This window comes from Momordica charantia, assembly GCF_013281855.1.
Source record: "Momordica charantia cultivar OHB3-1 chromosome 2 unlocalized genomic scaffold, Mcharantia_2.0 BLBB01000002.1, whole genome shotgun sequence".
Taxonomy (NCBI): Eukaryota; Viridiplantae; Streptophyta; class Magnoliopsida; order Cucurbitales; family Cucurbitaceae; genus Momordica; species Momordica charantia.
Window position 1 is genome coordinate 8,895,576 of NW_028275160.1, and position 72,089 is coordinate 8,967,664.

At 33.1% G+C, this 72,089-nt stretch overlaps 5 protein-coding genes and 1 pseudogene across 10 annotated transcripts; 1 reads left to right on the forward strand and 5 right to left on the reverse strand.

Annotated features, from left to right (window-relative positions):
- Positions 1 to 14,943: 14,943 nt before the first annotated feature.
- On the reverse strand, positions 14,944 to 18,945 carry LOC111017940 (putative receptor-like protein kinase At2g23200). Its single transcript, XM_022293837.2, has 3 exons — positions 18,235 to 18,945; positions 16,703 to 17,695; positions 14,944 to 16,107 (listed from the first exon to the last, which is right to left on the reverse strand). The coding sequence occupies exons 1-3, from the start codon at positions 18,876 to 18,878 to the stop codon at positions 15,264 to 15,266; spliced, it is 2,481 nt and encodes an 826-aa protein (XP_022149529.1). The 5' UTR covers positions 18,879 to 18,945; the 3' UTR covers positions 14,944 to 15,263.
- A 2,814-nt stretch (positions 18,946 to 21,759) lies between these two features.
- On the reverse strand, positions 21,760 to 30,090 carry LOC111017894 (putative receptor-like protein kinase At2g23200). Of its 3 annotated transcripts, XM_088120374.1 has the most exons (5): positions 29,607 to 29,747; positions 29,232 to 29,491; positions 23,703 to 24,677; positions 22,620 to 23,348; positions 21,760 to 22,334 (listed from the first exon to the last, which is right to left on the reverse strand). In XM_088120374.1, exons 1-4 carry the CDS (start codon positions 29,607 to 29,609, stop codon positions 22,622 to 22,624), a joined length of 1,965 nt encoding a protein of 654 aa, XP_087976500.1. In that variant the 5' UTR covers positions 29,610 to 29,747; the 3' UTR covers positions 21,760 to 22,334; positions 22,620 to 22,621. The 3 variants fall into 3 exon arrangements, with proteins under 3 accessions (XP_087976500.1, XP_087976498.1, XP_087976499.1); XM_088120372.1 differs by having other exon boundaries at positions 21,761 to 22,334; positions 29,232 to 30,088; XM_088120373.1 differs by lacking the exon at positions 21,760 to 22,334 and having other exon boundaries at positions 22,499 to 23,348; positions 29,232 to 30,090.
- Positions 30,091 to 33,593: 3,503 nt separating this feature from the next.
- Positions 33,594 to 34,810, forward strand: LOC111017922 (uncharacterized). Of its 4 annotated transcripts, none has more exons than XM_022293815.2 (3): positions 33,594 to 33,993; positions 34,083 to 34,184; positions 34,273 to 34,810. In XM_022293815.2, the coding sequence occupies exons 1-3, from the start codon at positions 33,754 to 33,756 to the stop codon at positions 34,447 to 34,449; spliced, it is 519 nt and encodes a 172-aa protein (XP_022149507.1). In that variant the 5' UTR covers positions 33,594 to 33,753; the 3' UTR covers positions 34,450 to 34,810. The 4 variants fall into 4 exon arrangements, with proteins under 4 accessions (XP_022149507.1, XP_087977150.1, XP_022149506.1 ...); XM_088121024.1 differs by having other exon boundaries at positions 34,283 to 34,462; XM_022293814.2 differs by having other exon boundaries at positions 33,597 to 33,993; positions 34,077 to 34,184.
- A 2,484-nt stretch (positions 34,811 to 37,294) lies between these two features.
- On the reverse strand, positions 37,295 to 39,920 carry LOC111017882 (cytochrome P450 81Q32). Its single transcript, XM_022293765.2, has 2 exons — positions 38,944 to 39,920; positions 37,295 to 38,004 (listed from the first exon to the last, which is right to left on the reverse strand). The coding sequence occupies exons 1-2, from the start codon at positions 39,856 to 39,858 to the stop codon at positions 37,381 to 37,383; spliced, it is 1,539 nt and encodes a 512-aa protein (XP_022149457.1). The 5' UTR covers positions 39,859 to 39,920; the 3' UTR covers positions 37,295 to 37,380.
- A 5,088-nt stretch (positions 39,921 to 45,008) lies between these two features.
- LOC111017895 (cytochrome P450 81Q32 pseudogene) lies at positions 45,009 to 46,010 on the reverse strand (annotated as a pseudogene).
- Positions 46,011 to 59,408: 13,398 nt separating this feature from the next.
- LOC111017935 (cytochrome P450 81Q32) lies at positions 59,409 to 62,838 on the reverse strand. Its single transcript, XM_022293831.2, has 2 exons — positions 61,887 to 62,838; positions 59,409 to 60,174 (listed from the first exon to the last, which is right to left on the reverse strand). The coding sequence occupies exons 1-2, from the start codon at positions 62,784 to 62,786 to the stop codon at positions 59,542 to 59,544; spliced, it is 1,533 nt and encodes a 510-aa protein (XP_022149523.1). The 5' UTR covers positions 62,787 to 62,838; the 3' UTR covers positions 59,409 to 59,541.
- Between the last annotated feature and the right edge of the window lie 9,251 nt (positions 62,839 to 72,089).

Below are 72,089 nucleotides of genomic sequence, written 5' to 3' on the forward strand. Positions count from 1 at the left end.
AGAGTCATCTGCAGAACCAAACTCAACACTAATATTATGGTCAACCTAACACCTTTCGATGTCTAAGTTAGTACTTAGATCCAATTATAGGAGCATGATGCTCGAAGATGTATCCCTAAATATCTGATTCATACTACCGGCAAGAGAGAGCCGTCTACGATCCTCAAAGATTGTTCGACGACCAAAATCACTCCCCCGCTGCCGACCGACAATCGGTCTGGAACTTCTTGCTCGCTGTTTAGACACGGGATACTGTGCCTGTATGCCTACTTTGCAGGCTTACTATGATTGGACGAGCCGAGGGCCCACGAGTCTCTTGGGCCATGTGATATATATAGAGATTAGTACATTGATAGGCTATTTAGAAACTATAATTACATAAAAGGATTGAATGTATAAAATTTACACTTCTATCATGAAACAACCCCATTTAATATGGTACCCATCACCAAATTTACTAATATATCATTTTGTATGTACACCTCAATATTGATTAATTTTTAAAATCCAAAATTGGTTATTTTGGAGGTTGCCTTTTAAATCCCTTAAATTTTGCCTAATTATACTTTCCAAATGTAAAAAATACCAAATCCCCAAAATCCTCCAAAAAATTCAAAAACCTCATTCCTCAAACTTTTCTTCTTCCTCAGTCGTTCTGGTTCCATCCATTCCTTCGTCTCCAACCGTCGTCTCCATTCTTCTTTGTCGCCGGAACAATCCGTCTAGCTTCTCCTTCGTCTCCGGCCACCCGTCCATTGTTTCTGTCCGTTTATCCCGAGGTTTCTTTTTTGTCGCCGGCCGCCCGTCGACCATTCGAGCCCTCCGTTTATCCTGACCATTGTCTAGTCACCGGTCGAAAGGTTTGTAGGTTATTTGCTTTGTTTGCTAATTGTAGAGGAATATAGTCGTATATACTTTATAACAAGATATACGTTATATCTCCATATAAGCGTATGTTATAATGACTATAGTCTATATCACCATTGTTAAATGTATGTTGCTTAAGTTTATAGCCGGATATAGTTTATATTTCCATATTAATAAAATATATAATATATATATATATATATATATATATATATATTATATATATATATATATATATATATATATATATATATATATATATATATATATATATAAAAAAGTGTATGTATGGGAGATATACATATTTATAATAACTATAGTATTGAATTTTGACCAAAAATTATAATGAAATGAAAAAATATTTTGTAATAAATTTCACTATTTAGTAGAATATATTAAGGAGTAAATTAGGACATTATGAAAATGATTGATTTAGGTCCCACGATAATTTAATGTTTACAAAATCAAATTTGGAATATTAATCTTTTGCATTTAAATAAAAGACTAATTATAATAAATATAAATGCCATAAATAAGGACAAATTTGGTATTTGAAAAAAATTTTAAATCCAGAAATCTGTAAAATTTACAAACATTGGACATTTGTGAAAATAAGTTTCAAAAATAGCTCATCTAAGATATTATCTCATATAAATATATGTATTGTTATTAGTCCACGCACTTTTAAAATGTTCATTTTTTTGTCTCTGTACTTTCAACTTTAGTGCTTTTTTTTAGTACAACATGTGCGGGTGGGAGATGAAACTTACAATCTCTTAGTTTTGGAGATATAATGCTAATTAGATATAAGAAATTTTGGATTTTTGTCCGTTTTCTTAATTCAAATTGGACTTTTAACCCCCTTTCTAAAATCTCTTATTCATGACCATCTCTTCTAATTTTTGACCTATTTTCATTTTCGGACTTTGTAAAATTCCCAAAATATCCTCATTATTAAAAAGCAAAATTCTACACCATCTTTATTTCCTCCGTCAATCTCTCACCATAAACATCACAATAATCAATTACAAACTTAAAAAAATCTAACTTTTAAACTTGAAAAATTAATTACGAATGGAAAACAATCTAACTCAAATAGTTAATTACGTATTTATTATGGAAAAAATCAAGATACCCTAAAATTCCACTAAGTTGACCTAAAAAACCCCATAAAACATCACTGGCCAAAAAAAAAACAAATGGGAAAGCAAGAATCCCGGACAAAAATAAAGCCCGAAGAATCAAGAAAAAAAGGCAAATCCACGATAAAAGGGCCAAAAAAAAAAATGCACGTATCCCGACCCGGATAGCATAATCGCGGATCGGGATTGCATAATATCGTGGACCAGGATAGAATACAAATGTTATCTCGGTCCGGGATTGTTCTACCCAGGTCGATTATGTAATTTCGTTCCAGGATTGTTCTATCCTAGGTCGGGATATTCATGTAATTTTTTTTATAATTATCTTTTTTTAAATTAAATTCTGGATTTATTCAATCTTGCCCTATTTATGGAATTTTGACCAAACTTTTAATTAAATATTCACATTTATGCAATTTTGGGTTGGGATGATGGAATTCGATTTTCATTAAATATTTAATCATTCAATTTTGTAATTTCAACATTTTATTATAGATTTTTTCCGTATTAAATTAGTAATTATTTTTTCAAATTTTAAAAGTTGAGTTTTTTTGGCAAATTTTAGTTCATTTTCTCTCTACTTTCATCATTTTAATTTTTTTGTCCACGTACTTTTTTCGTTCTCTTTTCTCTCTCTTTTTCTTCTTCCCCATTTTCTCTTTTTCTCTTTCTTCTGGTAATTCTATTCTCCTTTTTCTTTTTCTTTCTCCCCTTTCTCTTTTCTTTTCCATTTTTTTTCTTTTTCTTTCTTTCTCTCTCTTCTTCCATTTCTATTCTCTGTTTTTTTTTTCTCTCTTCCCTTACTCTTTTCTTCTCATTATCTCATTTTCTTCTTTCTTTCTCTTCTTCCGTTTTTGTTCTTCTTTTCTTCCTTCTCCCCTTCCTCTTCACCACTCGACTAAAACTGATCGATCGTAGTATAGTTGGTCGATTAGAGTGGTGGAGCTTTCTAATACCGACAAGCTCCAACTTATAGAAATTGAATTTGTCTATAGTCAGGTTTGAATCTAAAACCAACTCTGACCGATCACTAATGATCACCCCTAGGGGTAAATATCAAAAGTTATTTTCACCCCCGAACATATGAATCTTAGTCTGATGCTTTCAGTTTCGTATTTCTATTTCTTAAAATTAGACTTTCTAGTCATAGATATGTTATTATTTTTTGTTTAGAGAAATTTCAACATAAATTTAAGACAAAATACACTATGGTCCCGAAGTTTATATAAAATGGTTCTAAATAGTCTTTAAAATGCTTTTACCGTTAGTTGACTAACTCCTAAAAATGATTTAACTCTTAAAATTTTGACGGTAATAATGTTGATTTTGCAAAATATATTAAAGGAAGGAGAAGAAAGAAGAAGAAAGAAGAAGATGAAGTCTAATCACCATTAAAAATATTATTAAATTAATAAATTTTAACCAATAAGTAATTTTACAGACTTGAAAGACCAAAAGTGTATCTTTTGAAATTACTTTTAGAGATCAAATAGATGCATACGATCTCATATCTCGATATAAAATTTTGTAGAAAGTCATATTTGATGAAAGTCGCATGTATGGCTTGGAGGGAGATCTTGAAAGATCCACCCGAGTCAGAAAGTCAAAATAAAGTCAAAATAAATGAACCCCGTCACACTCATGTCATATGGTAATTTTTTTTTTATAGAAGTTTGGAATTTTATGTTACATTTAAAACAGATATTTATTTTATGCTACCGATGTAAATGTTTTTTTTTAACAAGTAGCAAGTAAGTAAATTTGGTCCAAACATTCTAATAGTTTCTTTCTAAAAGTACATAGGCGTAGGGATCGAGATTCGAACTCACGAACTTATACCCAAACTTCTAACCAAGTATAAGTGCATTAACCCATTGAATTATGCTCAAATTCGCAATCCCTCTAAATTGTTTGCGTGATATCATACCTTTTAATTTAGTGTGTAATTTAATCTCGTGCCTATTTACTATTGTATATTTATTAATTGAGTTAAATTATGGTGAATAAGGTTGGCAAACATAAATGAAAATTTAATCTCTTACGGCTTGTTTAGTTCGGGTTTGTTTGTTCTCCTTATGATCAGTTTTTGAGAATTATTTTATTGTTTCTTAAATAATAAAAAAAAAGAGAGAAAAAGAAATAATGATTAACCATAGTTTTATTTTTCTTTATTAACAGTAAGATTATCAACAGTCTTTCTTTTTTTATTTTTTTTAACAAGACTCTTAATTTGTTTTAGAATGGTACAACATAGTAATCGTAAGATAAAGAATATCAAACCTTTAGGACGTTTGGTTTCCGTTTGGTTTCCCCTTTTCAAAACGGGGAGTACGGTTTGTTAAGATAAATCCACGTTTGCTTCACAGTTTTATAAACCTAGGTTTGTTAGAGTAAATACTATTCCACTCGATCTTTGCTACAGTAAATACTATTTTTTAAATTAAATAAATGAGGAAATTAATTAATTATAATTATAATTATAAATAAGTAAATCAATTTAATTAAAATTAAATGTAATAAATAATTAATTCATATATCCACAAATTTTCTCTTTTTTTTTTCCAAATGATTCAAGAAAAATCTATTTTTTCTTTTTTGTTTTTTTTATCTATTTATAGCTGTTTTTTTCATTTCATATAATAGTTTATTTTGTTTCCTTTTTGTTATCACTATCACATTTGTAAAAGACATTAGCCAATTACGGCTAAATTATTGACAACATTTTCTCTACGGTAAAATTTATGTCGAATAAATTTATATACTCTTGTTTAGACTTTGATAAATACTTGAAAAGTATTTTCGTAGATAATTGAATATTTATTTTAAAAATTAATCATTGGAAAAAATTGGATGGTGTATTAAAAATATTTAATATATCCTTATAATAGTATTACCTCCTTTTATAAGAAAATTGAATTTCGTAAAATAATTTAAATTATTTTAATTAAATAATTAGTTTATAAATTATATTTTTTAAAAAGAATATTAATACTAAAACAACCGAACACAAGTTTGATAAAGCCAATTTAACAAAATACAAAACATACACCTAACAAAGCAAGATTTAACATCAACCAAATATAAACTTAACAAACGACTTAATAAACATATTTGTTGCACTGACCAAACACATACTTAATCCAGACTTAATAAATCATGGCAAAACAGTGAACCAAACACCCCTCAATGTTCATATGAAAATGTGGTTCTAATAATGCTTAGACTATTTGGTAACACGTTGTCCTAATTGGTTAAATTGTGAACACACCTATCTCAAATAAGTTGACATTATTGTTCGTTAGATTATTTATTGTTAAGTTGTTTAATTAAAACTATGTACATGCTACAGCCTAGAAGATTGTTATGATCATCACTTGATTTTTGCTTGCAGAAGAAAATAAAAGAATGAAAAATATAAAAACTCTAGAGTTAAAACAACAATACAATGGTACACTGATTTAATTAATAGTTTCGATAATTAAGTTATTATTTTTTTTTTGGATTTCAACATATGGAATAGGGATCGAACTCACAACCTCATGATTGGAGGTATGTCCAATTGCCGCTAAGCTATGCTTGATTTAACTATAATTAAGTTATTAAAGGCACTAGAAAATTGAAGGTTGAGAGCTAAAAGACTCTCGTCCTTTTTTCAATGTTATTTTTGTGCTCTTTTAAGAGAAAAATATTTTCTTTTTCACATTTTTCTTTCTTATTTGTCAAAAGATTAACGAAGAGATGGATGATTGATATACCAAATATATTATTCTTAGATATGATTGGGGTTGAGCCATTTGACGAGTCCATAGGCATTTTGGCTAGTTGAGCGTCTCTAATTTTTAAATAATGATAATAAAATTAATTTATTATTAATTAAAGAATGATCAATTAAATAATAAAAATTAGCTTTTTTTGTTCATTACATCATCAACGTACTAAACATGCAGGTGCTAGTTGTTACTTTATTAGAAGACTTAAGCGTTAAACTCCAAAGATCAAGTTAGAATAAAATTTGTACAGAAATTTAAGAACATTCAATGTGTTCAAAACTTTAGACAAATCTATTAAAGATAGAGAATTGAAAAGAAAGGTAATATTTCTCAAAAGTAATATTGAAGGTTAATAAATATAAAATATGTTATAGATTAGATTGGACGAGGAGAAGACAGGAATTGGACTGGAGGAGGAGCGGGCTCACCAGGTAAGGAAGTCGAAACCTGGAGACTCGGTCGGTCATAGTCGACTCGAGGCTCAGTGCCAACCAGGCCTCAGCGTCGAGACCTTCTCGGCACTAACGAGTTATCGGCTTCCGGTGAATTCGAGCATATTTAAGGGATAAGACACTTTAATTCCATTTTTTATTACCATTCTAAAGGTCAATGATTCGATTCTACCTTGCAATTACCAAACTCATAAAAGTATGTTGGGTATTTTGTCATAAAACTCGTAGTTTGTAAACAGTGAACATTAATGTGAGGTTATTCAGACAAGTGTTGTTAAATGAAAGTGAATTTGTTTTTTTAATAACTCTAAATCCAATAAATTACGAACGCTTGGCTATTATAATGAGTATTTGGACTTTATGTGGAGACATAAATTGGATCAAGATATCAAGATCAAAGAAATAGCCTAAACAGTCTATAGTACATGGATCAAGTGATCCTGATTCGTTCATGTAGAAACATGTGAGCGGGGGTGTTCTACACAATGAGATTGTGTAAGACTGACCTTGAAATAATCACTGTTACATATTAACACCGTTTATGGATAACATTGATTAATTTCGTTTATCGATGACCTAGATAATTTGATCTAAATCCTAAGCCGTCTATGAACTCCTATTTATTCAGGATTCTCCATTGATTTGCATAGGTGAGAGTAAGCTCATCAGCGTTGTTCAATATGCCTTCCATTTCAGGAATAAGACTGGGTAGATAGTTGGGAACATAGAATTAACAAGACAGAATTCACTCCTACCCAATTTAGGGATAGTAGAGAGGTTGTTCCCTTAAGGGCTGATCCCGGGACTTGAACAAGGGGCCCGATCCTCTCACTGGCCTTAGAGGAATTAGATTTAGTGATTTGATTCTAAATCAATTGTTCATTAGAGGGATAGTGGTACTTAAGGAGAAAAGATGTAACTCAGGGGTTAAAACGGTTTTTGACCTAGCTGAGGTTACGAACGGCCTGTGAAGGATCAACTTACCGACGACGATTATATCGAATGAACACAAATATATCTACAGTAAAGGGAGTGCATCTATAGGCTATAGTTGACAGTCCTGTTAGTTAACAAATGTTGATTAACTAAGTTAAAGAGTTTGACCGGTTAGTCTCGAATCGTTGGAGCCCATGATCTGTAGGTCCATCGGGTCTCCATGCTAGCTCATAAAGGATAAAATTGATGAACCAGGTGAAGCAAGAATGTGAAGTGTTCAAATTTGGTTTTTTAGGGAATATTGTATTTTATATGAGATATAATATATAATTTAATAATTAATTGAGAAATAATTATTATAGAGAGTATGACTTATTTTGTAATTTGATTAATGTGATTAATCAAGCTTAGGTGTCAAAAGACCAATTAATATGAGATATTAATTTGGCTTGGTTTTTGCTTTAATAGAAAATTGATATTTATTTTTGTTTTTATAAAAATTAGTTTTATAAAAGTTTTATTTAAAAAATCAAGTTAGTGATTTTCAAGTGTGGTTTTTGAAGTGTTTCTTCAAGGCAATGACATCTATCTTTTACATGCTAGTGGGGTTTGAAGTGGAAGACATGCAAGACTTGTCATTGCATGCATTTGGTCTTTATATAGGTGATGAAGATCACCTGGAGAAGGCTAATGCTTCCTTGTATAAGTGTAGAATTTTTCCACTCAAATTTTTATTGTTTTCTCTTAGTCATTAGTGCTTTCCCTTCGCTTTCACTCATAATTCAGTCCCACAACCGTGTTCATCAACCCGAGGATAGCATGGATTTGCCGTTGGTGGTCTCATTGAGTTAGGAGAAGAAGTTACAGTGAGGTCTTCAAAAGGTAGAAAGTTAATCACTTCCTGTTTCATTTTTCATCATATTTTTCAGAATGCTTATTTTAGTTAAATTGCTTTCTTAAATGTATTATATGATCCTTAGCTTCCATGGTGCATGTCTAAAGATCGATTAAAGTAAAAATAATAAGTCAATATCATCCCACGGTCACTACTCAACCACCACATTTTTTTCTTGTTAAAATCTTTAAGTCAATGGGTCATTCTCTCGACTCGTATCCATCAGAATCTGATCCCACCTAAAATTAGCAAAATGTAAAGGCTAACCTCAAGATCAATTACGTAAGGAAAAAAAGGGATCAATTAAAGCCAAGCTTTTATAATCTATAAAAAGTAGTTTTTAAAAATTTTATTATATAGTCGCTCGTCGTTAGTTTCGGCACTGGAGTCGACGCCAAAACCGACCAACCTTTTTCTTTCTTTTCAACCGACCGAACTGTCAGTTAGTTTTAGTTTAAACCAATCATTCTTTCTCTCTGTTTTTTTTTTTTGTTTACCTCTTCTGAAGCACAACAGCAAGATTTAGAAAAGAAAAAAAAATCCAATGAAAGTGTTAGATGATGGATAATGGGACCAATAAGACAAAGGGATTTCAGATATGAAAGACAAGAAAATAAACCATAAGTAATGCCATGAAGAAGAAAACATAACTCGAACAAAAAATCTCAAATCCGAGAAATGGAAGAAGGTGCATGAAGAAATTCGTGAGAAAAGGACATAGGAAAGAGTTGAAACAAATATTGGGAGTGTAAGTGTTAAGGTAGGGAGGCAGCGATGGAAAGAGGTTGTTGGCAATTTGGAGAGATGAGGGCTACTGCGTCGGAGGGAGAAAGATGGTCGAGAGGGGGAAAGATGGCCAAGAGGGGGGAATGTCGGTTGCACGCGAGGCAAATAAGAAGAAAACCCTAAAGTTTAGTAATCTATTATATATATACAAGCTTTTCTGTGGTTAATTAGCAATCAGTTGGTCGGTTTGTGGTAAATTCGTTGTGACCTACCGATCGAAAACCGACTCCCGACTAATTAGAGACAAAAATCAACCGACCGTCGTTGGTTCAATCCGTTTTGGTCAATCGGGTCTACTGGAGGGAAAAATACAACATGACACGTGTACAAATGAACTCAGCTCGGTATCATTGGATCCGCTCAACCAAGCCAATGGAGGAGACCGACATACACTCAGAATCAAGCTGAAGACTAGAACTCCATCGGAGAATTGCTTAAGTTCTCTTCATACGGACCCGAGGACTCTGACCTTAGACTTGGCAATCGAACTGGGGGCCCAACAATAATAATCGTGGGTCAAGGCAATTCCAACAGTTTTATCCCCATCCCCCCTCCCACTTAGAAAAGGGATACTTCGCCTCTTCGTTCAGGTACGCAATTTTACTTCGAGAATGACTTATTGTAGCTCACACAACTTGAACATCAGAGTTTGTGTTATTTTTGCAGGTGTCTATTGCTTAAGAGTCGACAGAATTAACCTATGGTATGCCTATGGTGGTTAGACCTAAGTCTACCAACCTGAGACTACCAACCTGAATCAACCTATGTCGACCAACACAGAGCCACAACTGAGGACGAGCACCTTAGTCAACTCGGTTGGGTTGACAAGCACGAGCACCCAGTCAACCAACACGGACTTGGCTACCTCGAAATGACCATCTCGGGTTGATCACCCTCGGACTGGTTCACCACCATGGTCTGACCATCCCAAGCCTAACCACACTAGATCAACAATCCCTAGCCGATCATTCTTGGCCTGACAAGCTTCGGCCAACCAACTCGAGCCGACTGATCCAAAATCCCTTTGAAATAACCAAACATTAAATATTGCAAAATCACTTTTAATCATATGAAAATCGATCTTAATTAGGGAGGTGAAACAAAACAATAAAATAATAAATCACTAATTCTACCCTCATCTAAACACACTTTTAACACTCTAGGTGATTTTAGATAATTAGAAGTGGTTTTTTAATTAAAAAAAATCTACCGTGTTTGTTAATAAATAAGAAAAAAGAGAGAACATGTTTAAAAGATTAGATTGCTTGTAAATACATTTTTTGATGAAACACTGGAGAGATGACTTTAAAAAGAAAATTATTTAAAATCATTAATGCTATCGTAATTTAAGAATCTAAGGGATGATTATTCGTAAAAACAAAAAGTGAGAAATAAAATTTTTTAAAACTAAAACATATACCAACTTAGCCTTCATTAAAAAAAAAACCTTAGTCTTATATCATATAAGTTTATCATCAATCAGTTTTAACGTTCACCAATAATCATACATCCCCAAATTGTTGTACTAAACAAATTCACAACAATGAGAGATTGAATTGAAAATTGTTAAAATATAATAGACTAAATTAAAAAATTTTAGAACAATAAGAACTAAATTGAAAAAACTCTCAAAATATAGATAATACAACATATATTTAACTTTAAAAAAATTACGGAAATAAAAAACAAAACTCATATTTCAATGTCAAAATGAACATAGCTTAGCGGTAATTGACATATATAAAATATTTGAATGTCGAAGTAACAACTTTATGTTTCTTGTATAAACAAAAATAATGGTGGTTCTATTTTCAAGTCAATCTAATTGACAATTCATGACATCTTTTAAAAAAGAAAAAAAAAAGATATTACTTTCTTTGTATCCATATCAAGTGAATCTTAACCATTGATCTTGCCAATACTAGATGCTTTACCGGTAAAACTATATATAATCAAATTAGTAATAAAAAGATGCGTTTTTTTTTTTTTTTTTGGTAACATGGGATTTTTTTTGCATGGATGAAAGAAAAATAAAATAAAATAAAATGCATGAATTTATTTTGAAGCTTTAGTTTTAAATCACAAACATGGGAATAAAAATTATTCGTTTTGTGCGTCTAATGCATATGGTCGAAACTCCTTCCGATCCTGCAATAATCAACGACCCAGATTCCTTCCACAACCATTATTGGCATTTTTTCTTTTTCTTTTCAAATTAATTAAATAATAATGTCCACAATCATCCTCACACCCAAAAACCTTCTTTTAAACGCTACTCTACTCTCTTATCTTCACCCAAAAATAAATAAATAAAGGAAAAAAAAAAACATTTTTATAATTATTGATCGTTGAAAAAAGCCCAAAAAAAAAGAGAAGTTTAAAAGTTAAAACATACATTATACATGTAACTTTTACGAGGGAGAGAGTTTGGGAGAAAATTTTACTTTCCCATCGTGACTCTTTTGTCTCATTGATCTTGATCGAATTTTATTTTTTTCACCCGACGATGCTCGTTTGAGCTTTTGGACTTGATACCATATTGATATTCCTAGGTTATTTGAGTAATAGTTCATATCTATTATAAATATCTCATGTTATCATCAGAGTTCAAACCTGGAGATATCTACTTTAATGACCCATGCTCTCATTCAATACTACATCTAACAAAATTTAAACAAACAATCAAAACATCATTCAATAACTTATCGACAACACAATATTCACCGAGATATTTGCACCGCAAAGCCATGGAGACTCCGCTCGCCATATTCTATAGCTGAAAAAAGAAAAAGAAAAAGAAAAAGAAAAAGAAAAAGGAAACCCTAGATGTATCAGATGATTCCCTATTTGGCTGGTGAGAATTGTATGGCACAGCAAAAGTGGTTATCAAAAGGAATATGATGTGATATACATAGCCAAGCCCAAGAGGGGGAAAACACAATATATAATAACAATTTGGACCATTTTGGCTGCATATGCTGGTTTCAAAGCCTAATCTTTCTTTCATTCAGTCTCCCCAAGCCTATGAAAAAATAAAGTACAAATTAAAGCGATCAGTCAAAATTACAACTTTTTGACACCAACTCTCAGCTGGGCTTCTTAATCCCCAATTTGAGATGCCATTTTCTAGATACTATCTTTTCTGCTCCATTCTTTTTGGCTCTCTCAGAATCTTGTAAACACACCCTCCAATTCCTCCACACCCCCCTCTAAAACTCAAGCCCCCCACTGCACACTTTGAGCAGAGCAAAAGGAAAAAAAAACAATGAAGCTTCTGCTTTTGTTCTCTCTGCTCCTCATGCCCGTGTTTCTGCCCGCGAGCTCTAATTTTGCGGTCGACGGTAGAGCGCTACGGGTCGACACGGTGGATGGCTCCGATGGTGGTGGCGGTGGAAGGGACGACATGTCGGATCGGCGGGAGTTATTGGATGATCGGGTTTTCACGTTGGCGTCGGGGCCCAGCAGGAAGGGAGATGGGCATAAGTGAAGGATGGGAAAAGGGTCGACTTGTCGGATTATGTTTTGTTGTTGTTTGTATTCATTTGGTTTCGGTTTGGCCTCTCATATTCTAATCTGTAAGGAAGAGTACGCTTTTGGATTGTACAAAAAGAATTCTTTTCGCAGATTATAATTTACTGTCGTGATATTGTTATATATAATTTTCTTGGGTTGTGTTTGTGATCCAAAACTTAGTCAGTGCTGACTGATTAAACGTTCATTCCTTGACTACCATTAAAGTTTTTGACACTTAAAGGAGAGAAATGTAAAAAGAGATACTTTTTCTGTTTTTTTGACAAAGAAAAAAATGGTCAAATTTTCAACCCTCACCGTCTAAATATTTTCAGTGACAGCATTTGAATTTGAGCGTATTGCTCTGTTTTCCCCCTCTTTAGTTAGGGTAGGTTTCTCTTTTTTTCCTCAATTTAAAGAATTTCAAGGACTTTTTTTTTTAAATATTGTTAAAATCCAAACTAATCTTCAAAATAATGCTTCCTTGGAACTATTTCGAAAAACAATATTTCAAGAAAAGATAATATCTTGGATAAGCTATTTTATAAAACTTATTTTCATAAATAGTCCAATATTTACAAATTTTACGACCTTAAATTTCTGGATTTAAATTTTTTTTTAAATGTTAAATTTACATTATTTACATTATTTATATTTATTATAATTTGTCTTTTATTTAAATGTAAAAGATTAATATTACAAATTTGTTTTTGTAAACATTAAATTATTCTGCGACCTAAATCAATCATTCTCATAATTTGCTAATTTACTCCTTAATATATTATACTAAAGAATGAAATTTATTACAAATATTTAAAAGTATAACATAAATATTAATATAGCCATTATAACATACACTTATATAAAAGTATGTATCTATGTATCTATGTATGTATGTATATCCGACTACCTTTTCAGTTATATAGAAATATAAACTATATTTGGCTATAAACTTAAGCAATATACACTTAACAATGGTGATATAAACTATAATCATTATAACATACACTTATATCAAGATATAACTTATATCTGGTCATAAAGTATATACGACTATATTCCTCTACAATTAATAAACAAAGCAAATAACCTACAAACCTTCCGGTCGGCGACTAGACAATTGCTGGGATAAACAGAAGGCTGGAATGATCGATGGGCGGCTGACGACAAAAAAGAAACCTCGGGATAAACGAAAGGAAACAATGGATGGACGGGCGGCTGGAGAAGAAGAAGAAGCTAGACGGATTGCTCCGACGACGAAGAAGAACAGAGATGGCGGCCGGAGACGAATGAATGGACGGAAATATAACGATAGAAGAAGAAGAAAAGTAGGAGGAATGAAATTTTCGAATTTTTTCAATAATTTAGGATTTTGGGGATTTGATATTTTCACTATTGGAAAATCTAATTAGGCAAAATTTAAGGGATTTAAAATGTAATTTACAACTAGCCAATTTTGGATTTTTAAAATTAAATTAATATTGAGGTGAGATAGGATATATTAGTAAATTGGGTGATGGATACCATCCTAAATGAGGTTGTTTTTGTGTAAATTTTATACAAGTCAATCCTTTTATCTAATTATAGTCTCTAAATAACCTATCAATGTACTAATCCCTTAAAAAAATCTTCAGCCACTAAGTTGTCTCTAGAAGACACGATCAACATATACATGGTCTAGCTACTCATGTATGTCACCATATTATTTGTCTATATAATCATGTCATCGATACACGATGGGCCACATCGTCAAAATTTCACGGAGATTGGAACCTTCTAATATTTTTGAGGTGATAAAATTTCCTAATGCCACTCATATCTATTAATTAATATTTTATTATAAAGTGTGAACTAATAAAATGTGAGACATTAACCATTATGGGTGGTTCCAAAGAGACTGAGTTAATTAAGAGGGAATGAGTTCAAACTCATGATGGCCACCTAACGTTCAATCAACCTCCGAACCAAAGTTTGTTTTTCATAGATTTGTTTTATTTTTTTTTTATTTTGGTAGCGACTCGAAACCCCTTCTCTCATGATAGACCCTTTAAGAGATGACGTTGTCTGGTCGATGATGTTGCAACAAGTTGGTCAAATCACAACTATTTTGGATGGTGCTTAGAATTTCTGTCTGAATTTGAGATGTTGAAAACCATGACACATATGTGGTGAGCTGGAGCTAGTTGACTTCTTTATCAGTTGGGTTAGTTAGCTACTTAATTGGCCGCTTGAGTGTGATTAAGGGCAGTAGAGAATTATTTTGTGAGGCTCACATATATACTATGTAAACTCTCTATATTAGTGATAACAGTAAGATTCCCACCAAAGTGGATGTAGGCATCTCTGTTGGCCGAACCACTCAAAATATCTGGTGTGTAATTTCTACTTCATCACATCTTCAATTTCTTCGTAGATCTAATTTTTGCTTGTAATCTGTAATTGGTGTTTTGATCGTTTTCATGCAAGCTTGAGTACAATATAGGATTGGTGTACTTATTCCGATTCAAAACCTCGACACGAGAAAATCCGCTACTAGTATTCTACATCTTTTCGGGAGATCATTCTTTAGTTTCATAGAAAGTAAAGAAACAAAAAGCACCTTTATCCGTATCATTAACAAAGGCCGAGTAACCAAGCTAGTTTAGTTATCACAACTACTTTGTGATATACAGATTTCATTTTCTCCGCTATTTAATTATGCACGTATACAACAGTCGAACTATATTCACATTGCATCCAATCCTACGTTCCAAGCAACACACAAAACACATTATTGTCATCAAGTTCATTACAAAGTTTTGTAAAGCTCATACCCCTTTGTTCATAGTAACAACTTACCAATTCTGTTTTCCACAATTGAAGACATTAGTGTAAAGTAAACATCTCACACCAAACAAAACCACCATCATCTAGCACACTCAATCTTGAACTGCGCCACCAATTCTCTTGCATTCACAGTGGTGCTGTCCTCATCCATCATCATCATCACAGAATCATCAATATCACCCATCGCCATGGAAGGAATCTCCCACTGAGCATCAACAATTGTGGTGCTGCCATCAAATCCCTTCCCCCCGCCTGTGGGCGTGAGCTGAAACTGCAAAGACAGTTCCAAATCATACACCACATCATGCATTGAAGGCCTCTTTGCACCAACTTCATCCACACACATCTGCGCCACTTCCACAAATTTCCTCAACGAATTGGCCTCAATCGTCCCCACAAGAAAAGGGTCGATCAGTTTCTCCACCTCCCCCCTGCTCTTGCACAGAATCGCCCAGTCCGCCAGGTTTATCTCCTCGCTCGGGAGCGACTCCACGATCGGAGCTCTCCCGGAGAGAGCTTCGAGAAGCACGACGCCGAAGGAGTACACGTCGGATTTCTCCGTCAGCTGGCCCGTGTTGAAGTACTCCGGGTCCAGATATCCGTAGGTTCCTCGGATGGTGGTGTCCAATTCCTTGGCGTCCGGTACACCGGATTTCGATATCCCGAAATCGGCGACCTTAGCCATGGAGTTTTTGTCGAGTAAGATGTTGGTGGTTTTGATGTCACGATGAATGATGACGCCTGCGGTGGAACCCGTGTGTAAATAGTCGAGTCCTTTCGCTGCGTCGATGCAGATTTCGAGTCTTTGCTTCCATGACAATGGAGGATTATTACGGGCCTTTGAACCGTATAAGTACTCTCTCAAAGTTCCCCCCTCCATATATTCATAAACCAAGATCATCTCTTCGCCTTCATCACAATATCTGTTAGAGAAAAGAATACCCTTTTAGCCTTTAACTATTTGAAATATGTAGCAAAAGTAACAACTCATTATTTTGTTAGAAGATCATATATTTTTGCATTATTCTCTCTTAGTTCTTGATGGCCAATATAAGATAGGTATAAGAACTTTTAAGTACTTTCATAGGAATATCTGGTAAGAAAGAAGAGTGCACTCACAGAATCTTTTTTTTTTTAAATAATGAACCGACAATTTTCAATAATAATTAGTATAGAAATATATGAAAGGCTTATTTTCCGAAAAGTAGACTAATAAAAATGGATAAAACTTTGCTTATGGATAAGTAGACATCTTCCTACCTACCACCATTGCAAGACAATTATTTCAATCCTAATTAAATTTTTAGTCCGTTAATTTTTAAAAACAACCCTTCTGTCCTTGATATTATTTCGTTCTCAACTAATTTTTGTAGCTCTAATGTATGTATATATATACATTTTAATCTCGTGTTGTCCCTTTATTAAAAATAAAATAAAGGGTAAAGATATAATGGTGTTCCTTTTTTTAGAAGTTGAAGAACTAAAATAGACATTTTGAAGCAGTAGATTAACAAGTACCCGTATAACGAAACGAGATGTCGGTGTCGAATTTCAGACAGAATAATGACCTCAGTCTGAAACTCCTTCAAACCCTGTCCAAACCCAGGCCGGCTTCGTTTCACAGCCACCTCCTTGTCCCCAAGTCTGCCATAATAAACCTTCCCAAATCCCCCAACACCAATGGTTCTATCCTTGTCAAAACCATCAGTCGCCGCACTTATCTCCCCAAACGAGATCTTCAGCTCAAGGTTCAAATTAGGAGCAAGATCCTCAATGGACACAATCTTCTCCGAAGGATCATTCTGAGGAACAAGCAAAGGCCGAGACTTTTTGGACTTCCCAACTCTAAAATAGCACAAAACCAGCCCCATCACAACCCCCAAAATCACCACGCCCCCACCAACACAAACCCCAACAATCACCCCCTTGAGATGATTTCTTCCCTTCTCTTCCGCCGTCTCAACAATGGCACCCACAAACGATTTCTCCACCAGCTCCCTAATCTCAATCCCATTCAAGAACGCCCTTGACAATGGAGCATCATCATTTCTGGCCACGCCGGTGTTGAAGAACCCTGAATTGTCTGTAACAACTGCAAATTCCTGCCTAAATGGCTTTGCAAAAGCATTTATGTCAGTGTTTTCGCTGGAATCCATAAAAGTTCGGTTGCTGCCGAGGAAGTAATCGAAACGGAAAGTTGTGCCTCGTTGTTCGGTTATAATGTCGCAGAAGTGGAGCTGAACGAAGTACTTTGTGTTCTTCTTGACCTTGAAAACCCATGTCAGATTTGAGAGCCTTGAGCGTCCCGTGGCGTCCATTTTTAGCTCCTTCGCTGTACTGTACACATAAGTTGGGGCTGTGTAACCTGTTGTCACTTCTTTGTATACTATGTTTCCTCCGTAGCTAATGGTTTTTGCAGACGATGGAAAAGCCAGAAATTTATCATCTGGCAACCAAGTTCTCCATAGGGTGTCGTTATCTGGTGTGATCAAGGAACCTCCCACTGAAACCCTGTTATCAAGAATATTAAGAAATCTGTAATCCATTGCTTAAGCTTTTGTCAGGAGTGGTCGTGTGCTAGTGATTCATGTGTTTGCATAAATGAATCAAAAATTAAAATATTTGCTTTGTTGCTTATCAATATGAATTATATTAACTTTACCCCTGTGACAATTCAGTTGGTAAAAGCTTGAGATTTCTGGATCATTCTGACTTCTAAAACTAAGTTCTAACCTTTTAATAAACTTAATACCAAAAATTTTTGATGTCTCCCGACCTTTGCGTAGATGCTCCTAAGTGTAGAGAATTTGTTGGTTCACCCACTCAAAAGATTCAATTAATAGCTCACAATCACTTGCTTTTTAGTACAACAAGTGGGATGGAAGATTCGAACTCAACCTTTTGATTTGAAACAGGTGCCAATTACTAAGTTATGCTCATGTGGGCGACAATCATTGGTTAAGTTCGTGCTAAAAGAAAGTTTAAAACGTTGAATCAAAGATTAAATTTACCGTAATGAAAACGTTTAGAGTTGGAGTATGACTTAACACCTGTAAGAAGTATGAAATGCTTCGGAAAGCATGGAATACTGGCTGCCGTTGAATCTGACTTGTGCAGAAAGGGCGTAAGCCGACTGTGGTTTGAATTCGTCAGGGGCAAGAAAGAGTTCAATTGCATTCACAAAAGCCAGAGCAGATTGTAACGGAGAAAATTGGATGCCAAATGACCCATTTTGAAGCTCAAAAGCGAACTCCTCAACAATTGGTGTCTTAGCACCACTATTATGGACAGAGAAATTGGACAGCAATAGAAAACCAGAGCTTGCGGAGACATTAAACCGAGCTTGAGGGAGATTTTGATGTGGGAAGAAATGGAGACGCACCACGTAGGTGCCATTTTGATTGATGCCGTTGAAAACGTACCATGTTGGCTCATTGTAAACTCTTGCTGTGTGATAGATTTCCGGTATGGTTTTCGAGATGGTGTCGTCTTTAACCCGTTTGCTTTTTCCAGGGCTGATCAGCCACGGTCTGGGCTTCGCGTCGCCGATGAACCGTCGGTTGAGTCCAAAGTTGACGTCGGAGTCAGATCCACAGTTGAGAAAGTACTTGTCAGGAGGAGTGTAGGCTGAAGAGATGAGAAAAGGGGAAGAAAATTGAAGAAGTAGAAGAGGAAAGAGGTGGAGGAAAGACATTATTGCATAGGGGTGAGTTTCTTGCTTTTCCTGAAGGGATAGTGAAGAAGAAATAATATACCTTTTCGAAGCTGATTTATGACTTAATAAGTTAACTATGCTTAAGTTCGGTACGATAACGATTAAAGTTAGGATACAATAATTGATTGACGATTTTTAGGAGGCGTCAATGGAGAAAGACTTGATTTTTTCTAAGTTATTAATAAAAAAAGACTTGCTTTACTCGACTTGTCATTTGTGAGTGCACACAAAGAAAAGATACAAGTGGTGCGCACCAGGAGAGGATAGGTGTGAAAAGAGAGTGTCCAAAAAGCTGTTTGGTAGCAAAGAAAGATTCAAGAAAGCAGGCACTCTCTTTTTCAACTTTTGAAAAGATGTTTTTGAATCTCCATATATTTACACACAAACAAACCCACTTATTTTGGAACCCCTAATTAGGGGATCAATTAACTTACATATGGAAGTTAAGTTAACTAGAGCTTAAGAATAAGGTTGTGTTTATGAATTTGGAACTTAGATTCAATTTTATGGACTACATTCCTTTGAGATATGATCGTCTTGCGAAGCTTAGACTCATGATTAGGTCGACAAATGCTCAGAACCTACATAGAGAGAGAAAAAAAGTCATGATGCTCAAGTTATGAGTCTATGTGCGATCGATTCTCAGAGAGAGTAATATAATAGTATCACGTATCTGGAAAATGAAAGCGGATCTCTCTATTTATACGTTTTGGTCTACATATCTCACTTGCTCAATGATTACAACCATTCTGTAAATCGTAGTGTATTGTTGCCAGAAAAATGGTTAAAAGTAATGAGGTACAGTGCTTTGATCATTAGCTCGTCGTTTAAGAAGGTCGACCATTGAGATCTATATGCATCGCCCCACCAAGGAAGGTGGCCGGTCTGCCTATTAGTCTTCCCAAACTTTCAGAGTTCTCATGCCCACATGGTACTTCTGACCTATAATTTTGACCTCCAATAAAATCGATATTTTTAACTAATCGTTAGTAATATGAGTGTAAAATAGAAGAGAGTTTACTTGGAAAATTCCAACTCAGACGAAAAATAGCGTGACCAAGATCTAGCACGCCAAGTAATTGTCCACCGAGATCGTCACGAACCTTTATTGGTAGCCACCTCACCTCCGACCAGGCTGACATGCACACAATCTTCTAGATTTAAGATTAAACCATTCCATATCATATCAATATATACTTTTACTCCATGATCAAAATATGGTAAATTGCATTGGATAGCAAAAATCTTTTATATATTTCAAAATATGTCACCTGGTTTTTAAAATTTTCAAATATAGCACAAATTTTCACGTATCAGTAATATATCAGATACTCATATATATATATATATATATATATATATATATATATATATATATATATATATATATATATATATATCAATTAGTAATCAAATATATTACAAATATATATTATTTGAATAAAGTTGTAAGTTTAAAATTGAACCTCCGTTCTTTGGTTCAAAAAGTGTTATATTTGAAAAAATTTGTGAATGCTATTTTGCTAATTTTACTAAATGTTTTTACTATATTTGTGACCGCCTCTAAAAATACTGATGAACTACTCATATCAATATTACACTCGCCATATATAAATATGTATAGAAATATCAATGCTTAGGCGATACTTAGCGTTACTTAATCCCTACCGAGGAAAATGAAGAGATCAAAATTTATACGACAAAACAATTAGAGACTTGGAGCATAACGCACTAAGCCATCTAGATAAAGATATAGAATAATACTTACTTCCTAATCTATCAATATAAATCTAGTTACTAATCACCACTAAAAATATGATGTATTTATTTTTGAAGAAAGTAATTAAAGATCTCTTCCGTCTCATTTTGCATTCATCTCTACTACTTTTCGTACGTATAAAGGATGGGGAGCAAAAAAATATTATGGTCATTTAGGATGAAAATTTAAATCTTAAATTGTGACTAATTTTTTTACCTCACGTTATTAATAATGTAACCTTTTTTTTAACATATATCTCTAGTTTTTTTTAACTTTTTAAAAGATAAAAATATAAAACAATTATCCAATAGGTCTGATTTTCTATTACTTTCAAGTTTAGGGGCTATCAAAATTCCAGAATTGTTACTTTGATCATAAATGAGGGTGGGGAGGGAGAGACTTTCTTTAAACACACCATCCTTTTTTATTAATTTAATGAAATTATTGCTTTTTCTAAAAATATTTGTTTATTTAGCACGTTTATTATTTTAAATTAAAAACATATCAATTCAAAAGTTCATACTATCGAGGAGAAACTTTTGTTTACTTTCGCCAAAAAAAAAAAAAAAGCACACACACACCAATTATAGCTTTATAAGTGGGGCATGGGATATTTTGCTCTTTTCTCCATTCTTCTTTCTATTAATTTATTATAATTGATTTCTAAAAATTACAGTTAGTTTATGCATTCATTTATGCTTTATTTGACATCCAAAGTTGAAAGAAAATAATCTTAAATTCTAAAATTTTAAAAGATACAAATGATTTAAAATTCTTAACTTTGTTTGGAATCAAATAAATTTTAATGAACTTAGTATGGATAAAAAATAAAATTTCTTTATTTTGGTACTTTTTAAGTAAATATTTACTGCTTACTCTTATAATTTATATATAGCACTTAAAGAAAAAGACCTCAAACCCTACCCTTTCCTTTTTTCCCCTTAATATTTTTATTTATGTACTAAAAAGAGAGAAAAAAAAAAGGTAAATCCAACTCCCTCTTTCTTCCCCTCCCTGCTTTTTCCCATCCATTTATTTATTTGATATAAAAAGTACCCGAAAGAAATATAAAAAAGAGGAGACCTAAATGAAGCACTCCAATAGAAATTGATGCAATATCATAATTACAAAAAAGGAGATTTGAAAGACCAAGTAGATATCGTGATTTTGATATCCTACCATAGGTTAGTAGAGGGTTTAGAAATGCCTGTCCATTTATCTTGTGAAGCTTCCCATTTTCTAGTCGCTTCCTTTTTGCTTCCAATCTAATATGATCTTTCTTCTTCCTACACATCATGCTTGTATGCATATAGCACAAAATGATGATTCTACTATAAAAAAAAAAATATTCCAACTGCCAATCAAAATTCAATGAAATGACATATATGACCGTTGCAATAGTAAAACGTCAATGCTCCCCTACTATAAAAGACAGAGTTTCTCATTTTTAAAGGTTGTACAGTCTCTTAGCTTTCACATAAGCTCGTCTTGACACCCAACTTGAACTCAATATTAACTTGAGCTTCGAAATGTACATGGTTGATCAGCATCGGTTTTATTTATGCAAATAATTCGACAGCTTGGCAACCAACCTCAAAATCTATGTGGGACTATTGCTGACATGCCAACTCATTCAGTGTAGTGCCAACTCATTCAGTGTAGTGCATCAACACAGTCTGAAAACATATCAACTTAATCAAAATAATTATAACAATTAACACAACTAGATTTATAAAACCATAACCACCTAAAATTGCACATCATACAAGATGTATCAATCAAATGAAATGAATATCTGCCAACTTAGCATAGCTTTTTGGTTATTAATAAAGCATATATGTGCATTTTAAATTGTGATATATATGAGAGAGAAACTACAAAATGTATTTAATCTGAACCCTAACTACAATGGGAATACAACTTATTTAACTAAGAAAAATACTTACGAGCAAAGTATTTACCTTTAACCGATGGTGGTGTTGCAGTCAAACGCCTTCTCGCTGACAACAGGTTTGAGCTGAAACTTCAAAGCACATTCCAAACCATACACCACGTCGTGCATTGAAGGTCTCTCCGCCCCAACTTCACTCACACAAATCTCTGAAACTTCCAAAAATTTCCTCAATGAGTTCGCTTCGATCGTCCCCATAAGAAACGGATCAATCAGCTTCTCAACCACTCCCTTGCTTCGACAGAGAATCGCCCAGTCGGCGAGATTTATCTCTTCGTCGCTCCGAACAGAATTGACGATCGGAGGTCTCCCAGAGAGAACTTCTAAAAGCACGACGCCGAAGGAGTACACGTCGGATTTTTCCGTCAGCTGGCCGGTGTTGAGGTACTCTGGATCTAGATATCCGTAAGTTCCTCTAATGGTGGTGTACAATTCTTTGGCGTCGGATTCTCCGAACTTCGATATCCCGAAATCGGCGACCTTCGCCGTGGCGTTTTTGTCGAGCAAGATGTTTGTGGTTTTAATATCCCGGTGGATGATGACGCCGGCGGCGGTACTAGTGTGCAAATAATCAAGCCCTTTTGCTGCGTCGATGCAGATTTGAAGCCTTTTTTGCCATGACAATGGAGGATGATGATCATAATCATGGCTCTTCCTCGAACCGTATAAGTAATCTCTCAAAGTTCCCCCCTCCATGTATTCGTAAACCAAGATCATCTCTTCATTTTCGTGGCAATACCTGTTAAAAGAATAGCCATAAAAGATTTGGGGTTAAAGATCCCACCTCGAGATAAATAACATAAAAAAGAAATGGGCTACACGACTCATATCTTCATATCTATCCCCACACCTGTACCGATTCTTGCTTGGTAGAAATTGCGTCAACGTGACTTCAACTCAAAACCTCAAGAATATTCTTTGAGATCCCATGTCACCCAAACAATCATTCAGAGACGAAACAAATTTAAATATTATACATTATGTATATCCTATAAAACGACACTCTAACCCATTAACTTATATTTTTAAGATCATTGAAACAAGGATGTCCTATCGACTTAAATTGTTGAGTTAAGGAAGAGTTTCAACATACCCATATAACGAAACAAGATGCCGATGTCGAATCTGAGACAATATAATGATCTCTGTGTGAAACTCCTTAAAACCCTGTCCAAATCCAGGCCGGCTTCGTTTCACAGCCACTTCCTTCTCCCCAAGTTTGGCATAATAAACCTTCCCAAATCCTCCAACTCCAATCGTTTTCTTCTCATCAAACCCATCAGTTGCCGCACTTATTTCCCCAAACGGGATCTTCAGTTTAAGGTTAAAATTGGGAGCAAGATCCACAATGGATACAGTTCCTTCCAATGGACGTTCATTTTGATCAGTAACAAACAAAGGACCTCTAAAGTAACACAAAATCAGCCCAATCAGTAGCCCCGTAATTACAGCCCCACCAACACAAACCCCAACAACCACAATTCCCAAGTTGTGATTTTTTTTCTGCTTCAGCTTCAAAACAGGAGCACCCACAAACGATTTCTCAATCAACTCCATAATCTCTACTCCATTCAAGAATGGTATTGACTGTGGAGCATCTCTACTACGGGCTATACTCATATTGAGATATCCTGAATCGTCTGAACCAATGACAAACTTTAACGTAAATAGCTCCCCAATTTGATGAATATGGCCTTTTTCGGTGGAACCTAACAAAGTGACCCGATTACTGCCGGATAAGAAATCGAAGTGTAAAACTTTGCCTCGTTCTTCGACTATAATTTCGCAGAAGTGGAGCACAACAAAGTATTTGCCGTTCTTCTTGACCTTGAAAGCCCATGTTAAATTTGAAAGCTTTGATCGTCCAGTGGTGTCCATTTTCAATGCCTTGGCGGTGTTGTACACATAAATTGGGGCTACGTAAATTGAAGTCGCCATATATTCTATTTTTCCGCTGTAGCTAATGTTTTTTGCCGCCGATGGAGAAGCCAGAAACTCATCATCTGGCAACCAAGTTCTCCAAACGGTGTCGTTATCTGGAGTGACCAAGGAACCACCCATCGAAACCCTGCTGTTAACAATTGTGTTTAGTTAACCATAATCTTTAAAATATTTCTTATAGAGGTATGAAAATTTCAAAGTAATTTGATTTATAAGCAAGAATCAGTAAAGCTTTACCTTTTTAATCCTAAATTGAAGGAACCTGCATGACTCGTCTTTTTGTATTAAGCTCACAAAAAATTTCGACACGACTTCACGGTATGTGATAACCAACAAAATTTCATGCCCTTTTTGTTAGAAACGTTGATAAGCCCTCACTAAAATTCACTCTAAAACTCACCAACTTTGAAGAGAATAAATTTGTTCTCTTACGAAACTCATCAACATACCAGAGAAGCCACAAAATAAAACACACAAGAGAAGACACAAAATAAATATGGATACATGTATACACACCATTCATGTATCTCAATACATAACTTAATGTACCTAACAATTCATGTATGTGTACGAGAACGAATCTAGCTTAAATTTTTAATACCCTTGCTAATAGTTCTCATGTGTTTAACATTATATAGTGTATCGTATAAATTGTTAAAAATAAAGGAACTTTCGTACCCAAGTATCACACAATGATATGATATTATTGTCCGCTTTATGTATAGCCCTCATGACTTTATTTTTTATTTCACCAAAAGACGTTATACCAATTAAGATAATTGTTCTCTCTTATATATCATGTATCAATCTCTTCCCTAATTAATGTAGGATTTTGTTTGCACACTTTAGAAACTTAACAATACTTTCCTCAAACAAAGTGTCACTTGTACCTTGTCTTAAATAAGTCATGCATTCATCTACTCTCAACTGACAATGAGAGCCTGCTTCTATCCAGCACTTCTAGATATATCACTTGCTACACGGACCACCTTGTGGGAACACTAGGTGTCGTTCTATTGCACTTTCAATCTCCGCCCCTCGAACAAAGAAACATCATTCTTCCTATCAATCTACTTGACTGTGATTGGCTTCTTATCAATCTACCTTGACTTGATAGGGCATATCTTGCTCTTCACCCGAGCATAGAGCACCTTGCTTGTTAAGGATTTTACATTGAAAAGAGAGGGGACTTAACAATGTATTATAATAAACATGGGCTACTTCTATCATTGCTAATTGGTTTTGAGATGAATCTCATGAATATTAATATTGATCACTTTTTTTTTTCGATTTTGAGATCCATCCACAAGTTCCGCAATAACTATTAGGCTTACCAATCACTCTTATTAGCTCTCCTCTACGAAGATTCCTCCCAAACTGCTAGGTTTTTTTTACCATGGCTTGGATACCACTTGTTAAGAAAATTACTTACCAAGAAACTTTTTCCCTTCTACAGTTCTGTAGTGAAAACTAAATCAACCACTCTAATAAGATATATAGAGAAAAGCAAATAAACGACACAAGCAATTTATACTTGTTCACTCAACTATGGGTTACGTCTAGTCTCCTGCGACAAAGGATTCTACTATGATTTTGGGGTAATACAATGCGCAATACAATAATCTCTTAAGATACTCTCTCTCTAGATGCCTCACTAAAGGCCTACTAGCTTCTATAAACTATGTGCAACAACACACTGATAAAATCTAAAACTTGAAACTGTAGTATTTATAACGTCGTTACAGCGTCATTGCGCTAAGGACGCAAAAATATCCGTGTGCAAGGAATCGCGACATCGCAGGGGCGCTGCCTCCTCGGCCCAGGTGGCCTCCGATGCCAAAGTCAGGAAGAATCCGAGTTGCCCTACAGAGAAAATGGATGAAACCGAGTTGATGAAACTTGAGGTTTGCAACCAACGTGTGCCATGTGTATTGTGAGAATTGCCTCCAACAGGGTTCAATCTCAAAACAAGTTGGCTATGAGAAGACTAAGCCCATGTCTATTATAAACATTTGTCAGATCTGTTATCTTATCAATGTGGAATCCTTAACGTGTCCCTCAAAGATGATACTCTTTTGGGTTCACCGATCTTAGGCCGAATCCCATTTTTGGATTAGGTGCTCGTTTGAGTTTTTTTGGCTCTGATACCATATAGATTTTGAACAAATTTTAATAGTCTACACACACTCCAAACTGAATGTTATACCGATTGTATTGATTCAGTTGATGCACAAGGAATATACATATACTAGCACACAGGTCATGCTAAAAAAGGCAAGAGATTTCTCAATGAAAAAATAACAAAAGTCTTCCTCTTGTTTTGGAATATGTTCCAACGGTAATCTCAATTATGAGCTGTGATTAAGACTTGTTTATGGAATATGCTTTAATTGATAATCTCAATTACGAGTTGTGATTGAGACCAAATATTTGGTTGAATATTTAGAATCTTAAAATGTAGAAGAAGGATGCGGCTAATCATATAGGTTGTTGTGTTTGTTGTTGCTGTTGAGCTATCTTCTTTTACACTAACATCTTCTTGGCGCCAACCAAGGCTCGGACAATCCTACATGGTTTTTTCTTCTAGACGTAAGAGATACATCCATGTACTCCTACTGGAACTAAGTGGTCCCTGATGCTTCCTTCCTTGATCGCACCCAACGACTCCAAAAAGAAAGCTTCTTCATTGATGGCTTGACCAACCTAACCAAGTATGTTGTCAAGCTAGAGTCCTCACCCTCGACTTCATCGCCAACTATAGTCTTTCTCTTTGATGCACTCTTTCGCCTACGTGACTTCATCACCTCTCTAATCTGTCTGACAGCAACTGGGGCTAAAATCTGACAGTTTGTTGAACAACTCACTAAGCTATTCTTCCTTTCCTTTCGTTTATTTCCCAACTATTGAACTCGAACTGATGGCAGATTCTCCTCATCTGTCCTAACTCTCAATGCTGATAGTTTTATCAAGTCTCCCTTTAAACTATCTGCAGCCCTGTGACCTGTCTCTCTAATTCCATTGCAACGCCAGACCTTGACACATACATTGAAGCTTATCTGTGGCCAACAATCACTCCTCGAATCCCCTCATGAGTTTCCACATATCCTCTCCAAACTCACTTCTATAGCCTTCATTATCCAGTTTCCCTGCTAATATCAAATTTATCCTAAAACTGGGTACGTAGCTAATGACAAAATACTACAGTTGTCATAACCTTCAACTGAAATTCTCAATCATTACTAGTTGAATGTATGCACTGTTAATCCTTAAATACTGTCAAAGGATCCTAATCTAGTATGTAGCCAATCCCCTAAATAGTGCACAATCAATTCAATGTGTGCATTGTCATGGAGGCATAAAGTCATGAGAATACTCCTTCAGACATAGTGATTTTAGCTACTGCAACTCCTAAAATCACTCACTGTCCTTAGTAAATCCGTAAGCATTTTTATGTTGCCTTTATGTTGGTCAATCTTGTGGGTACTGTTAGGTTTTATATCTTATATTCTCCCTCTCAAATTAGTTAAGTATATATTTTGTACATTTTTTGTCTTTCCCTATTTCTTTAGTTAGCAATAGCATATTTATAAATAAAGTCCGAAAAATACTCTTTCAGAAATAAGTGGACCTAACAATAGTTTATAATAGACATGAGCTACCCTCTCATTGCCAATTGGTTTTGAGATGGAACCCCATGAATATGAATACGTAAGATCATGCAAAACTAACTCGGTTGCATTGTCAGTCCTCAAACGAACATCACAATTCCTGTGCTCTTGGAGATTCTCCCATTTCTCATCCACACCACGCCATGACCTATAGTAAAGGATGTGAACCAACTCTTGTCTAAAGATACATGCATCAAAGCTGCAGTATCCACTACCCATTCTAATGACAGATCCACAAATGTCGTGTAACTCTCACCGCATGCTAACAACATGTCATAGTCTGACAAAATATTTGTCTGTATTTCCTTTTCTTGATCTTCTTTAAGCTTCCTGTAGTGTTTCTTCCAACGAAATTGACACAGTCGTTTTAATTTATGGCCTTCACTTCCCCTGAAAAAGTGATCTCCATCGACTCTAACTGATTCATCAGTTTATTCATCTCGTTTATGTGGGAGTTCACCAATGTGCCGTCCTCCATATGAATGTTGAAGTATTTGCCTGTCGTTCCTTTAGGTCCCCTCGAAGTAGTTGATGTGACTTTCCTCTTATAGCTCTGATACCACTTGTTAAGGACAACGATACCCTCGTACTTCAAGTATCTCTACAATGGTATAATATTGTCAGATTTGAGCTAACCCTCACGACTTTGCTTTCAATTTCACTTTAAAGGTCTCATACAAATGAAGATAATTGTCCTCTCTTATATATCATGGATAAATATGTTCCCTGGCCAATATGTGACTTTGTTTGGCCAACATAAATGTTAAACAAATTACACAAAATTAAAAGTTCATATATTTATTTAAACCTTTTCAATTTATAATTACTAAATAGAACTAAAACAATGCAACTTTTTAAAAGTTAACAAACTTGTAATCTAACAAAATTAGTACGGTTAACTCATTTGACCCTCGTGCTAATTGTTTCCTAACTTACCAGCGAAGAGTGTTAAAAGGATATAAGAATAATATATTAAATTTACCAAAAGCTTAAAGGCTTTTGTGATTTATCACCTATAAGTAGCACGAAATGCTCGGGAAGCCATCTCATTTTGGAAGCTATCGTTGATTCTTCCTTGTGTTAAAACGGCATCAGCAGATTCTGGTTTTGAAAATTCAGGAGCAAGAAAGAGTTCAATGGCGTTCACAAAAGCCAGAGACGATTCCAAAGGGGAAAAATGGATGCCAAAAGGGCCTCTTTCAATCTCGAAAATGAACTCCTCAACAGTTGGTGTCTTAAGATCAGTGTTATGACGCGAAAAATTTGATAACAGCTGAAATCCATTATTGGTGAACACATTAAACCGAGCTTGAGGGAGATTTTGATGTGGGAAAAAATGGAGGCGCACCACGTAGGTGCCATTTTGATTGATGCTGTTGAAAACGTACCATGTTAGCCTATTGTAAACTCTTGCTGTGTGATAGATTTCCGGTATGGTTGTTGAGATGGTGTCGTCTCTAATGAGTTTGCTCTTTCCGGGGCGGACCTCGATCGGCAAAGGGTCGGGCTTTAGATCGCTGATGAACCGCCGTTGGAGCCCAAAATTGGCGTCGGATTCCGATCCGCAGTTGAGGAAATACATGTTGAAAGTAGTGTAAGAAGCTGCAGAGATTATAGAAGGGAAGAAGAATTGAAGAGGTAAAAGAGGAAGGAGGTGGAGGAGGATAGGTATTATTGCCATTGATTTGTTGGGAATGAGAAATGAAAGGCTTGGCTGAGTTGCTTGCATATTTTAGGGGAGTATGGAAAAAAAAGAAAAGATGTAAATGAGTTTAAATCCTAAACCCTCCCTAGATAAGTTAATTATTATCCATATTCATGGGTCGATGAGTAGTTTACGTCTATTATAAATTTTTGTTAGATCATTTATTTTTTTATTATAGAATACTTAACATGTCCCTTAATATAGGATTCTTTTAACTCATCGATCTTGGTTGGATTTCATTTTTCGACAAGATGCTGGTTTCAAAGATCGATGTGTCCGATCTATATCTTGCAATTTTTGAACTCAACAAAACTAAATAACCTATTTTTCTAAAATGTTAAAACATTTATTCTAGTCTATCTAGCATTCCCTCATTTTCGGAGCCAAGATTAATTTGGGGACTAAAAAAAACTTATTGGCTCCAAAAATGAGGGGTAATAACTCATTTCTTCGCTAAAATACTAATAACTCATTTCTTCACGAAAATGAGGGAATAGCCACTTTATTTTAGGTAATAACTCATTTTCACAGCTTAAAATTCTATCGGTTCAAATATCATCCTTTAATTTTTAAATATATATATATAATCTTTCTGGATAATAACTCAATTCTTCACTAAAATACTATTTATGATCATAAATATATAGCCGATCATTTTCAATTATGAAAAAAAAAATCGGCTATTCCATTAATTCAACTGTCCAGAAACTAACCATTTGATAGTTCTTTGAAACAAAATAAATAAATAAAATAGAATGATAATTCTTTTTAAATGTATTTGGGTTATTCTTCCTTTTTTTAGGTTCCAATAATTCATAGATCAACTTTCAAAGGTTATAAAGTAAAATTGATCTTTTGAAAATATATATAACAAAACATATCCATAACCAATTTAAACCACATTATGTGTAATGATTAAAGTTGGTGCAATAATTGAATGATATTTTTAAAATGGTAATAAAGACAGACTTGCTCTACTTTGATTCAACTTCAATTCACTTTAATTAGCTGATTTGTCATTTGTGAAAGATAAAGAGTAAAAGAGGAGGAAACACCCCAAAAGTTGATAGCAATGCCAAATGCTGCATGCCTTATCTAACTTTAAAAAAAGATGTTTGAATTCATACACTTACACAAAACACCACTTATTTTGGGACTTTTTTTTTTTTTTTCCTTTGAACTCAAAACATGTGGGGGAGTTAAAAGGGAGTAAGAAAAGGCAACTATTAAAAAAAAAAAAAGCTTAAAAAGGTAGATGAATTGAACCTAAACCTTGAGCAATAAAAATAATGATAAATAAAAATTAAGAAAATAGAAAATTGACACAAGATTTATATTGATTCACTTAATGTAGGCTAGGTCTAATTGATTTAACTAAAACGTGACACAAAAACTTCCAAGGGTTTATAATCAATCGCCCTACAATTATTTCTCTCACTCTTCTCCCAAATAAAAATGCTCACAAATTAATCTACAAGCTATGTTGATTGAACAATTATCTGTCAAAGAGAAACCTCTCTCTGTTCTCGTAAAAAAAAAAAAAAGGCGAAAGAAGAAAGAAAAATAGGTTTGGGTTCAATGTACTCTCGACCCAATAGTGCAGCGATAATTTTTTTTATTTGCTCAATTTTCTCTTAATATGGGTTGAGATTCAACCCTCTAAATGGTCCATGATATATGTCTTAACTAGTTGAACTATGCTCATGTTCACTTAATGTTTATTTGATTTAGAAGCGAATTCAAATTTATCTTGATTATTTTGATTTAAGAACTATCATATAGGTATTTTCGTTAAAGTGATGCTAGAGTTGGGATGAGATTTGATGAATGGAAACTGTGTAGGGAGAAATTCGAGCAGGTGACGTGTCGAGCATTGCGGAAGATAGCTGGACACGAGACCATAGACGATTAGAAACATACACTGTGGACTTATACGGGCACACCACTATCGGAGTTGCACGAGAGGCACGTTGCAAGTTGCAACCTGCAGCCTACAGCAGGATGGAGGATAGAACGACAGTTGAAGGTGCCACCTACTAGATGTTGCACATTTGCTTAACAATTTGAGGTAGAGTGCAAGCACACACTATCACAAGTAATAATTATGAAAGTATATCGAATTCGTCTCATAGGGACTAGTTCCTTTTCAAATAAATTTGCAAATTGCTTGAATCGGGTTTAGGAGAAAAATAGTTGGAATTGTTGGGAACACAGTTTAAAAATACCAGGAAAACATAATTTAGAAAGCCAATATAATCCCCCTAATACTACTTAGTTTTAAATAGATAAATTACACACCCACTAGATGCGTCAGACACATTTTCGCTCATTTTATGCAAACTGATTTGACTCCTATTCCATACCGTTTTTAGTTTGTTTAGAAGCTTAGGCTAGCATTTACACACGTCTATGAAATACTAGATTTCTAAATAATGAAAACTTCAACTTTCGTTTAACGAGTAAGAGAGTCTATGTCTTAGTTTTTGTTTTAGTTCTTATTTCTAAGTAATTTCCCGTTTTATCTCGAAGAATCTTGTTCGATTCTAACCTTTTCAGAATTAAATTCAAGCTAATGTGGTTTAAACGAGTGACCAACAAGTAAATCAACTGGATGAATTATATCGATCAAGATAGGTAAGAGGGGAGAAAATGATGTGCTCACCTTCAAAAGATAAGGAAACTAAGATATTTGTAGGAGAGTTGAAAATGTAATTTAGCTACTCATGACAATTGAATAAACGAAATCATAAGAGAGATTAACAAAAAAAATTCATTAAATTAAATTAGAAAAATAATTACAAGACCAGAAGACAAAATAAAGTCAACTAAATTTCAAAAAGAGTACAAAGCAAATTATAGAAAAGCTCATGGAAATAAACCATAAACGAAATCAAATGTCATTGGAATTCAAGAATTAGGCTAAAAAAAACTAAAGAGAGAACTACAAAAGCTTGGAATGGTTCCTAAATGATCTCTTTGCGACGTGTTTATAAGCTTGGAGGATGCTTTTTTGTTGGAGATAAATTTTGGAGGTTAGAACAATCTTGGATCAACTAATTTTGACTTCCTCTTGCGTGATCTCAGCAAGAATGGTGTGGACATTTGATTTTCATGGAATGTTCGGTCAAAATAAATTGAAATGTACGTCTTGGTAAGAAATGCACCTGGTGAATTTTGGTGCAGCAGGGAATCTCAACAAGAATGTAGCTAGCGCATTTGATCAACAATTCTTGATTTTCCAGGCAAAACAAACATATTCTCATGATTTTACTTGCATTTACTAAGTCTAAGTGCCCGAGTCTTAGAACGCAGAATATATGCATTTTCACTTGATTATATGCATGCACGTACAATTTCAACCTCAATTGATTGCATGACAACATACACCTTTTAACTCAAGGCTTAACACCAGACGTCATGAACGTCCACCCCCGCCTGCCAGAATCTTGTACCGTGAGGTGCACCCCTCGCCCAAAATTGTTGTCCTTTTTGGTGGGCCACCCACACCTAGAAGATGATGACCACCCTGTATTTTTTTTAATCACTTTAAGAATATATGCACACGACATAAAACAGTAGATACATTTTTGTCATTCCTGCCGCCTTGTGAAACCATCCAATAACTCCTCCCTTAAAAACATGCATTGGGCTTTAAAAACCCAAACTCACACCGGACCCCAACTCATGCTTTAAAGGCCTCTTAGAGTGCAAAAACAAGTCGTTTTCAAATATCCAAAGAGAAAACAACTTTCAAACTTTCAACGCCGTCGCCCACGGTTTTCTGCCTACGTAACCCACGCCACAACATCACCACCAGAACCAGAGCTACCATGGCGCGGCGGGTCGCGGCGGGCAAGCCCAGCCTTAGCGACGTCGTGTTGGCCGACGAAGATCAGATTCTGATCACCAATCAGATTCGAGCCCAATTCGATTCCATCGCACCCAAGCGTCCCACGAAACCGAGCAGAAGCGAACCCGATTCGTCCCCACAAAACCCACCTCAAGAGATCGCCTCACAACAGGCCATTCCCGAGCTCAACAAGCTCCTAAATCTCCAGTCCCAGTCTCATGTGGGCTTCGATTTTACCCCTCTTTTTTTTTTCTTCATTTCTGCGGAATCTTGATCTGGGTTTGATTTTTTAGAAATTTTTAGTTACAGGGTTTGCACTTGGGGGAGGGGGATTCGTTGCTGGTGCAGGAGGAGTATGTGGAGACGCAGTATTACAAGGAGTTGGATTCAGTCGAGAAACGGCATCACAAGGTTTGTTCTGTTTCCATCTTTTTCTTGAAATTAAAATTTGTTGGGTGTTTGATGAAATTGATTGTGTTCATTGAATTGGAAATTGGAGCTGGAAGCAGACGGGGGAGTGGGTTCATACAGGTGGGGATTGAAGGAGGAGAAAATGAAAGTATTGAAACTGGATTTATTGATGGTGCAAATGGGAGAGTTCATTTTCATGGAGGATATAAAAGCAATCCTGCAACTAATGACTGGCTACCAAAAATTGGTAGTGATGATCATCTGATCTTCAAATCCCAGAAGCTCAATCGAAGTGAAGCTTAATAGTTCATGTAATGTGATTGCCTCCTAATAACCTTGATTGAATCGTGCGGCCACATTATTCTCCTCCAAACGAAGATTCGAATTTTTGACTTTTAGACTGACGGATGAATAATATCTTAATGAGCTCAAATTTATGAGGAACCGCAGAATATGGTTATTTCAAATGACTGCTTAAACTATGTTTGTACAAGTCAATGAACCAATCTTTTCATATTATGTGAGCTAAGAGTAATCTAATACTTATTGAAAGTAATGAAAAAAGTTCTCATAACTGTATGCTCGTTTATAATATTCATACTGATTTTGGGTGTGTTTCCATCATCTATTTTTTCTTATATTAGAAACATATTTGATCTTTTACATAATACATTTGATAGTTTATGTTATGATATGTGGATTACTGTAATGTAATACAAAGTTAGGAAGAATAAAAACTAATGTTGCTAAAGTTGGACTACTGGAAAATAATTAAATAATAATATTAAGTAATATGAAGTATGTGAAAGGTCATCAACTCTTTTCATGGGGAGTTTTTTCCATTTGTGGGGCCGAGAAAAAGGGAAGGAGATATGGAACCCGTGAGTGGCAACAACCACCAAGTTTAGTGGTGCTATTGTGCCGGGTGATAGGTGCCTGTAATCACACGTTTGAGTAAGAGCTTTGGTGAGTTCAGGCTACTAAATCACCTCTTGGTTGGAGATATATGTCAATTATCATGAGCTAACCTCGCTTTGACTATTTTTAGTACCAACAATTAAGAATTGGTTTTCCCCCTCTTTTTATGTATATTTGCCTCCTTTGAAGGACTTCCTTGAACATGACCCTACGCGACTAGTGGGGTGGATAAAACTCTTGTCGAAGTTTAGCCTATAGGAGTATGAATATTATTCTCATTCATAATTACCAACCAAGTTAGTATTATTTAAAAATAATGTGTGGTCTAACAATATTAAAGAATTGTTTATAAGAGGAAATATTAGTATTAAATAAAGAGAATATGTACCCGCAGTTCTAGAAATTTTTATGAGTCTCCACATTTACCACATATTTGATTCTATTAAGATTATGAGAGAATTTTAGTAAATATTTTTTAAAAAATGTAAGTAAAAGGCTAAATGTATGAAGTTGTTCTTAATCTTGCTTTTCACAACTTGGTTTTTAATCTTTTAAATTCTTAATTTTACCTTAATCTTAATCTTTTAAATGCTTAATCTTGTAAAGAGAATGTGTACCCGGCCTATAGGATAATTGCAAACTTGGCATAATATAAATAAAATATTATATAAGTAAAACCTTAGTGAAAATCTTGCTAACATTTATTTTAGTACAACAAATTGGAGGTAGGGGATTTGAACATCTAATTTCGAGAAATAAAATAGGTGCCAATTACCACTAAGCTATATTCTACTACAAACATTTCTTTTGCTTTCTCTAATTAATAATATTCTATCTTTAATATATTGTCTCTAACTTATTTATCACCCTTTAACTGTTCTCTTTCTAACATTTCTTTCTTTTTTTTAATTAATATTATTTCTCTAACTTTACTCCCTAACAAATTTCTCTCTTTCTCCAAACTTTTATTTCTCAATATCCTCATATTTCCTCACTCTAGCACATCCTTCTATCTCTCTAACTTTTAAAAAAATAGTCATCAAATCTGAATAATTTTTGCTTTTTGAAAACAAAAAATAGAAAAATTAAAAACTGAAAATAAAAATAGTTATAAAATGGGCTTAATATATTCGTATTACCTTAATCTAAGGCAGCCGCATTAGGAGTCGTAAAAGAGTTTGGTTTTCTATTATACTTCAGTCGCATTGAATTTACTCATTTACCCTCTCAAGTGTTCTATTACGATCACATTATCACAATTTTTGCAGATATACACTCGGATAATTTTCTTTTTTTTAGTACAACATATCAAGGTAGAGATTCGAACTCACAACGTTTTGGTCGGAGATAGATGTCTTAATCAGTTGAGTTATATTTAGGTTGACATTATCGTCGATAAAATGACTAAATTGATGATGAAATTTTTGACGTCATACTCTATCGCTCCTAACATTTTTTTCCTCTTATTCTTTTTATTTTAGGGAATTACAAAAATAGCCCATGAAAAAATATGTATTTAAGGTTTAAAATTTTATAAAAATGACATAAAATTACAAATTTATACCAGGTAAGATCAACCAAATATTATTTTTGTGCCATTCAAAGAAAAACAAAAGGTAAGATATTTTTATAAATACATATTTATTTTATGTTATTTTGGATAATTTTGTCCTCGGTGCTCTCCAAAATTTTACTCCACCTCTTCTAATATTTTAATTTCAAAATAACTCAGTGGTTAAAAAAATTTATATATTAATTTCTCTTAAACTTCTATCTTTAGTTTTTTTAAAACACATTCAAATGTCAATTTTATACCTTTTTTTCTCATCAAATTTTTCTTCTCTTACCCTCAATTATTGTACTTAAAAAAACAAACTTCGTTTTCTTAAAAATTTTTATTTTTAACTTGTGGCTCTTTAAAATTTGTGTCAAACATTTAATACTATTTGGTATGTCTTTCTAATTTTTATTACTATTATTTGAACTTTATAGGGTGCTTCAGTCAAGAAAAACCTATAAAATTTTCTTATCAAGAAAATATATGATATATACTTCAATAAGTTATGATATATTCAAGAATATAACATCTAGAAAGGATACAAATATATGCAAATAAGAGTTATTTATTATTTTTTTTTAAACATGAGTTCTTTTAGTTAAGTTTAGCATAATTAAAATATATGTCAAACTGATTATAACTCAAAAGTAACTAGTATATATCTCCGATTAAGAAATTGTGAATTCGATCCTCCACCTCAGATGTTGTAGGTAAAAAAAATTACGCTTTAACATGAACTTTATCCATAACAGGGCGAGCTTTACACATAACTTCCAAAGGCTTAGCTTTGAGAATGGTAATGCCGCCGCCCTCTCCCATGTCAATATTTTCTTCTCCACTTTTCTTCCACTCATAACATTGAATCATCAGCGCCAATGTGAGTCCCACAAACCGTTCGCCCATAGTTGCTCCAGGACAGGCCCTCCTTCCGAGCCCAAATGCAATAAGTTTGTTGGACAGCAACTCATTTGCTGCTGATCCCAGAAACCTCTCCGGCCGAAAGCTCGTCGGGTCGTCCCACAGCTTCGGGTCTCGATGAATCGCCCACGCATTGACCAACAATATTGTGTCATGTGGAATGTGGTAGCCAGCGACTGTGCAGTCGGAGGAGGAGTAATGTGCGATGAGCATCGGAGCAGGCGGGTGCAAGCGGAGGGTCTCGAAAACAATGGCTTGGAGGTATTTGAGGTTGGCGAGATCGGATTCGTCGACGAGTCGATCTTGACCAACCTTTGTGTCCAACTCAGCTTTGGCTTTCGTCAACACTTCTGGATTGTTGAGCAATTGGGTCATTGCCCAGTTCATGGTCACGGACGTCGAGTCTGTTCCTGCACGCAGCAAAACCTGCATATTCTACTGCATTCAATGAGAAGAGATACTCACACTCGATCAAAAATTATTTCACTTTCATGGTTACCATGAACACAACAAAATTTGACTCCAAGAAAGTGAGTGTGAACTAATTAAATTCTTCCATTTTTCTTCTTGTTATTCGTAGTTCATGAAGTTTACTGTTTAGGTTATTCAATTCGGATTCGGTCAGTATTAAGTATCCCACGTCAAAAGATCAAATGACCTAACAGAGTTGATAAGATCTATGTGCTACTTCCATTTTTACCAATTGATTTGATTTTGAGATGTATATTGATGAATTCAACAAATTTAAAAAAAAAACAAAAAAAGAAGGAAAAAACCAACAAGTTTAAACAAGACGGGTAAAGATTGGTGAGCTTAAAAGACCGTTTTGAAAAGACATGTTAAGATCCAAATTACTTAGACACTTTTTTTCTTTTTTTAAATTCAATGATAAGATAAAATTAAAGAATTGAATATTTAAAAGTAATTTTTATTTATTACAATAAAAAAATACTTTTTAGTATCTATATTTTCACTTAAATAACCCTTTAGTCTTGTAATTTTAAATTGATTGCATTCTTAGCTAAAAAAAATTTAGAAATGGTAACAATTTAATCCCTCCACTAAACAATCTTAGTATTTCTAGTCCATAGACACGTTTGGTTAGTCTTAATTTATCAATTTAAACATATAAAAATATATGGATATAACACCACGATTGAAAAGTTTACAATAAAAAAAAACATTTGTTTTTTATTTCTCTTTCTTGGGTGTGAAACAACTCAAGCATCCAATCTTAAAAAAAAGCCCAGTATTTTCCAAAATCCATGTAATTTTAGCAATATTTTTCCAACTAAATCCTTACCAGAAAAATTCAATTAAGGAGTTAATTGAAGGCAATTAAATGAAATCAATAAAATTGCTAACCAGAACGAGGCCTTTAACAATCTGATCGGTATAATACTGTGGTTCCGACTCCTGCAATTCCAGAAGACGATCCAGCAGAGAACAACAATTCTTCCTCTCAATCGCTGAATTCTTCTTGTTGTGCCGCGCTTCTTCAACCAGCGCCTCCATGAATTTATCCGTCCTCTTCATCAATTTCGCCAAATTCCTTTCATATCCGCCGTCGCACCCAATCCATCTCAGAATCGGCATGAAATCCACCCAGTTCGACGCTCCTCCGTGGCACGAAATCTCCTCCATCAGCTCACTGAACTCACGCGCCTCCGCCTCGTCGGAGACCTCCTCGCCGTAGTACCGTTTTCCGGCCACCATCCTCATCACCACGTTGAACGTCACCTCCGAGAACATCGATTTCAACTCCGCCTTCGCGAAGTCCCCGCCCGACCCGGACCCCGACCCGGCCCGGAGCTTCAGCAGCACCCGCCGGATTTCCTCCTTCCGGATGCTCAGAGAGGAGCCGAGGCGGGCCGTGGAGAAGAGCTCGCTGGCGGTGAGGCGCCGGAGGTTCCGCCAGTGGGCGCCGTACGGCGCGGCGGCCATGGTGGTGTGGTTGTAGCCGAGGTGCTTGCCGATGATGAGGCGCGGCCGGTTGGCGAAGACGACGTCGTTCTTCGTTAGGCATTCTTCGGCTGTGTCGAGTGAAGAGACTACGACGGCGAGGCGAGATCCGAATCTGAGAGAGAAAATGGGGCCGTATTCGGCGGCGATCTTCTGGAAGTTGCGGTGGACGGGGCGGCGGAGGAGGCGGAGGTGGCCGATGATCGGAACAGACGGCGGGCTCGGCGGTAGATTCCGCCGCGGGGCTCTGATCTGCTGCCGAAAAAGGATTGAGGCGAGTGCGAAGAGGAGCAGAGCGAAAACAGAGAGAGAATCCATTTTAGTTTCTTTTTGGCGGTTTGAAAGGAATTTTTTCTTGATTGAGATATCTATTATCAAGGTCTCGAAGAAATAAATAGATAAAATATTACCAATGAATATTTACCAAATATATATATATAGTAGAAGTTAAGAAAACAATTAAACAATTAAACATGCAATTTGGTGAAATCTTAAATTTGAAAATAAATAATTCGATGACAACAAAGTTGTATTCCATATTTTTTAAAATGTGTTTGGGAAGATACATGAAAATTGAATCTTAATCTTAAAAAGTAATAATTAAGATGTTATGTAATATATTTGTAACTTTATTAGTTACATAATATTATAAATATCTAGTTTAATTTTAAATATTATTAATTAATTTATTAACATAAATATTATAGATTCTGTTATAATCAATATTTTATAATTTTATAATATATATTATATTTTACATGTTTTAATTTTAACAAAATTAAAATGAGTTTCTAACGTGAAATACAAAGTTTTTATCTTTTTAAATATAATTCTCTATTTTAAAGTTTTGAATTTGAAATATGAAAAGATTGAAAATATAAAAAAATTGTTTTCAAAATTTACACTATTTAGATTACAAAATTCAAAAGCTGTTTTTTTAAATAACTCACCAAACCGATATTTATTGATTAAGTGAATTTGAAAATAAGAACCATAATCTAAATTTTCTATCAAACATGTCCTAAATTTCTAATAAGTCATTTTTCTATATGTCCGACACATGATTCATGATCAAACTTTCATTTGTTTAAACCTACGCCACAACCATTTGAATCTATTTAAAATTAATCAACCTACCGATCTCAAAAAATAAATAAATAAAAATTAGTCAACCTGCCACCTGAATAATATAGTCAGTATGCTACTGTAATATTAATTCTAAGATATTTAATGGAAACATTTTAAAATAGTGGAACTAAATAAATACAATATTTACTAGATATTTTAAAAGTGTAACTAGATACAGTTGTAAAGATGATCAGACTCGTAAGTGAATAAAATTTTTATTATTAGAATGATATTTTGTACTTTTTATATTTCATCAATATTTATATGATATAATAGAAATATCAATTAACATGGATTTTTTTTATTTTTACTTTGACAATATTAACGTGGAAATATTGTCTTAGGTATATTAATTGTTGGTTATAAGCTGTTAATTAACTAAAATAGTTTGTTAATACATAAGAATACATATAGTCCACTCACTTTGAGAACCACCAAAAAGATTTCTTAGGAAAGGGTGGGATTAGGGCTACTGGGTAATTGTGGTAACTTTTGAAACATAGTTAGCAAAATATGGTAGATTTTAAATATATTAGAAAAGTGTTGTTATTTTAGTTATAATCACAACCTAATAATAAATTTAAATTTCTTACACAAAGTTAATCAACCTAAGCGTATTTCAACCAAATGTGAAGGTTGTGAGTTCGAATCTTCACTCTTATATTCTGTAGGAGAAAAAACTTTTTTTTTACTGAATACTATCTTTTCATGCAATCTTTTACTTTTTCTCGAAAATCTTCCAATTTTAAAATAATTTATTTCAGTAAAATGTAAGATAATGTATATTGGTCTCTCTTGAGCAGACAATGACAAGTATTTGATGCTACCAATACGGAGTAAATGTGGGGAAGTCCGCGATTTTTGTAGAGGGAACACTTTTGATATATTTAATCCCTCAATGGTATGACGAACAAATAAAAAAACTTTTAAAGTTTAGTATTTATATATTTTTAATCTAAAATAATTATTCATATATTTATAAATGAATTAAATATAGTCCATCGGACCCTTCACTCTTAAAATAACCATAAATTATTTGGGGAGCTAAAAACTTGAAACAATATGAGTGATAAATTATTTTATTTTATAGAGAGGGAGTTAAAAAATTGTATTTGTTATTTGAGAGTATAGATTTTGAATCTATACCCAATAGTTATTAGAAAATAATCATATTGGAGAGGTATCATTGAATAATTCTTTTCAAGATTAGGGTTACGAGTAAAGGGTAAGAAGTAGCTAATTCTTTGTCAAGATCAATACGTCTCTCGTTGGAACACGTTTCACCTTAAAAATAGGAAAACGTTTCGGGATGAGAGATTTGTTCAATTAATGATACATCACCAAACTATTTCTAATAAGTATTCGACATCTTTGTTTTGTCATTGAGTTTAGGACACTTTGGGACTATTTCTAACCATTGTAAAGAAAAATCGAACTTCGGTATTTGAATTATACATGAGTTAGCTTTCAAACCTCAAATTATTAGCTAAAACATTTTAGGGTGCTAATATTTGAAAGCTATAACAAAATTTCAAAGAAATTTAATTGAGCTACAAATTGCATTCGAAATTTAAAAAAAAATGCATTACAGATTAAGCATTTTTAAGTATGGATATTTTGGCTTTTCTTTTTCTTTGTTCTTCTTTTCTTCTCTTCTCTTATCTCTCTTATTTATTTTTTTATTCTTTTTAATTTTTGGCAGATGCATATTCTTAAATTTTGTAACTTCTATTTTAGTTCACTTAATGTTATCTAGTAGGATAGTATTTAGTCCTAATTTCAGCTTTGGTTCATTTTAGTTGTTGTATTTTTAAAATGTTCATTTTGGTTCCTCAACTTTTAATTTTGGTTCATTTTAATCTATGTACTTTCAAAAGGTTCAAAATATTCGTTTTGATTTTTATACTTTTAAAAAGTGACTATTTCAGTCTCTTATTTTTATTTTTAATCTCATTTTTTCAATCACAATTTCAACACAGCACTAAACTCAATATATTTATTGAAAGGTAACCATGACTTTATATTAAATGGTTTTGTTATATGTAGAATTTATTTAAAATATTGAAAATAGAGACCAAAATTGTCACTTTTTAAAAGTCATAACAAAAACGAACATTTTGAAAGCAGAGAGACCAACATGAATCAAGGAAATCAAGACTGATTTTGTTTCCTCCGATCCAATCGATCTATCGCTTCTGCTGGATTGTTCTGGCTTAGATGTTTTGCATCTTCTCATTCTCATTCTCATGCTCTGTTTTAATTTCAGTCATAATTAAAATTAGTATTATTGGTATTAGGGCTTCGTTGATTGCAATTCAAACTCAAACGTGAACTAATTAAGATTTAAGGTACAGAATTAATATATTTAAAAATGATCACATAAATTCTATTCCTCTCTGTTTTAATTATTTGATTGTATTGAAGGTATTGTTACTTTTCAAGGTATTTTTTCTTTAAAATTTTCATCTTTCTTTTCAACATTTTTCTTCAAATTTTTTTATTTCTATCTTTTAACTATTTTAAGTTTTATATTTCGTTGTTGTCTCTCTCCAAAATTTTTCTCTCTCCAATTTGGGATTTTTATAAATTAAGTTAGGGTTTTGAAAAAATTTCTCTCCAGAACATTTTCAAACATTTTCTATTTTTTCTCTTGATTTTTTTTTCACTTGTCTAAAATTAGTCTCAAAATGTTTTTTAAAATTAAAATTCATTTTTCTTTAAAACTTGTATTTGAATTCTTTGAAAAAGTTAATTTTCACTTTCTCTCTCTTCCAAATTTTCTATCTTTTTCTCTGTCTATAATAGTTCCCACTCTTTCCAATTCTCATTTACTTTTTTGCCTCTTAAATTTTTGTTCTGGTCTCTTTTTTAAATTTATCTCAATCTCTTCATAATATTTGTAAACTTATTTAAGATTTAATAAAAAAAAATTAAGAATTTTATATGCGTTTTTCCAAAAAGTGTTTTTTCAACATATATTCAAGTTTCTATCCTAAACTTTTTTTCATCTTTTTAAGTTTTCCCACTCTTAATTTTTTTTTCTTTGCCTCTTTATAAATCTTTTCTTCACTCTCTTTCTATAATTTTCATTTTAAAAAAAATACTTAATATTAAAAACATTTTAAAAAGTTTATATTTTCTCCCCAAAATTTGTCTTTAAGATATTTTAAAAACACTTTTATTTCTCACTTTCAAACTATTTTAAGATGTCCTTCTTTCTAACATTTTTGCTCCTTAAATTTTTATTTCAACTTTTTTTCAAATGGCGACGATTTAGCTGTCACCAAAAATCAATGGTGAATCGAGAGAGATCTACAGAATCTTATGGGATGCATAGAATTTTATTTTTTATCAATTTAAAAATGTTAGTTCTAGATAGCAATATTTTAATTGAATTAGACTTTAGGCCCAACTTGATCGGGAGAGATAGATAACTTTAAATTCTTTCCTACCTGAAGAAGATTGAAACTAATATACTTTCATTGACTAGTAAGTAATAGCTGTCAATTCCGCAGAATGATCAATGAAACCAACTGAATCCACTCTCATGACATGATCAGAGTTCGATGCACCATTTTTAAGAAAGAGATCATGAGACGGTTTACCCATCTTTAACATACGAGAAATCACTCACAACAGAAAAGAGGTGTCAACAATGTTTCCACCTTCTTGACTCAAGATATATCCTCCTTTCTTCGAAGCTTTCTACTCAAGCGAAGCTCATCGGCAAAAATGATTAAAAATTAATTTGCATGTCCTTATCCCAATGTTTAAGCAAATCTCTTGAACTTTTCATCTCCTATCTTATATTATCTTCTTATTTTATTCTTACGTCCCTGTGAATTGATTTATCTAAATAATTTTGAGGTTTACAATAATATAATGTAATGGAGATTTTATACTCAATGACGACAATTTTCAATCTATATTAAAACTTGAAATTGTACGCTAGTTGGCAACCTAACTATAGCCAAAGCTAAGTTGGACACAGATTAGTCAACCATTCATCGATTTGGATCTTGAGGTATTTGAACAAAATAATAGTGAGCCTTGAAAAACATAGATGTGTGTGGTATCATTTGAGCCTTGAACCAACCATCCCATCGTCAAGCAGTATGGTTTGAAAAAGAAAATGAGCTGCATGGGTTAAAAGTACCATTTGAGCTGCCAATATCAATTTAGTTCAGAAATAATTGACACACCTCTCTGACCAAGAAGTCAAGAGTTCAAATCTCTCACTTTAGTTGTTGTACTAAAAAGAAGTACCATTTGAGCTTAATTCTAGTCCTTCATTCGAGAAAGGATATGAACATATAAATTTTTCACCTTTGCTTGAAAAGGATCGAAGAAAATCTATGATATATACTTCCGTAATTTATGATCTATTCATGAATACAATATCCATGAATGATTGAAGCATAGAGTTATTTGTATATAATCAAACCTGGGTCAAATTTTATGCAGAGCATTGAACTGAAGTTTATCCATAACCGGGCGAGGTTTACACATAACCTCCAAAGGCTTAGCTTTGTGAATTGTAATGCCTCCTCCTTCGCCCATGTCAATCTCTTCTTCCCCACCCTTTTTCCACTCATAACACTGAATGAGCAGCCCCAAAGTGAGTCCCACAAAACGTAGAGCCATAGTTTCTCCAGGACAGGCCCTCCTTCCAAGCCCAAATGCAATAACTTTGTTGCACTGCGACTCATTTGCTGCTGACCCCAAAAACCTCTCCGGCCGAAACCTCGTCGGGTCGTCCCACAGCTTCGGGTCCCGGTGAATCGCCCATGCATTGACCAACAACGTAGTCCCACGTGGAATGTCGTAGCCAGCAACCGTGCAGTCCTCGGAGGAGTAATGTGAGAGCAGCATCGGAGCAGCCGGTTGCAAGCGCAGGGTCTCGGATACAATGGCTTGAAGGAAGTTGAGGTTGGCGAGATCGGATTCGTCGACGAATCGATCTTGACCGACGTTTGCGTCCAACTCAGCTTTGGCTTTTGCCAGCACCTCTGGATTGTTCAGCAATTGGGTCATTGCCCAATTCAAAGTCACGGATGATGTGTCTGTTCCCGCACGCAGCAAAACCTGCATTATTTCTACTACATTCAAGAGCAAGATCCCCACATTGTGATAAAAAAAAATGATTTCACTTTCATGAGTTACCAACACAACAAAATTTGAATCCAAGAAAGTCAAAAGTCTGTACTATCAGTCTCCCTCCCACAAAACCTCAATCAAAATCGGTTAAATTTCAAGTTGCATGCTAAAACCCTAACACTATAGAAATATAGTGTTTAATATATCTCCAAATTTTTTAGGGTGTCTAATAAGTTGAATAATTCTGGTAAACTTACTGGATTACTTCTTAATATTGAAAACATAAGACAGAAAATTGAATATCGGGATTCTATTGAAATACAATTCAAATTTTTGTAATGAGTTGTCAATCTATATTGTATACAAAATTGAAATTTTAAAAATTAAATTATTTGTTAAACACGATTTAAAATATTAGAATCTACGAAATACAAAATTGAAATTTTAAAAATTCAAATATTTGTTGAACACGATTTAAAATATTGGAATCTATTCACTCCAAAGGCCTATTAACCACAACTAGTTCAGAAATTAATTTTGTGATTTAACAAAAAAAAAAAAAATCAAATCTAATTAGAATGAGTTTCACATACCGTCTAATTTAAACACTTATCTGTTATTAAAATATTTTGTATTTGGTTATATTTATTAAAGGGTGGTTTTAATCACAAATTTGTTTGGTTCTACTATATTGGAATACATTAATTTTATATTTATATTTATATTATATTAAAACGAAGAAAGTAAAATGTAGTAATTCTATATTTATATTTATAATATATTAAGAGGAAGAAAGTTAGAAAAATATTTTTAGACTGTAATTATATTTTTTTTCTTTAATTTATAAAAGAAAATATAATTAATAGTAAATTAATTAATTATTAATAATAAAATAATTAGCCACCATGATATTACACAGAATTTAAAAAGATGGAATACTAATGGGTTGTTATTTAATTTCTAGATAATTTAATTGCTTTCGTTTATTAATTAATTATAGAATTTCAAAAGTTTTGAAATTTAAAAGTTTCAGAATTCCAAACGATTTCATTCATTTTTTAACCAAAATTTTGACGTACCATTACGGTCGAGGCCAAGTGCTCTTTATAGAAGAGAACCGATAATTGCAACTGGCTGCAATTATTAGTTTCTTACTATTGTCTTGACACTTGTCTCAACATAATTTGATACAACAAAAGAGATAAAGGCCGACAAGACAGGTCCTTGACTGACATCTTATCTCTTTGGAATTTACTTTATAAAAGATAAGCATGGCCGACAAGAGGCATCTTATCTTTGAAAAAGTAAGAAAAGAAATAAAGTAAAGCGAAAAATAATTACAAACTGACAAAATAAAGAAAAGACAGAAAGTAAAAGCTGATATGATTGTTTTTGGATTTGATGCTTGCTTTAGAAATCTGACGAAGTCACCCAGCTTCTTCTGATTTAGCGAGGATTGCAGATTCTATATATCAATCGTAAAGGCTTCTCTGGTTTCCAATTAGGACGTTCCATCCAGGGTCTTACTCACGGCCTCTCGCCTCAACTACCCAAGGAACACCAACGATCTTTGACCAAGGTTGCCTTATGAGATATGGAATCCTCTCAACTAAGTCAATCCTATACGCTACCTGCGCTGCCTTGTGGTTGGTTACTCCACATCAGAAGCATGCCATCTACTGCATCTCAATTTCTTCTGCAAGCCCTTCAAAAAAACAAACTGAGATAGTGATGATAAAATCGGAATACAATTATCTTATCCAAAATTTAAAACAAAATTTAAGCAAAATAATTTACAATAATTTACAATAAGAAAGTTTAAATTAAACATTTGATATATCTAGTCTCAGCTGGGCTGTGAATCTAGATATGGGTCGTTGATGTCGTATCCTTCGAAGGAATCGAAGTCTTCTTCGTCATCTTCGACATCATTGTTGACAGAGGCGGAGGAGTCAACATCCGTCTGAAGGTCGTCTGGATCAGAGATCTGAACCGCGACTGTGTTGAGAACTGAGTTGAAGTCAGCTTGAGATTCAGCTCCAGCTAGCGAGCTCATGACGGCATTCTTGGCTAGAAGGAAACTCTCGTCTTCTTGCCTTGTCACGTACGTCTTGAAGATGAACATTGGTTTTTAACCAGTTCTTCATCTTTTCGGATTCTAGGTAGGAATAATCAAATTTTTCCCACCACTTAATGCGTAAAGCTTTGCTCAACGCCTTGAAGTTGCCACTGGGTCCTAGCTGGAAATTCCAGCAAAAGATCCATGGTATTTGAAAATACAAAGCAAACCTAAACGTCTTAGAGAGGGGAGACGAGTAGATACTTTGTTGGAACAGATGGTACGATCTTTGAACTTCAACCGGAAAGATTTCCTCGGAGAGTCCAAAGTATGTCCACCAACTTTGAAACCAATTTGGGAAGTGCGATTTGTAAGTTTGCTTACAAAAAGTCACAAACCAAGAATGGTTGTACCCTTGCAGCAAGAAAACAACATACCATGCTTTCATGTAATCACGATAGTTGTATGTATGAGGCTGAAAGGTCCTCGTCAGTCTCTTTCCTACAAACATACCCTGTTTCCAGGAGGAAGGGGTAAGGATGCGGAAGATCCTGAGTTTTGAGTAAATGGTCTTGGAAAGATCATTTCTGTCTGGAATATGAGTTATTTCCGCAGATTTAGAATCCACCAGAATAAACTCATAGAAGGTCCGAGTTTTTTGAAGATCCTCTGGCAGGAAGTTAAAGCCATGAGGAAATATTTATTTACAAACTTCTTGTATCGATGGTCCGTCGAACTCTAGTTCAATGGTTGAGTCCACCAGGGTAGTTTTGGTGAAATAACCAGTAATTGGAGGCCTTGGCTGGAAAACCTTTGGCCTGACGATTTGAGCAAACGAGGAAGGATTCCTCGGAACCGTTGGTCTTGAAGTGGCGGCTGCCGTAGCAGGGCGCCTGTTTCTCGTTGTATTACCGAAGGGGCGTAACAACGTGCTTGAAGGAGTGGGAAGGCTAGGAGGGCCTGTTTGGATAGTCAAGGCTCTCTGTGCAGAACCTTGCTGGCGTCTGGATACCGTTTCAAACTGGATATCCATGACATAATTTTCTGCACTCATCGGAGATGGTGCAGATGATTGAGTAATGGGCCTTTTGCCCTTTGAGATAGCAGCTCTCGAGGAGGATGCTACTGTTTGAGGAGAAATGGTTGATTCATTTCTCGGCGACGGAGGTCGCTGATTGTTTTGCGGTGGGGGCCGCTGAGTGTTTGGCCGTCTCCGGCCGGGAGGAGGTTCCATCTGAAGGAAGAGAGGTCAGAGCTGATTTGGGAGTTTTCAAGAGATGTTCTCTTGATAGGTAATCAGCAAGGCAATTCTCGCTTCCTTTTATAGGCACAATGTGGAAATCAAAGCAAAACAGTATGGCCTGCCATCTTGCAAAGATCTGCTTGGAGACCAGATTCTTTACATCTTTTTCAAATATGTATTTACTTGCTTTTGAATCCGTCCGTATGGTGAAATCTTTGTTGATAAGATCTCCTTGGAACTTTTGAACGCAAAGTACTATTGCTAATACTTCTTTCTTCACCGTGGAATAGTTTTTCTGGGCACTATTCCAAATTCCTGAATGATAACGGATTATGAAGATTTTACTTTTCTTTTTTCAGAAATAAACCGACCGGGTCGACCAACATTCAAAATTTAAAAAAAAAAATTTACGTGGCGCCACGAAGAGACGACCAACTTTCAGTTTTTTTAAAACTACAATATTTTTAAAATAAGTTTTAAAATCTACAATATTTTTAATATTTTTAATTAAACAACTATATTTTTAAAATAAGTTTCATTTACAACAATATTAAAAAAAAAACCCTATCTCATATCATTACAAATTCTCTCCTTTTTAAAAAATTCAACTAACTTTCTCTCTCTTATTTACTCACCATAAAAAAACCCTAAATATTTATTGCTATCTTCCTCCTTATAAGCCGCCTCTTCTCATTCCCATTCTTTTTTCTTCACCTTCTCCGAAAAAACAAGCAACAAGCTGCTCCATTTACGATTTTTTTCCGATGAGAGACATACGTCGAGAGTGAGAGCGAGAGGGGCGAGGGCGGGAGCGAGAGCGAGAGGAGCGAGAGCGCCGTGAGCGGGAGCGAGAGGGCGAGAGCCTTTTTTTGTGTGTTCTGTTTTTTTTTTTTTTATGTAGGGGGTTTGTGTGAACTCTTTGTTCTTGGTGTTTTTTCTTGAGTTTTTATCTCTCTTTTAGGTGTGACCCGTTATTTTGTGTGCTGTGTATTTGTTATTTTGTTTTTTGAATTTTAAGCTCCAACAATGGAGTCAAGCAAGATTGAGAGGAGATGAATGAAAAATAAGGAAGAGAGAGAAGAGAGAAAAGTGCATGCCTTCGGAATCAAAACAAAAAATCTGATAGTGAAAAAAAAAAATCAAATTACAGGGAGAGGAAAAGGATCTGCAGATAAATGGAAGAATGAATAAGAGAGAGAAAGAGAGAGTTGAGAGGAAGGGGGGAGAGCAGAGAAAATTAGAGTCAAGATAATAGGGGTAATTTGTAATTTCACGCAAAAGTGACGTAAGCAAATTGTTAGAAAAGATAATACATTTGCCTTTGAAAAAGGCTATTCAGTCTAAATCTCCATTAAATAATGAGGACCGATAGCATTTTTTGTTTGTTGTTACTTATTTTTTAGTAAATTGAAATAAAATATTATCGGTTTTGATAACTTTTCTATTTTTTTTTCTCGCTTCCTCTCTTCTAATAAATAAAAATTTAATTATATTTGGTAACTATTTATTGTCATTTATTCTTTTTTATTGAAAAAATAAGAAATTGAAAATAAACAACAGACAAGAAATTGATTTTTTTTCCTAAAACTTTTATACAATTTTGGGAGCCTTTCTAAAAAAAATGAGAAACAAGGAAGGTAAACGATGTCAAATACTTAAGTTTCTCAATAAACTGAAAATAATTAACAAGAAATGAGAACATTTCCCTGTTTCAAAAAACAAGAAATGAGAAACAAAAATAGTTACAAAACATTATGTTTCTCAAAAATTGGAAATGAGAAATAAGAATATTTGCGAACTAACCCTAAAATTTCTAATAAGTCTTTCAATTTTTAATTATATGTCAATAGGTCATCGATTGTTAAACTTAATTGTTTCCACCTACGCCATCAAACACTTGAATCTATCTAAATTCAACTTGTCATGTAATGCTTAAATAATATAGTTGCTATGGTTAAAGATCCCACATTGAAAGGATAAATGACCTAATAAATGTTTACAATATACATGACCTACTTATCTCTTTACAATATTCCGCCACTCCCTAGCAATTTTGCTTATGAAGAAAAACCTAATACAAAGAGTGGTTATATAAGAAACTCGTCGTAGTGTTGAGCATTTTCTCTAGTATCATCTCAACGTCTGTGACATGTAGCATCAACCATAAGTTGCTTCCACCTATTTCTTCATAAGTGTAGTAATAGTGTTGAGACGCTGCGGTTAGTGTCTCAATGCTACCAACTTTAGGCATCTTCTCTTTACCATTTTGGGACAGTCCCATAGTGTTGTGTATAGTGTTGTCCTTTCAACCTCAAAGGTTGTAGCTTTTCCTTTTCTTTTATTTTGGCTCCACTTTCTCAGACATATCATTTTAGTAACTTTTAAAACATGTTAACAAAATATATTAGCTTTGTTATATATTCGAAAAAATATTATTATTTTAGTTAGAACAGCAACATGATCGAGATTCAAACTTCTGCCCAGCAGAGGAGGTTACACATTTCTTAACTAATTGCTATCTTTTTCATTTTTGATTTTTTTCTTGAAACCTACTTTATTTTAATTATGTTTTCTTACGAGTGAGGTTAGGCCGAGGGTGAAAGATTAAATATTGCAAACTTAATGAACTTTGCCATCTGTTTCAGAAATACCAATTCTTACAAATATTCCACAAGATAAAAGTTAAAACTTTTACTTTGAATGATTCTCAAAATTAAAACTGAAATCACAGTTGCTTTTGGAAAAATACTCTTTTTTAGTCATTAAGTTTTTAGATATAGGTTGGTTTAGTCTCTAAGTTTTAAAATCATGCATTTTTCCTCCTTGATTTTCTATAATAGATTTAGGTAGTCCTTCGGGTATGTTTTGGTTCCGTATTTTCAAAACAATTTCATAAAATCGGTCTTGCTACAGAATTACTATTCTACCATCTAGGTTGCTACAATAAATATTATTCTACTCCAATTTGCTAGGGTACTTTATCATTACTCCCCAAATTTCTAGAGTATTTCAATCTCTACGGTGCATATTTTGTCTTTAATATCTCTTCTAAAATACATTAACTTTCTAATTAAAATATTAGTTAAATAAAGAAATTAGTTAATTATAATTTTAATAATAAATAAGTAAATGAATTTAATTAAAATTGCAAGTAATAAATTATATTAATTCATATATCCACAATTTTTTTAATTGTAAACTTTATGGGTGAAAGCTAAAAAAAAAAAGAAATAAATTAGTCAAATCGAGTTAATTTGATTGGTTGGAACCATAACAGTAATTTAGTTCAATTTTGTTAAACTTATACGTCACCTTTGATAAAAACTAACCTAACCGTTTCATTTATACATGTTATAAACTTTAGAGCAATTATAATGATAAATTTATATGCAATAATTTATGTAAGCACTTTGTTCACACTTTGAAAATATTTAAAAAAAGCAATAACAAAGCTAATTAAATAGTTATTTCACACCATTATTATTAAAAAAGAATTTATATTAATAATTCTATTAAAAATAAATTAATCATGCTTATAATATTAGTGGCTATATAAATATTAGGAGCAGTTACAAATATGACAAAAAAATTTAGTAAAATAAGCAAAATAGCAATCACATCTAGTTTTTTCAAATATAACATTTTTTTCTTCAGAAAAACGGAGGTCCAATTGTAAAATTACAAATTCACCCTTTAATATATCTGTAATATATCTGACCACTGATATATATCTCTGATATACCACTGATATAATAATGATATACAATTTATTTACTTCTGGTATAATCATGATATCTACTCAACTTCTAACATGTCTTACCACTGATATACGTATGATAACCATTGATTTACCACGTTGATACAATACATATATATGTGATATATATTTGATATGTCTCTAATTTACCATTGATATACAAATGATATATCACTGATATAACTATGGTAACTACTAATATAACTTCTTATATGATTATATGATTTACCACTAATATATAATTAATATGCTTCTAATTTACCACTAATATATAATTAATATGCTTCTAATTTACCACTTATATACCTCTGATATAATCATTATATCTACTAATATAACTACGATATATGTGTGTTGATATCATACTATTATATCCAATATTTTTTTCGGATGTAATGGTGCAAGATTTTTTATTTTTTATTTTTGAAATATAAAGTTATTATATAAAAGGTTTATGTGGATCATGCACGTCCAAAAGGACAAGTTAAAATTTTGATATACTTTATAAATTTAAACAGTTGATATCTCTTATATTTAGTATCTAATTAATATTAATATTGAATAAATAGTAGTGATATAGTAATCACATTACTGATAATATTAGTGTATTAATTAACAAATTGAAATGATAAACTAGAATTTAAACAGCTGATATACCACTAAAAATTAGACATTTGATATACCTTATATTTAATATATCAGTTACAAATATATTTAGTACATCAGTTGGAAATATATTTAGTATATCATAAATTAGAAGTACATCATATATATATATATATATATATATATATTATATGTATAATACGTACATTTGATATATATCAGTGGTATATCTGATAATGTATATCATGGTACATCTGATACTGTATATTAGGGGTACATCAAATGTATATTGGAAGTATATCAGAGTTACATCATATGTACATTAGATATAGATTTGATGTATATCATATACAAATCTATATCTGATATACATCTTATGTATATCAGATATAGATATACATCGGATGTATATCAGATATCATAAGGGTAAAATTGGAATAATAAAAATTCTGAAAATAAAAATTCAAATATTTTGCTATATTTGAAATTTTGAAAAGTGTGACATTTTTTGAAATACATCAAATATTTTTGCTACCCACTACAATTATCCTAAATATTATTACATTTTTAATCACACATATATAAATAATCTAAACCATTTTATTTTAATTTCAAAACTCAATATACGTCATACAACCTAACAAATTCATTTCTCTAATTCCATAGTTCGTCAAACTCTTTTTCTAGTCCAACCTAAAAGTCATATTAGCATAATTAATTAAAAATGTATTTTATACAATTAATGAATTTAACAATATTGCGGTTAGTTCGTGTTGCAGTTAATAGTCTTTAAATATTTATTATTTAGATGTGTTAACTTTTAAGTCAGATGTATTGGCTAAGAAAAATAAATAAATAAATAAATAAAAAGCTAAGTTTAATGGAAATTTGGGTGGTAATTAGTAAATAAATTTAGTTAGTATAAGAAGAAATGAACAAATAATTAAATAATTCATTGATAACACTTATTTTGTGGTAAATTATATGTTGGATAAATTTGTAGAAAACAATTATTGAAAAAAAATTATGCAAAAAAACGTATTAATTTTTTTTATTTGATATTGAAAAGGACACTTCCTAATTCCATAAGAAAACAAAATTTTTATTTCAATTTTAATTATTTCAATCAGATAGTTAATATATAGATCTATTATTTATTATAAATTCAAAATGTACCCATAAACACGGTTTTAATGAACTTAACTTTAACACAATAGCATCAAAACACAAGTTTAACAAACTCAAACTTAACAAACCTATTTTCCGTCCAATCAAACATAAGTTTAACTAATTTAGACTTAACAAACCTATTTTCAGTACAACCAAATATAGATTTAATAAACCCAAGACTTAACAACTTATAATTGATAAACTCGGGTTTTGCAAACCTGCTCAAACCTACGAACCAAACATCCCCTAAAGTCTTTAACAAAAAAAAAATGTCTAGGCTGATGTGACAAATTCGAGTTACAATAACATGGCTTTAGATTCATCGAGTAATGTGATCAAATGAATAAACATAGTGGTGTTCTTTCATCCAATTGCATTACATTGAGATCATTTCTTCGAATAACACTATGATAGAGTTTAAGATCGCGGTATATATCTTCTGATTGTATTACGTAATGACCATTTGGGGTAACACGAATGCATTATGAGCACTACAATCTTGATTTCGAGTCTAAACATGATATGGTCTAATATCACAATATCCATCATCATTTTGCGTTACGCGGATGAACACCACCGTACGAAATCCTATTGTGATAATAGCTGCCTAATAACTCCATCTATCTATAGGCATTCAAACAACTTATTTCCACAATTGAAGACTCAGGTCCGTTTGATAATGTTTATGTTTCTTATTTATGTTTCATTATTTTTAATAAATAAAAATGAATTTCATGGCTTCAACATCCATAAATTCAAGTTAGTATGATCGAACAATATTTTTATTTATGTTTTAGAACAAATGGGAAATGAAAACAAGAAAAAACAAACTTGTTTTGGTTGTTTCCAAAATTTCTATACAATTTTGACAAGGTTCACAAAAAATGAGAAACAAAAAACATAGTTAGTTGCAAAATGCTTAGATTTTTTAAGAATATTGGAAATAGTAAACAAGCAATAGAAACGTTATCAAACAAATCTTCAACCCCTCAATTACAAAAGTGACACTTTTTCTATCTCTAATTCAAAATTTTGAAACTAAAATTGCAATGAAGTAAAGGAAGCGTTAATGATGACAGCCACAATAAGTCTTCATTAACCCATCCACGCATAGTGTAGCTTAGGTTGTAGTAGTTTGACATTTAAACTTTATAAATGAAGTTTGAGCTGACTCTTGACTTTATTAAAGGAAATTTTAGTTAACATTAAATGAAGTTGAAATTGATTTAAGCAACTTTGCTTTGAAAATCTTCTTGTCTCAAATTGAATAGAAAAGCTTCATCTCTATCTCCTTTAATTGGTATTGGCATCATATTTGGATAGCACGAGGATGTTTTGAAGCAACGATGGAGATTGGAACTGGATAGAGTAGGATCACAGCTAAAATGAATTGAGTAGAAGTGGAGGGAAAAGAAGAAGAAAATGATAGAGTAATTTTATGAGAAAAACCCCTAGACGAATTAGGGTAAAAACCACAAGCAAGGAAGAAGAATTCCACCCAATAAAGTAGAAATTACAAACTTTCTTTCTTATGTACCTCACACACACACTTTAGCTTAGTTGGAATTAGGAATTTTTTGGGATGGGTTGCCAAGTATGGATGTCCACCTATTTGTATCCCAACCATACTTGGTCATTAAACAAATTTCTATGGCTACAAAATATGTCACATATTAGCCTTAGATAAGATGATGATCTAGTGGCCACAAATTTGCCATATTACATTCTAATAGTTTCGAGTTACTTCAACTATCCAAGAAAAAAGCCTTTGGAGGAAGATTTGATAAACCTAGTAGCTTCTAGAGGCTTCATGAACAATCTTTTTCATATCAAAAGTGATGCAAGTCTTACCTTCTATTAGCCTCCCTTTGAATACTAATTAAGAAAATATTATCATGTGTGTTTTAATGAATTACACACAGAGGTTTTGTACAAAATTTATAGGAGTTCGAAGAAAAATGACTCGAGAACTAGATTTTATTGAACTTGTTTTAAGGGATTTATTCAATGGCCAATCTCAATCAATGATTTGCTAGGGTTTGGTTGCCAAGAAAACTTCAAGGATGTGCACGTTAGCAACTCCTCCCATATTAAGACTTGATTTTCGTTCACATTAGTGGGCGGTGAGTATAAAAAATTGTAATAGAAGGTAAAAACTACTACATATATCATTGTAGAGTTCGATAACTCTATGAAATTGAAAGTTTTGAATAAAAATTTACTCAAAGTGGTTTAGTATAATTTAAAGGTAAAAATTGTGTCGAGACAACCTATAATTATATGATATTGTCTACTTTGGACATAAGCTCTTTTGGATTTCCCTTTTATTTCAAACAAAAGACGGAATACATACCAATAGAGTTGTTGTCTCTTACTTGTATTGTTATATGTACCTATGATCTTCCCTTTACTTAGTCAATGTCGCTGTCGGGCTTCGGTCGCATTTCATTCCAACAATCCTTCCCTCAAATATTTATTCATCCCGTTCGTCCTTATCCAACTCAACTCTTCTTTGGAGTGCATCCCCTATCTAGTAGACTATTCAGCATCCGAGGATTCTACACCAACACGACTATGTTAGGGGCATGACTATAATACCACTTATTAGAGACAAGTGAACAATGGTATGATATTGTTAACTTTGGACATAAACTCTTATGGCTTTATTTTTTGTTTCATTCATGATTTATATCAATGGATATGTTGTCCTTCACTTATATACCATAGATTTTTCTCTTCCCTACCTAATTTGAGATTTGTTCGCATTCCCAATAAATACCCATTACTTGTTTTCAAGCTCGATAATATATTGCTTTCGATCCAACATTTTATAAGGGTGTGTTTGGAAGTGACCGTAAAATGAATGATTTTGGAAAAAGAGATTTAGTTGCAATTGATTTTTATATAATCATTTTAATGTTTGGTTTCACGCCCTTAAAATTGATTTTCATATAATTAAAAGTACCGTACTTTTAAATTATTAATATTTGGTTTCTAAAATGATATTTAAATTATTAAATTACAAAAATATTATATTTAATAATAAAATCAAATAAATAAATTATTTTTATAATTGATATAATATCATTACAATTAATTTATTACTAATATCTATTTTTAATTTTTTTTTCACTCTCCAATCTTCACCGTCATTTTCCCTTCCACTAAAAATTTCGTAAAAGTGACCATCCATATCCTAGGATGGTTGTGCCCGAGATGGCTGTCTTGACATGGTCGACTTGGGCCGGTCAGCTAGGGCCTTCAGGCTAAGAATGGTCGTCCTAGTGTGGTTAGACCTATGCTGGTCGGGCCTTAGATGGTCGTTCTGGAGTGGTCGTGCATGTACTGTGGACCCAAGGTGGTCGACCTGAGTAGGTTGCCATGGGTGGTTTATCAACGTTGATCTACTCAGGCTGGTCGAGCCGAGTTGGTTGGTCAAGTGGTTGACAAGGGTTGATCTACTCGGGTTGTTCAACCCGAGATGATTGACTAGGTTGGTCAACCTAGAGTGGTCGAGCCTATAATGTTCGTCTTGAGATGGTCAGGCCTAAGCTAGTTGGTCATGCACTAGCTAGCACAAAATCGTCGTCTTAAATGGGGCGGGTCCCAATATTTATAGGTTTAGACCTACAGATTCCATCTACCTGTTGGTTAGAATCGTTTTGCGATTCGCAACGTGTTGTCGAAAAAGTGATTCACGAACAGTTAGGTGCAATCTCGTGTACTACTTTCGGCTAGGTCAATTGTGGTGCTCCATATGGGTCGACTCGATCTTACAAAGGCATGCCTTCGTAAAATGAGGCTAGCACTACAAGAAAATGAACAGTTAGGTACTCATTTTCTTGTAGCTACACGCACAACCATATGGTTATTTCATTCTCTCGCAAGGTGGCCAAGGTATTTCATTGTCTTCCCTAGTTTGTTGACATGTGGCAGTCATTTAACTGCCCGAACACTGTCCAACCAATCTCTTTAACTTTAAAAAGTGTCTATAAATTTAGAATTTATTAGACATAATATCGAATGTTCATTGACCTATTAAATATAAAATAAAAAATTTAAAAATCTATTAACTATATTTTAAAATTGAGGAATCTACTGTAGACATTATAAATTTAGAAACTTTCTAAATATTTTTTTAAAGTTCAGAGTACCTCTTATTAGACGATTTGATTGTACATAAAACTAATTTTAGTCTTATTATTAATTTTTAAAATAATTTATTTAACAAGAAAAAAGCTGACATAAAATACACCTTTTTATGGTCAACAAGTGCTTCAAACCATGCTCATACTTCAAGACTTCCAAATATATATTTACGAATTTAAAAATAATTTAAGAATAAAACATTATTATAAAAACTAAATAGATAAATGTCTGGTTAAATCATATTTTTTTAGTACAATTCATCTCCTTTCATTGCGAAATCTCAACTATCGATGATGAATCGATGTGTGTAATAGATATCCATGAGATTGCACAAGATTTTTCTACCATCTCATTGTATCATCTTTCTTGGTACGTTGACATTCCAATTCTCTCTCACGTGAATGTTGAATTTAATCAACGGAGAAGTCCCTCGATTTATAGCCCATGTGACTTTTATCACTTATATCTAATAAATTTACTTTTTCCTCAAAAAAAACATTTTTTCTTTAACTTAGAAAAATGTCTATTTCTATCCAAGGTTGGGTGTAGTTTTAATAATTTGTACAAAAAGGACTCAATCAATGAACCAAACCCAACTTAAACGTCAATGATAGGCTTTTACCTCTTCCCAAAAGATCCCAAGCTTCAAACAATTATAATTGCAAATAAAAACATACAAGATATGGGCTTTATTCTTTAATAAAGGGAAACAAGAACAAAGTTTTAAGTCGATTCATAGCTTAATTTTAATCAGAAGACATAAAATCTAGATCATGGTCAAATGTTGGTGCATCATTTTCTAACAAGACCAACTTCTTCCACCAAAACTCTCTCCATGTCTGGCCATGGCTTGCACATTGCTTCCAATGGAAAAGCTCTAGATGCAGTGATTCCATTGCCCACAGTCATGTCAACCAATTCATCAGAGACTCTCTTCCATTCAAAGCATTGAATCATCGTCGCCAAAGCCAAGCCGACCAAACGATTGGCCATGCCCCCACCGGGGCATGCTCGTCTCCCCAACCCAAATGGAAGGTACTTGTATTGATCTTCAATTGTTAGAGTTGCATGTCTTTCGGGCTTGAAGATGAGTGCATCGTCCCATAGTTTCGGGTCTCGATGGATTGCCCAAACGTTGAACAACAACATCGTGTCGCGTGGGATGTGGTAGCCTTGTATCGTGCAGTCTTCAGACGCACAATGCGGTAGAAGGAGCGGAAGAGGGTTCAATCGCAATGTCTCGGCGATTACTTGTTGCAAGTAAGTCATTTTTGACAAGTCGTTTTCTTCTACCAATCGCTCTCGCCCAACTACTGTATCTATCTCAGCTCTAGCTTTCTTTAACACTTCTGGATTGTTGAGCAAATGAGACATCGTCCATGTCAGAGTTCCAGATTGTGTGTCAGTCCCAGCTAGCATTATGACCTACAGGAATTAGAAACATTATATGGACTAAAATTTTGTATGCGAATGGTTTTAAATGTATTCTAGTACAATTAAGAAAAAAAAAAGTATGACTATACCGTAAAACTCTATTTTTTTCTTGTGATTGGAACTTGAAACATTAAGTGAATGTTTATTTTTTCTTTATTGGAATTATAATTTCTTTTTCTATATATCAAAAAATAATGCATACATATATACAAATTTGAGAAATAATTCTATTTAATACCTAAACTATAAAATCATATAATTTAAGAAGTAAAGAGAACTATTTTTCTAAATCTACGACGTTGGCCCGGTCGGTTTAGACCGTTCAGACGGCTCGGATTAAAGAATCAAAACAGACTCCAATTATTCACGTGATTCACGTGTTCACTCACCAAGAAAGAAACAAAAATAAACTAGAGCTCGATTGAGAATAAAAAAATGCAAAATTCTGTGGAGCCGCTGTTCTGAAAACTGGATGCTCTATTATTATTTCTTTTTTAATAATTAATTCCATCATTCTCAAATTCTGGTTTTCAGCTCTCCAAGATAAGAAATAGCTCTTAATGGCTTGTTGACCACAATTAATTATAGAGACTAGAAGATAATGAGTAGCATCTAATCATCTATTAAATGTATCATAAATCAATCAATAAATTAAAAACATTTATTAGATTCTTACGGGTCAAACACCCCTTTTTTACCGACTAAGAAAAAATACTTAATTGATAACGTTAAATATTCATGAAATTTCATCTCGAATCAAGTTTTTGGACCACACGTTCGCTTGAGCATTTGTAACTTAATATCGTATTAATATTCATAGAATTCTATTTCAAAATTAATTTGTAATAAAAAAATAATTAATGTCTATTATAAATCTTTGTTAGATTCTTTATCTTCTCAATATAGAATCCAACGGTCGCTACAAAGAAAATACTTCGCTCCTCACGAGCAAGAAACAATTTTGTTCTTACCATCATTAAATATTTAATAACTTTTTATTATTTAAAAAATCGTTAGGTTTTTTTCAATTCTCTCTCTTAATTGTCAAATATTTAATAGTGTCAAGTACAAAGTTACTCTTACTAGTGAGTAGCCAAATATTTTCTTTCCTTGGCATGAAATGAGTGCTCATGATAAATCAAAAAATTCGACTCCTTAAAATTAAGGAAATATTTGACAAAATCACACAGGGGCTGTAGTGAAACTGTTTGCTTCAGAATTGTGTATTTTGTGTTCGGTTGCCCGACTCAAAAATTAGCTCCATCATTCTCAAATTCTTGTTTTCAGCACTCCAAGAAAGTTATTCCCCAAGAAGTAAAAAGACAATGTAATTTGTAAAAATATTGCAATCAAAATTCCACCTGACTTACCTAGAAAAGGGAGTGACATATGGTCCATAAGAAGAACAAAAATATAAGAGCTACCACTATATCCTTAACAAGATAAGAAAAATCCCTTAGACTTTTCCACCATAACTAATTATAGTAGCTCCAAGGTAACGAGTGGCATCTACTAATCTATTAAATGTATACTAATCTATTAAATGTATCATCAATAAATCAATAAATTAACAACATTTATTACGATTTGCTACTAAAATAGTGGTCAGCAAAAAACGAGCGTTAACCAAAGAATGAAAGATAGAAAGATCATTTGCAAGTTATTGAATAAGAATTAAATTAAAGAGAGGGATTAAAACGTACCCAAATGAGGCCTTTGATAATCTGGTCACTGAAGAACTGAGGCTCAGAGACCTGCATGGAGAGCAAATGATCAACCATGGTGTTGCCCTCCCCCTTCCGGTTCCGAATCTCCTCAATCAAATTAACAAGAAAAATGTCAACTTTCTTGGCAATGTTCTTGAGCTTCTTCTCGTACCCAGTGGGGTCGATCCAGTTCCAAATGGGTATGAAATCTCCGGGGCTGGACGCCTCGCTGATCATAAAAATCTCCTTCATAATATACCTGAATTGCTTCGCCTCCTCCTCGTTCGACACATTCTCCCCAAAATAGCTCTTCCCCGCCACCATCCGCATCACCACGTTGAACGTCAGCTCCGCAAACAGCGGCTCCAGCTTCACCGTCGAGAATCCCGCCGACGCCGGAGGAGGGCTGTTGTTACTCTCCCCCAGCCGCCGGAGCAGGCGCTTCACCTCGTCGCCGCGGGAGTCGAGGAACTTGTTGAGGCGGGTCGGGGAGTAGATCTCGATGGACCCGATGCGGCGGAGGTTGCGCCAGTGCTCGCCGTACGACGCGGCGGCGAAGATGGTGTTGTCGTAGGCCATGTACTTTCCGGAGTTGAGGAGCGGCCGGGCGGCCAGCACGACGTCGTTCTTCGTGAAGCATTCCTTCACGGCCTCCGGCGAGGTGATGATGACCACGAGCCGCGACCCGAACCGGAGGGAGAAGACCGGGCCGTACTTGTCGGCGAGTTTCTTGAAGGCGTGTTGGGCCGGCCGGCCCAGGAGGTGGAGGTGGCCGATGATCGGTAGCCGGAAGGCGGGGCTCGGCGGCAGCTTCCGGCCAGATGGAGATCTCAGAAGAAATCTCACGACAAGAATTGAGAGAAGAGAGAGTGAGAAATACAGCAAAATATTCTCCATTTTTTATGGATTGCTGAATTCAATCCTCCACCATAGGCATAAATCATATATACATATATATATAGAAATGAAATTATTAATTTAATAAATTGTGGTTCACAAGCCAAAATAAAATAACAAAATTGTGGTTCACGTTAATTAAGCCCGCCAAAAATGTTTAGTAAATTCTTGATGCATTTTGAATCTGTTTTTTATCTACCCGGAATTGGAATGATATTAATATTAGTAAAATTACTAATACATTATTGTATTGAGCATTTTGTAATTTGAAGTAATCAAGGACTTTTAATTTCATGTTTGATAAGTTTTGACATATTTAAATATTTTTAAAATTAACGAATTTAAATTTTTCCTTAAAGATCTATGAATCTATTAAACTCAAAATTGAAAGTTTGTCATTATATTAGATGCTATATTCAAATTTATGTATAAGATTGAAACTTCAAATACTCTAATAGATGCAAAAGAGAAAATTTAAGGACTAATTAGATATTTTAAAAAATTTATGAACTTATAATTTTTAAAGTTTGAGACTTATTTTATTAAACCGAAATTTGAATATTTGGAATAGATTTATAATTTTATTTTTCACATTGGTTAGATTATATATTCAGTTTGCAAAATCTGATGGTTGCGTTACTTTAATATTTAGATTTAGATGGATTAAGTTGAGGAATTTAACTCAAAAAGAAAAAAAGGAAAAAGAAGAAGAAGGTATGAATCACGTGGTATCCTTTGAGTAAAAAGAATAATAAGGTATGAATCACGTGGTGAGGATAGTTGGTTGATGTGCTGGCTCATAAAAACATCATAGATTTGCGATGATTTTTTAAGTTGTGAAAAGTGGTTTTAATCAATTATATGTCAAAGATCTTACGTGAAATTATAAAGAGACGTAAAAAATGTTTATAATAGATATGGACTACTTTCATTGTCAATTGGTTTTGAGATAAAACCTATGAATATTGACATGATATCAGAATCCAAAAGTTCAAACTATTAAAGATCTCACGTTGAAAAGATAAATGGACCTCAAAATTAGTGTTGAGATGGAACCAAACTCCGAACCATCTTAAAAAGTTTATTAATAAACTTTGTTGTTAAAATTAAATTAGGTCAAATTATAAAATTTGCTCATTCTATTTATTTAATTCTTAAAATTTCACAGAGTTTCGACTGCATCCTTAAACTTTAAATTGTATTTTTTTTTCACCATCGTTGTTAACACGATTAACATTATGTCTACACAAGATGTCTGTTGATGCAAAATTCTGTTGAGCTATCGAAGTTGGTCACGTGGCAACGGAGCGAGTTAATGAGATGCTACCTTAAATAAGAAGGACCTGTAGAAAGGAACAAATACTCCAACGCTCAAGTCGGTATCGTGCAAGTTAAGGTAAGTCGTTCTCGGAGTAGAATTGCATACATGGATTGAGTGGTGGATTGTCCCCTTTTATAGGCAGTTGGAGGGGGGGGAGACAAGGTCGTTAGAACAGCTCCAATTGACGATTACAGTCTTCAACTCAGTTCCGAGGGTAGGTCGGTCTTCTCCATAACTTAATTGTACGGATCTGACAATACCAAGCTAACTTAATTAGTTCATGTATCATGTATTTTTCCCTTGAGCAATATTCATTTGAAAATTTTTGATTGAATTGGTATGATGTAACAAATCATATAAGAATCAGTGCATATCATTAAAATCAATTCAAAATAACGTTTTGACAAAATATTTGTTTTGTTTTGTTTTTTTTTTTTAGAATTTTAGAAAATTTTGCTTCTTGACTATCGAATTTATTTTCTATACTTTTGTCATTAAGAAAAAGGAAAAGACTACTTTAGTCCATAGAAGAACTGATGAATTCCTTTAGCAGAAGGGTCAGCTTCGTCAATTGAAACTCTTTCGTCTGTTTCTCAAACTCCCACAAAATGAAAAAGACAATACTCCCGGCGGGAAGCCTCCACCACCGGGGACTAGATTGTCATCTTCTTAAAAATTAAAATAATGATATTGTACAATTTTACTTTAAAATACAGTGGGGCTAAATTTGTAATTTAATACCAACATGGTCAAATTCTCTATGATATGGGACTAAAATAAAATATATTGTTGAGTTACAAGTTTGATTTCGCAATCTTTAATAAATTTCTAAAATTTAAGAAGTAATTAATATATTTTTTAATTAATAGGTTTTTAAGTTCTTGACATCGTGTCTAATAAGTTTTTGAACTTTAAAAATTGTCTGTTGGGTCTCCAAACTTATAATTTTGTATTTAATAGATCCTTAAACTTTTAATTTTGTATATTATATACATCCCTAGCGTAGGAGGTTTCTTTAAGAAATTCAGGTTGTGTTTGGTTGGTGACATTTGGATTCAATGAAAGATAGAGTTGCATGGTTTAAATATTTTCAAATAAGTGTTTGGTAATAGATTTGGAAATTAAATCCCAATTTAAAATTGTCCATAGTGTATTTATAAACTAATGATAGTTGCACCTAAATATTTAGTCCTATCTAAAATAATATTTGTTATGGGTAGCGTCCGAACAAGACACATGTTCATCCCTCCTCAAGCGCGGGTCCACTGAGAAACCTTCTAAGAGAGGATGTTGTTGGGTTTTTAAGGAGTACAAACAAAGTCTCACATTGATTAGGAAAGTGAATGATCATAGGTATATAAGAGAGAACGATTATCCTTATTGGTGTGAGATTTTTTGAGTAGAACCAAAAGCAAAACCGTTATTAGATGGGACACAGCACTAACGTCGAGTACGAGATTCTACCTGACACGTGTTTTTTACCAGCTTAATAATAAGTTACAATAATCGGTAGCAAATGTGTTTTTCATCTGTAACCGTCGGACACAACGTAAAATATTCACTGTTTTTATTATTATTATTAATTCATTTTTGCAGAATATTCTGTTCTGTTTTCAGATTTCTCAAAAAAAAAAAAAAAAAAAAAAACGCGCTCTGTTTTCATTATAAGTCGCGCCAGAAAGGTTATTATAAGTCTGGTTCTCTGTCGTTGACGTGAAACACGTGAAACATGATGATAGCTTAAATTACTAATTTACCCTCCGTTTCTCAAGATGTTTTAGGAATTTTAGATCCATGGATTTCAAATAAAATTTCACGAGATTTTAAAATTAAAATTACGAAATTAACCTCATCCAATATCATTTTTTCTTTCTTTTTTTTTCAAACAAAATAAAGGAAAAAAAAAAGATAAACTCCTTTCATTTATAATTATTTGACATATTATGGAGTGATTTATTATTTATTTCATGACTTTGCATTATTCTTAATTTATATGTACGGTGTCAAACAATTATATTAATTATTAATATTCATGTGGTTTCATTTTATAATCAATTGTCTACGAGAAGAGTAGTCCCCTTATATTACAAACTTGCTAGGTCCCTTATCTTTTTAACATGAGATCATTAACATGCTCTTTAAAATAGTGTCTCTTTTTTATTCACCAATATTGGCCAGATCCCATTTCATTCTTGATCGAATACTAGTTTGAGTTTTTTGGACTCTGATGTCATATTAATATTAATAGGGTTCTATCTCATAGTCAATTGAGTATGAGAGAAGTATAACCCACTTATATTATAAACTCTTGTTAAGTCTTCTTGTCTTTTTAATGTGTGATCGTTAACAGTAATTAGTACGAAAAAATTTCTTGTACTATTAAAGCTCGTTTGGTAACGTTCCTATTTGTTGTTTTTTGTTTCCAACTTTCTTAAGAAATCTAGGTACTTTGCGACTAACTATGTTTATTATTGTTTCTCATCATTTTAGGAATATTCTCAAAATTGTATAGAAATTTTGAAAATAATCCAAACAGATTTTTCTTTATTATTCTCATTTCCAATTTGTTTCAAAATATAAATAAAAAGATTGTTTTATCACACTTGAATCCATATATGTTGGGACATGCAATTCATTTTTCTTTATTAAAAACGAAAAACAACTTTTAGAAATTAGCTTTTAAGATCTTTCAAAGAAAAAATGAAAATTAACTGCCGACCCACCCACTTTGTCCATTTATAATTACAAGTTACAACTAGGGCCCAGGCATAAATAAACTTTTTTTTCCTCTTTGGATACAGTTGAATTAAATTAAATGTTTAATGTGAATTTAGATAAGTGTGATAATTGGTACTTTATCAAAACTAAATGTAAAAAGTTTATATGAATGAACTAACAAATCATATAAAATTTGACCTAACAAATACTTTCAAACTTATATTAAATTTAATCACAAAAATATACTCGAACCTAACCAAAAGTTTAGTGGATAAAAAACATTCAAACTTAGTAACAAAATGAAATCCGATTAATTAAAAGCATCCAATACAAAAAAAATTAGTATCTGCAAAAATATTCCCATCAAAATATACTGATGGCTGCAACTAAACACAAAATCTTCATTAAAAATAAAAACTTAACTATGAAAGTATTACCACTATTTATTTAACTAGAATTTAAATTGTAACACTTAATTCTATTTTAGTTTTAACGATAAAATTAGAAACTTGAGATTAAAACAAACTCATCCACCTAAAAAGGGTGAAGTTTCCCCTTTTTTTTCTTGTATGAGTTTTTGTCTTCAATTTTCTTTTGTTGTTAAGTTTAATTTTTTTTATTTTATTTTATTTAAGTTCACACACACACATAAAGTTCAATCAGGGTGGTTAACAGGTTAAGTGGGTATTTTTTAAATATGATTTTTCTTAGTACGTTTCATATTATATTTGAATTTGAGTTTATTTGAATTATGCTATTTGTATAAAATTTTAACTTTCAACTATGTTTAAAAATACATATTTGTTTTATATATTTAGATAAATATTTTATCTTTAATCTATGAAAACATTCTTCAAAATTCTAATTCTAATATATAATTAATTAGAGAAATTTTATAGGTAACTTAGGGCAATTTTCACTTGGTAGCACAAGTCCTCTTGGGTTACCATTCAATCCAAAAAGCTTAAGCTGATCAGCTGGGTAAATTTATATTCATTTATAATTTATATTAGATATTTGCTGCTAGCAATATTTTCTCTCATTAGTTTCCTTGGTTTTAAGTCTTTTTAACATTTTATAGCATTTTAAAAATGTTATTGGAAGACGTTATAACTAAACTTTTTTAAATGCGACTTTCATAAAAGGCTATTGAAAATATTTGCTATAAAGTCACTTTATAACTTTGAAAAAATGCTACGTGTTAGGATTTCCACGCGAGCATGTAGATTAGGTATAGGTTCGCACCTGCGTCTTGCAACCAGAGAAAGTTGGGAAGATTCGAGTGCATCGAGTCCAAAGCTGAGAATACTGAATCGAAGCGTCAAACTCATCGAAATGACTCAAATGGGCAGACACTCAACAAGGGAGGTGCTAACAGCCTCTAGCGAATCCTAACACAAGCTAGGATATCATCCTGGAATGAGGTATGCAAATTCTCATGCCAACTTTTGCAAAAATCCTAGTGTTCCATCCTAGTTTTAACTTTAGCATTGGAGTGCATTCGACAAAGCACCAGACCGATGTATATTTTTGTATACAACAAGTCCACCTAAAACTCAAAGAAAAAGACGTAAGTGGCGCCTATGTGGCACTTGGCCATAGGTCAGCATCAATACTGCAGAAACTTTGTTTAGCTTAAAAAATGATAAATGATATTATAAGTTTAATAGCTATAATAGTTAGTAATGGTACAGATCCAATCAGCAAACAACCTTTTTTTTCCTTCATCAATCTAAAGATAATTCAAGTAGATAAAATATGGTTTGATCATCCATTCCCAATATATATATATGGGGTAATTATTTACTTTGTTAGGAGGTTTTTTTTTGCCAATTAAAAGTATTTTCTAAAATTCTTTTATGGTAAAAATTAGTTTGAGGTATAAAAACATATAGAATTAAAGAGTAATTAAGGTATTTTTAAATAAAGTATTTAATGTGTTTTTTTCTAAAAGTATTTGTAAAATATTGTTTAGATTAAAAATACATTTTTTTTAATGCTATCCCAAACCCACCCTAATTAAATTAGGTTGAGTTTCAAAAGCTATGGCATATAAGGTTTCTACAGATATTAGTAAAATATACATGTTTCACTATTCATTTAATTTTGTTGGACACCACGTGAAAAATATTCTCTCTTCCTTTTGTTTTTTCACGATATTACATCTTAAATGCGAAAGTGAGTATTTAAACCAACAATCTTTAAGAGGATGGCACAAATAGCTTACCTGTTTTGCTTTGTTATGCTTACGTTGACTTTCTTTTTTCTCCCTTTATAGTTTATTTGGGATAACTTTTTTTAAAATCTATTTTTTAAGTGAATAATTATTAATTTAGAGTGTGTTTAGTATAATTTCCTGAGTGGTTTTAGATAACTAAAAGTGTTATTTTAAAAAAGATCAAAATAATTGGTAATAGATAAAAAACAATTTAAAAAATTTAATTACTTTAAAATTCAATTTGAAAAAATAGTTGAAACTTGAGAGATAATTATTCATAAAATTATTTTAAACTGACACAGTTATAGTTTAAGCACTTGGTGATAGATGGTTACTCATGGAAAAATAGTACTTAGATTAAAAGATATATTAAACTCACCAATATTAATTAGTTAGGCCATTCTTTAAATTAATAAAAATTTCTAAATTTAGGTCATAAAGTAGGTTTCCTACCTTTAAATATTTAATAAGAGAGATTATATATATATTTGATAACTGTTTTTTGTTTTTAAGATATAGAAAATCAAACATATTTGATAAGAATTTTTAGTTTCTATTTTAAAAAGGTTAGAAAATTAAAAATATATGTTAAAAAGTGAGAAAATTTAGTTAGGGTAGAAATGAGTACAGTGTGAGCGGGAGTAAGGATGTTGCAAGTTTAATTTTATAATAATTGCGTATAAAATTGTAGGGATAACTGTAATATAATTTAAAGGGGTTGGTACGATTGATTTTTTTTTTTATTGAATATCTTGGGGGTTGATTTAAGCATACACGTGGTAAGCATTGGGTGGATACGTAATCTGTGACAAGTGGTTTATGTGAGTCGAAGAATAGCGACCAAGTATTCATACCTCAGCTCGCCCCATCGGTCAAGCCGAGCCCGTTAAGTGGTCGAGCCGAACAAGTTCACTTTGACTTACGTTCTTGCAAGAATGCGCGATTCGATTGGCTTTCCTCAACTCGATCACGCCTCTGACAAACTCTACGACAGTACGCCGCATTTCACGATAACCTTAAAGAGCCGTTGAGGCTGTGTCTGAAATGCTGTCGAAGGTTCTGCCCATAAATAGAATCATTTTCGTTATTTGAAGGTACGCAATCCAATCAATTCTCTCTCGAGTTGACTTGTGCATTTGCTGACTTTGACATCAGAGTCTCTACTCTATTTTATAGATCCATCGTGCATTATTCGGAGCACGTTGCTTAGTTCATCATTGCTGAACCGAGGCTTGCAAGATTTGGTCCAATTCTTGATTAAACCGAATACACACTGGCAAAAAAAAAAAATTTACATAATTTCAATATTTCATAAAAGATTTTGAAACTTTTACAGAAGAAGACAGACTGTATAATTGATATTTCAGTTTTAGTGGCCACACATGAAACACGTGGATTTTTAATGTTAAATTATGTTGGGCTATTGAGTGAAGTTCCTTATAAAAATGGGAAAACGACAGGAATGACGAGAAAACGGCAAAAGTCTCTCATTTTCCTCCGATCCAAGCCCCCTTTTACACATTATTTTTCATGCACGTGTCACTCTCCCTCATCTAAGATCTCTCACTCGACTTATCCTTTCTCAAAAAACACTTTTTGTCTAATTTTAGTTTGTAACAATTTAGTTCATGTACTTTCAAATTGATAACAATTTAGTTCTTGAATTTTAATATGTAACAATTTAGTCACTGTAATTTATAGTTGGTAACGATTTAGCTTTTATTGTGAAATTTTTTTGTTAAATTTGTTATATATATATAGATTGACAAATTAAAAAAAGGATCAAATATGTTTATAATTACAGAGATTAAATTGTTATACGATAAGATTTGATACTTAATTTTAATAAATTTTTTGTTTACCATAGGGACTAAATTGTTACAAGTTAAAAGTTCAAGGACTAAATTGTTATTTTAGTGAAAGTATAAGGACTAAATCGTTACAAACTAAAGATCGGGGACTAAATTATTACTTTAGAAAGTATATGGATCAAATATATTTTTTAACCTATAATTTATTTTATGTTTTCGGTATGTTTATCTCTTAGATCTAAGAGATAATCACGTTTCTCTCCCTATTTTAGAAAATAAAATTTATTTGGTCTATTATGATTTCTTGGGGTTTCATAAAAAAAAAAAAAATTAAATTAAATTAAATTTTGGTTTAAACCGAAACCAACTGAGACTGACTAACGTTTTCATTGGCAAAAATAAAGAAAAAAAAGTCAATTGCAGCGCCAAATCGATACTGACCGTCCGATGAACGGGCCTATCCAACAAACTAGAAGAGTCGAGTTCGTTTTCTTTGTGAGGCCAAGGGATTCTCCACAGGGATTTGACTATGTAAATGGAGATTCACGGTAGGAAATTAAGTATTTAATTAGAAATTCTATTAAAAAATGATTTAATTAGGAAATTATTAAAGAAAAAAGTATTTCCCATGAGAAATCCTTGTCTGATCTTCACAAATTATAGTCGAAAAATTTCGCAGAGATGAAGATTTAAATGGGGTGGGAAGAGGGATGTAGAAGACTTTCCAGTCTCCACCCCAGTTCGTGAACACCTAATCTTGGCAAAATAGTTTCATCAAACTGGTCACCCGACTAGTCACAAATCTTGGATAAAAATGAAAACTTAACCAAGTGAGGGTATTAATTACACCATTTATTTAAAATATGGTTAAAATTACGACCCTTATTTCGATTGAAGGTTTAAATAGATCGAATTGAAAGTTTAAAGTTAAAATCTAGGAGACAAGGATCATAGACTAAGTCTCAAACACGTCTCTTACATTCAAGTTTTCCTTTTTTCTTGTAAAGATATCTTGCATTTCTTTTCTTATTTAAATTCATATATTTTTTAAAATTTTCACTTGTATGGTTATTAAGCGGTTATTTATAAAATTTATTTCTTTATTGGGTATTTTTAAGTTGACGGTGGGTACTTTTTAATTTGAGATAATATCTTGGTAGGGCTCTTTTAGAAACTTATTTACATAAATGTCTAAATCTCTATAAATTTACACTTTTAGATTTCTGCAGGTAAGA

What these genes read in the sequence shown, in the direction of transcription:
- LOC111017940 (XM_022293837.2), bottom strand. Translation starts at nt 18,878, where the DNA reads ATGTCTTTCCTCCACCTCTTTCCTCTTCTACTTCTTCAATTTTCTTCC. An exon ending in GCATTTCATACTTCTTACAG is followed by an intron (nt 17,696 to 18,234) that starts GTGTTAAGTCAT and finishes TCTTGATAACAG; the next exon opens with GGTTTCAGTGGGAGGTTCCT. An exon ending in CATCTCGTTTCGTTATACGG is followed by an intron (nt 16,108 to 16,702) that starts GTACTTGTTAAT and finishes TTTCTCTAACAG; the next exon opens with ATATTGTGATGAAGGCGAAG.
- LOC111017894 (XM_088120372.1), bottom strand. Translation starts at nt 29,947, where the DNA reads ATGCAAGCAACTCAGCCAAGCCTTTCATTTCTCATTCCCAACAAATCA. An exon ending in GCATTTCGTGCTACTTATAG is followed by an intron (nt 24,678 to 29,231) that starts GTGATAAATCAC and finishes TGTTAACAGCAG; the next exon opens with GGTTTCGATGGGTGGTTCCT. An exon ending in CATCTTGTTTCGTTATATGG is followed by an intron (nt 23,349 to 23,702) that starts GTATGTTGAAAC and finishes TTCTTTTAACAG; the next exon opens with GTATTGCCACGAAAATGAAG.
- LOC111017922 (XM_022293814.2), top strand. Translation starts at nt 33,754, where the DNA reads ATGGCGCGGCGGGTCGCGGCGGGCAAGCCCAGCCTTAGCGACGTCGTG. An exon ending in ATCTCCAGTCCCAGTCTCAT is followed by an intron (nt 33,994 to 34,076) that starts GTGGGCTTCGAT and finishes AGAAATTTTTAG; the next exon opens with TTACAGGGTTTGCACTTGGG. An exon ending in TCGAGAAACGGCATCACAAG is followed by an intron (nt 34,185 to 34,272) that starts GTTTGTTCTGTT and finishes TGGAAATTGGAG; the next exon opens with CTGGAAGCAGACGGGGGAGT.
- LOC111017882 (XM_022293765.2), bottom strand. Translation starts at nt 39,858, where the DNA reads ATGGATTCTCTCTCTGTTTTCGCTCTGCTCCTCTTCGCACTCGCCTCA. An exon ending in TTGTTAAAGGCCTCGTTCTG is followed by an intron (nt 38,005 to 38,943) that starts GTTAGCAATTTT and finishes TAGAATATGCAG; the next exon opens with GTTTTGCTGCGTGCAGGAAC.
- LOC111017935 (XM_022293831.2), bottom strand. Translation starts at nt 62,786, where the DNA reads ATGGAGAATATTTTGCTGTATTTCTCACTCTCTCTTCTCTCAATTCTT. An exon ending in TTATCAAAGGCCTCATTTGG is followed by an intron (nt 60,175 to 61,886) that starts GTACGTTTTAAT and finishes TAATTCCTGTAG; the next exon opens with GTCATAATGCTAGCTGGGAC.